Genomic DNA, 72,089 nt, shown 5'->3' on the forward strand with positions numbered 1-72,089 from the left:
CATAAATAAGATGTTACCTTTATTTTGCAGGTCAGTACAATTCAGATGATACTATATATCAGTGATGGCGAACCTTTTGGAGGCAGAGTGCCCAAAGTACAAATAAAATCCACTTATATGTCACAAAGTGCCAACAATTTAAGCAGTACGTTATTGACCTCTGCTGTATTACAGGTTTCAATCGTGTTGGCGTCATGAGTTCACCAATACAATAGAAAGATGATGGAGAAATTTGGATTGTAGCTTCCCTCCAGGGTCCCCTGAAGAGGAAGGATCAGGGTTCCCAGAGCAGGAGCTCCAACAATCTGTCTCTATCCACACCTTCTTGTTCCTCCTGTATGTCGCTTTAAAATGGCGCTGAGCATGGCAAGTCCTGGGCTATATTGGACCGCGGGAGGAAGCCTTGAGTCCTGCCTGGCAAACTCTGTATTGTGGGTGCCCACAGAAAGGGCTCTGAGTGCCACCTCTGGCACCCGTGCCATCGGTTCGCCACCACTGCTATATATGATACTCTCTCTCTCTCTCTCTCTCTCTCTCTCTCTATATATATATATATATATATATATAAACATATTTATGTTTAGTTTTGCTAGTTTTATACAATAAAAACATAATTTAAAAATAGAATCTTACTCAAAAACATTTTTTGTGCTGAAAAACTTGGCTTATACACGAGTATATACGGTATACCTGCTTACTTGCTGCTCTCTGGTAGCAGGGTGAGATAGTGTAACAGTCTGTAAAGCCAGATCACTCAGGCTTATTAGCATAAAGTTGATTTTATAAGGGAGGAAGCCACCGGAAGCAAATATAAGAAGATCACCACAGTTATGGTGCCTGGATCTATGAGTAACTGTCCCTGGTTTATCATGATGGATTTTGATGATAACTTTCCTTTAAGGGTTAAATATTTCCAATGTGGTCAGAGAAATAATACAGATATCCCCAGCAGTTGTTTTCTTTTCTAACAAATCTGGGCCTATTCAGAAATAACATAGAGGACAGATTAGAGGAATAATCAAATTACCGTTGTGTTAATGTACCAGGATATTATCCTGTTGTTTGTACAAATCTCCATAGAAACTATGTACACAGAAAATATAGGGACAGTCAGATGATCTTGTACAGCTTACATTCATAGTGTATTATAGAGCAGTAGTACATTCTGTAGGCCAAGCATTATTCATTAATATTATTGCTACGCATATACAGTAAAAAGAGTGCGTACCATAAAAAAACATGAATAAATTAAGAAATCAACAACAGCAAATCATGATATTGTAAATTGCAATTTCAATTAGTTTTTTTTTTTATAGGAAAGGGGTTTCCAGGCTCCAAATATTAATAATCTATCCTTAGAATTTTGTCTTTAATATTAAATTAATGGGATCCAATACCCAGTCCTTGCCCCCCCCCCATCTAAGAGATCAGCTCTTTCCAGGTTACTACAGATCAGCTCCCATACAATTAAAAGTGGGAAAAGCAGCAGTAAATGACTGTTCAAATCCCATCAGTACAGTATTTAGGTCAATCATACAGGTCTGGCATTTTAATGGTAAATGTGATAAAATTTTAACATTTATGAGTTCAATTACTGGTAAAAATAATTTAGAAGATGAATAGAAAAATAGGAAAATCATACACACCTCAGCCAATCACTGATCAACCAATCAATGGCTAAGGGGATTACTGCTGCAAAAATTCATTACAACACATGATAAACATATCTATATAAATAGCTAAATCCACATAGTTTTGCTTCTCCATTTTAGAATGTAACAGTAAATTCGAAACTATTCTACTAAAGAAAATAAAAAAATGTTTTTATACATTTATTAATATTGCAAATATTTCACTAAATCGTTTTTAATAAAAACTAAAAATCCACACCAACTGTAAGCCACAGGTTGGTTTAATAAAAGACTATGTAATGGACGCAATAAATGTACATCATTTCAGCATATCATTGAAACTTTAGAATTTTTAAGTAAAAAGTTTCTAGAACATTTTCAAATTTGCTAAACAGAACTTTTGGGCACCAGGATGTTACTGATATCTTTAGTTGTTGTTCTTTCCCATTTAACCTGAATTCAGCCCCATGCACAGACATTTTGTTACAGTGACCTATGAGGCTTTATCTGATAATGCCAAAATAATTAAAGTTTTTCTTGTATTTGCCTTAGGCTGTGAAGTTAAATCCCTCCCACCTGCAGGTGTAAGAGCAGCATCGACGGCTATCAAAAGCCAATTAGTTCGCTGAAAGTGGCTGACACAAAGGAGGAAACTCCAGGGTTTCTCAGGGCTTCCAGAAGCTATGTGCCAACAGTGGCCTCTTGGTCAAACATTCCACTCTGGGTTTTTAATATCAAGCATGTCACAGCCAATAAGGCAGAAATACCTCACACTTTATTTGGGTTTATAGGCCATTCTACCTTTAAACAACACGTCTGAAGGAAAATCTCTCTTCTTTGTCGCTTTGTAGTCTTCATTTTTAACTGATACACAATATGTCTGTGTATTTTATTCTTTTTTTGACTAAATTACTTTTGTACTGAATTGGAAAAACAGAGATAGATCTGAAATAACTTTTGAAAAACTTTTTAAAACTGTTTTTAAATCAGTTTAAGAAACCCTTTTAACCAATATTAGGACTTCATCTCAAGAATCAGTATTCTTTACATGGGTAGATTCCCAAATGAACTGTGTTCTCTCTATAAGGCAACCTCTTTGAGAAGACCATCATCTTTCCAAACCAGATTTCATGTCATAGATTTTCAAGATATGATGCATAGTGACCATCTTTGTGTAGAAGACAATTTTGTAAAGCAATTTTCAGAGGTCATCTCAAAGACGTTTTGCTATATTTTTTAAGACAAAATTAAGTTTTGTTATTAAATTAACCGTAGAATTTTTAATTAAATTGCATTTTATTTTGCCTACATTTATCAAATAGAACAATAATACAGTATCTCCTTCAAATTCTATAGAATAGGTATAATATATCTTTATCAATATAATTACAATAAAATATAAACATTTTACTCACTGCCAAAAATACAGAAATTCTTAGTAAACAGATTTGAATCTCAGTCTTCATTTTTTTGTCTATGCCTTAAGCTAATCCATGTGGTTGCGATTTTCTACTTAGGCCGAACTTGGTACAATATAGACAGCATCTACTGTGTAGAAATCTTTAGTGTTCAACCAATGTTCACCACTCATCAAGAAGTCAGTTTCTAATTTTTCTTTCCGGGACTGTTGAGCAGATCAGTCATAAAGGAGATATACACAATGGCAAGACGTAGGGTTTCAATTCTGGAAAGTCTCTTCTCATAAGCAAATGTAGGTACCTTCTTTCTGAGCAAATCAAATGCTTCATTGAGGTTGAACATTCTTTTCCTCTCTCTGATGTTGGCTGCTTGGCGTTGGGCATAGGTAATCACACGTTTCCGCTTGGGTCGACCAAGTGGAGAGCATAGTTTCATTTCCTCATCATAGTCCATATCATCCTCAAAGCTCGTAGGAGATTGTGAACCTGTGCTTTCTGCTAATGATGGAAAATCATAGAGGTTCAGGTTTGGAGGTGAAGTCACCACTGTGTTGTAAGGATGGTGGTTTTCCCTGTAAGAAAATTCCATGACATTTATGTCAGCAGGGAACACAGTAGAATCGATCAGACCTCCCTGGTATTCCATTTACTAATTTTCCTTTAGAAAGACTCTTCTAGTTGTTGGTTTCGTGTCGGAACTCCTAAGGGAATGTCTTTTTTGTGCCAGGTCAGCATCACAAAATGACTCAAAAGGGAAGCATTAATATTTATATCCGAGGAGGTAACAGGATTAGGATTAAAAAGGAAAGCGAAAAAATGGCTTCATCTCAGTGTTGATATGAGAAGACACAGAATCACTGGACACGTGGATCGCCAAGCTAAGAAGACAATTTTTTTCTTAAATCCTGTTAAAGCAAGGAAGTAAAAAATTCTTTTACGTAAAACTTAAGCTCTCACCCCCTGCGTTCAGAATGATCGTAGAATTGTCTTCAAAGTGGACGGCTGCATAGTCTCTATTTCAATCAGGTCCTTGCAGTAGCGTCTCTGCTGTGAACTTTTGAAGAGATTTCTCCAATTGATATAAGACAAGTGTATTCTTGCTCTTTATGATCTTCAAGAGGAGACTTGTCTGCTAAGGGGTCGAATAGAAATGTTTATCTTGTATCCCAGTGCAAAGCCAGTTGAATGACAGGACCTCCATTAGCCTAAGCAAGCAGTGTAGCGCACCCAATATTGCATTCTCAATTGTAACTGTTGGAATCAGCTTTATCCTGCAAATAAGTCCAAATATGCTTCCTACTGAGCAGTAAAACATCACCCCAATAATTTATGCGGATGTGTGAGTTCCCAAATACTCAATTTGCTTAATTTTAGTTAATTAGTCTGAAAATCATAAAGAAAGGTTGATAAAATGTGTTTTATAATATCCACTTTTTAAAGTATATTTCTTAATACATTGATTGATGCTTTAGATAAAGACATTTGATAGAGGACACAGAAAGTAGAGGACCACTTAACAGTACATGGACCCTTTGTAATTCTATATCATTTTGTCTCATTGTTCCGTCTCTCTCACATTCTGTTATTAATTGTTTGCCATGAAACTTACTAAATACAATCTAATAGAAAGTAGGGAGATGCTTTAGGGGAACACCTACCTGCCGTACCTTCTAGGCCCATGCTGCACCAATGGAGTATCCAATTGCTATATAATAGTTAGATATATAAATAGGTAGATAGATAGATAGATAAAATAGATATATAGATCGCCTGGGGTCTACCAGTGAGATCTACATTTTATGGGGATTCACTTTACAGCTTCAACTAAACAGGGACACCATGAGGGCAGTTCTGCTATGAAGGGCCCAGTCACAGCACTAAGAAAATGCCATGAATAAAAGCCCTGAAACAGTAAACATCTACCAACCAATGATGCTCCTTCAACCATGATATTCACTATAGGGATATTTAGTATTGATACACAGCTTTCTTCATCTACCTTCTAGCAGCTCTTGGAGAAGTGACCAAACGCTTAAAGGGTTATTCTCATCTAGGCATTGACATTTAAATTCAAAATTTAATTCATCTGCCATATACATACATTTCTTCAAATATATGTTATCAAAATAATGTTTCTGTGTGAAGATAATTTACCATAAATGTAGCCATGTTGTCCCTTAGAAATGATATTGTTGTCCTTGGATACAACCATCTCTGCTGGAGTGATTGCACAAAGAAATAAATAGTTTTGCAAATAAAATGGCCCACAGCCGTCTTGTGGTAATGAACTCTGAACTCAGGTGATCAAGCAGGGCACAGTAGCGCATATCTGGTCACTGCTGCAAGGATGTGATGGGGGTCATATCCAAGGATAGATATTTTGTTTCTGAAGGACAACATGGCTACATTTATGGGAGATTACCTTCACACTGGTAATATGTTTTAATAAGATGCAATTGAAGAAATGTATGTATTTGGCAGATGAATGAAGTTCTGAATGCCCAGGTGAGAATACCCTTTTAAAAAAAAATACTTAAAAAAAAATGTCTTGGTGATGATAGAAGTGGTGATAACAGTAAACCTTGCTACATACAATATGAAGGAGAATTGCTTATTTGCCCATTTTGTTTTCCCTCCCCTCTCTCCGCGCAGTGAGCAGTTTATTGGAGGTCAGTTCTGAAGTCTGTACATAGTAGATGAGGAGCAAAAGCTAAAATTCATCTCCTTACTCACCTGGACTATGTTTTTACTTTGTTTTTTAATTCAACTCTGTAAAGACTATAGGGGCATTTATTATCACCTTTCAAACAGAAAACTGGCAGAACTCAGTCGACTTGTTCAAAATAGTGGCGCCACTTTGTGGCTCAGTTTTTGCCACAAAATTAGAACATCTAACAGCTTGGCTTGGGAGTTCTATTTCACCTTCATGAATGGGGAAATATTTATAATCCTTTTTGTTTCTGCGCCAAATTGTTAATCCCTTTTACCACAAATTTACATCACACTGAAAAATATATCACACTTCCTGCGCCACCCTGAGCCCCACGTGATAAATACCTCCTATGACTGTAGAGAATTAAGTAACCAGGAGCCTAGAAACTTTTACTTATCTGTAAAATAAATTATTGCACAAAGTGATAAATACAGAAGGAAAGGGAGTAAAAAAACAGGATAAAGAAGCATTCTCCTTTTAAGAAAATCTACTGTCTGATTCATACTGTCTCGATTTAGCAGCGTTACTGACTGAATCCATTTTGCACCCTGATCTAGTATCTGGGCTTAAGAGGTTTTTATAATACAGGGGGTCCCCTACTTAAGAACACTCGACTTACATACAACCCCTAGTTACAAACGGACCTCTGGATATTGGTAATTTATTGTCCTTTTGTCCCAGGCTACAATAATCAGCTATAACAGTTATCACAGGTGTCTGAAATGAAGCTTTAGTGTTACTCCTGGTTCTTATGACAACCCAACATTTTTAAAATCCAATTGTCACAGAGACCAAAAAAGTTCTGGCTGGGATTACAATGTTAAAATATACAGTTCCAACTTACATACAAATTCAACTTAAGAACAAACCTACAGACCCTATCTTGTATGTAACCCGGGGACTGCCTGTATATGGATCTATATGAATATTGATGTATGAGTAAGTGTCCCTGGTTTATCATGCTTGATTTTGAGGGTAGGTTTTTTGCGGAAAATACCACCTAAGGTTGGCTGTGGAACCAAAATAGTTGCAGCATTCTCTGGCAGAGAACATAAATGTACAGAAGCCCTCATGTACCAAATTTATTCAAAACTGCAGGTTAAGCTACATGCCATTCCTATATGCACAATGGAAATGAGCTAAAGGTGATGTGAAGGTGTTCCATATAGCACATCACATGAACAGCACATTCCTTTTATTTTCTGCTCCATCTGTTGTATTGTCACGTCAGATTATTTCTCCCTGGAAAATGAGCTTTTATTAAAGTCTTGTTAAAAATGATGCAGTGTCAGATAGAATAAAACACAGCACCTACATGACATAAAACAATAGAGGAGGAGAAATGACTGACACACGGACTGCAGAATTCCACTGTACATATATATCGTAGTTGTCTGGGTTTTGGTTGAATGCAACACATTTTGATATTTTCTGTGTTATTCCACAGATATCTAAAAGCAGACTCTAACCCAATTTGGGCTTGAGCATCATCCTCTAAGCTAGCTGTGATGACAGATGCCTCCTCCAATCACTTACTGGATCTGGACTGTGATATCCCATCAGAGGTTTATCTGCCCATTTACCAGTGCGTGGCATAAGTCTTCCTAGGAGCATACTACAGTTTTCTGGACTTTTGCATCTTGCATTCTTTGATCCACTGCCTATCTTTAGAGCATCTGTTTGTATCCTGATTCTATACTGTAGTGTCCTGTATGTACTCGATTATTCTTTTGTGTTTATTGGGTCCTGGTTTTGTCTCTATGTTTGCACTTTGGCAAGTCAACTAGTTGTTTTCTACTGCTTAGTGTAGTATGGGCAAATAGGTTGGGACAGCTGGAGATTTAGTTTTGGGGGTACACTGTCTGTTCTACCTTTCAATATTTGTCCATTTAATATAACACAATTAGGCAAATTATTCCTTATGGGCATTCATATGACTGCATTAAATTTTTAACAAGAGTGGAATAAATGGTATGTTCCATACTTAATTTCTTCCATTATTCAAGAGAAATGTCATACTCCAAATGGGATATTTTGACACAAAGTTCAGAAGTAAAGTCAAAATGTGTGCCCATATAATTTGGGCATACTGGTAAAAAGCCATTCCATAGTGTACACTCTCACGGCTGTGTGCTCAAAGGGATCGGCATTCTTCACCCCTCCTGCCTCCATAGGCAGACCAGTGGCCATTGTGTGCTTACCGGAGCCACAGAAGTCTATGCAACCAGATCACAGCCCCATAAAAGCTGTGTCAATGAGCCCTTACTGAAATGAAAATCCAGACACAATGAGGCTTATTTACTAAGGGTCCGTGGATTGGATTTCTGTCGGAATTCCTGACATTTTCGGGATTTGCGCCGCTGTGACAGGGATTTAGAAGGGGATTGTGTCGTACGCGATGGGATTTTGATGCAGCTGCGCCATCTTTCATTCAACAGAAATCGGGGTGCGGGGGGGGGGGGGGGGGTTTGGGGATTGGAGCTTGCCACCAGACGATCTGACTGATTTGGACTCAGCGCGGGATTTAATATTCAAATTGCATCCAATGCACTTACATGCACCGGGAAGAAGAAAGTGAACTCTGACGGACCTGATCAGGGAAGCGACACATGCAGGATATTGGGCGCACGATGTTAGTGAATCGCGGCACAGTGCATTTTCGTCAGACAATGCACTTTTGGGAACTCTGAGGGACCGGCTAAGTAAATGTGATACTAAGAAACAGGTGCAAATTGACCATTAAATCTATGTGGAGAAATGCTTGTTTGCCAGTCATGTTATGGGCTTGTGGGGGTTGACAGAAAGAGATGCTTTTACAATATTTTCACCGTTGGATGGTATATTGAGCCTTATTTTTAATTTTGATATTAACTTTGACTAACAGGAATTGTTGATTCTTAACTGGGGGGTCCCATGTATATTTGCACTACGACTAGTATAATGTACTAAGTGTAATGATTGAAAATGAAGATGAAAAGTAAAGAATCACAAAAAATGTGGAAACAAAGTTATTTAAAAAGAAATCAATAAAACCTAATTTTTTTAAAGAATAGATACATTTTAGTGATATAATAAACATCATAAACCGTATAATTTCATAATAATGGTTGGTAAATATCCTACGAGAATTACAATCCCATTTATTGGATTAAAGTTCCTAAGACTTTACTTTTAGTTTTTTTTTATGTTTCCGTTGACTCTTGATGACATTGATGACAGTTCCGACATGGATTTATCAAAACATTTTAAGCAGGAAAATGTTCTTTACTTTGAGGGCATGTGAGTAGATTTGTACAATCCATTACTTTTTAAATATGAAACATGTTTCATATGTTGAGAAATGTGATTTTAGTTAGAAATGAATAATTTGAAAAAAAAAGGGCAATATCTAGTCAAGCTCGAGACTGATGAATTCCAGTGGAGCCTTTTAAGAACCTGACTCGCGACGTCCTTTGATGTCCACCTTTGTGTTCCTGTAATGGTGTCCACACCTGGCAGATCCGAGGGAACAGAAATGCATCTGCCACAGAGAATTGAAATAACACATTAAGACAGGCTAGGCTGTAATAAATAGCCAATATAGAATATAGAATTTACAGATCCATGTAGAATGGAAACTCACTAATGTGGAAGTATGGGCATTTTATGTTTTCCTTCCCTTTCACTTACTTCAAACGAAATCTCAATTTCAACTAGGACTTTCTTTTCATCTTCTACACACGAGAAACCAAAAACATGTGCAGACTTCAACTTCAATTGTAAATTGGTCTTCCAGGTAAATGGCTGCATGTGGTGATAACAGTCCCGTCTCGCTTTGTTCTTATCGTTTTCAAAGTACAACATAAAAAATATTGTACATAGAGAAAAATTGGGTGAGAAAGCGGATGGAGAATTGTCATGGATATTGGCAGAAATATGGTTGTGTTCAGTGTTATATGGATATTCCTTTATTAGCTATGAGACCCTAGAACAATGAGGAAGGTATGGATCTCAGAACTTCCAAGACAAATGTCCTTTTACTGAATATTTCCTAAGCATGTTCTATGGTAGAAGACACACCGTAATTTTCAGATCCAAGGATAGGACGGCACTTGCTGATACGATCCACAAACTTTATTTAGCCTACAGGCATGCAGACGTGTGAGGACGCCGAGGTCCAAAAGGTAAACATTTTGGACCTCAGCGTCCTCACACGTCTGCTTGCCTGTACGCTAAATAAAGTTTGTGGATCGTATCAGCGAGTGCCGTCCTATCCTTGGATCTGAACTATTACGTCTATTTACCTTTGGGACTTGAGCACCACAAGTAATCCAATTGCATGTGAAGACCCCAGCAGGTACCGCACCGTCTTTCTTTTTCGGGGGTTAACCAGCGAGAAGCGGCGGGGGTTGTGCCTGTTCTACTGCGATACTTTTCTCCCCTGATGAAACACCGTAATTTTCAGACTATAAGACACACTTTTTAGCAAGAAAAAAAATCTTGCTTAAAAGTGCCTGCGTCTGCCAGCATTACCCAAGCCTCCTGACCACTGTAATGGAGATCGAGGGATAGGCTGACAACGCTTCACACAATCTCCTAGAGAGCAGAGTGTCCACTGTATGTAGCAGTTCCCAGTGTGTTGCTATGTGTGTGTGTGTGTGTGTGTGTATACAAGTGATGAGTGTGTTCCTATTTCTGTTTATATGTGTGTGGCAGAGCTGTGTGTGTGAATGAATGGATATTTTTAAATGTATGGATGTAGCAGAGCTGTGCGTGCTGGTGTACGACAAACACGGATATTTGAATTGGTGTAAAATATATTTATATAGTTCAGAAAATACAAAATACGAAGGTCAACACAGTCTGGAGCAAGATAAGTGACACCGTTATTCTAACCTCATTAGATATATTATAGAACTACCACAGTTCTCCACCGTACAAAACACTTTATCAGGCCAGTATACTGTGGTTTTTTATTTTAGTGATGCTGTGGTGCTTAATCTTCTAATAGTATCAACATATAGAAACAACCAGAAGACCACATGGCGGCACTTACCATTCTTCAAGATTGTATTCAACATAAAATACTCAAATACACAAACTTAAATTAAATAAAAGCTTGAAGAACTTGAACTTTCTCTTGGATGTTTCTTTATTTAAAGATAAAGCCTGGATTTATGTTTTACTTTGTCCAGGTTTCTCACCCACCATCTTAGCTTCAAATAGTCTTATATCCTCATTGTTGTATTACACTCATAACACTAAGAAAGGACTCTGTCAGGAGCTTTGCACTACAGGCGTCCTACTTAAGGACACCCGACTTACAGACAACCCATAGTTACAGACAGACCCCTCTGTCCTCGGGTGAAGCTTTCTGGATGCTTTGCTATAGTCCCAGATTGCAATGATCAGCTGTAAGGTGTCTGTAATGAAACTTTATTGATAATCCTTGGTCCCATTACAGCAAAAAAATGTCACAGGGGCCAAAATGTAAAAAATGGGCAAGGTCTATAGGAACATAAACTGATTAACTATCATTTATACCATAAATTGGCAAAGTAATGCAAATTCATACAGTGTCTATATCTCCTTTGTTTTCTAAAAGCAAAATGGAGCTTATTGATTAATCTCAAGTATTTTTTTTCTGTTTGTCATTTTCAATTTTAATTAATTTTAGCTTATACTAGAGATGAGCGAGCACTAAAATGCTCGAGTGCTCGTTACTCGGGTCGAACTTTTCCCGATGCTCGAGTGCTCATATCGAATAACGAACACCATTGAAGTCAATGGGAGACTCGAGCATTTTTCACTGAAAGAACACATTGAAAGAACACAGTGAAGAACACATTGCAGATGTTCCCTACATCTGCAATGTGTTCTTCACTGTGTTCTTTCAATGTGTTCTTCACTTAAATGATCCTGTGTTCACTGTGTTCACTGTTTTCATTGTATTCTTCACTGTTCTTCACTGTGTTTCGTTAAGTAAATGCTCGATTTTGAGTCGGCGAGATACTCGTCCGAGCAATAAACTGCTTCGAGTACTCTAATACTCGAACGAGCATCAAGCTCGGACGAGAGTACTTGCTCATCTCTACTTAGTACATACTGTATATACTCGCTGGAAAACCCTGAGTGTATAAAAATAATAAACTGACATACGCACCTTCCTTCTCTTAATGTGTAACAGAGAGGATGCATCGATGTGCTCTGCCCTCTGGTGCACAACTTGAAGTGGCCGTGTTGCCGCTGCTGATATCATACTGTGTGATGGTGGGCATAGTGCATGGACTCTGTTACAAGTGAAGAGAAGGAGGAAGAGGAGCTGTGCTGGGTATCGGGGGGAACATTGGAATGTGAGTATGTATGTTTATTATTATTAGACACACTGCAGGAAATTTCATTATTGGGGGGGGCTGCAGGGCATTTCATTACTAGGGGGCTGCTGCAGGGCATTTTATTACTAGGGGGGCTGCTGCATTTCATTACAAGGGAAGGGGTGCATGTAGCATTTCTTTACTGGCGGAGGGCTGCATAGGGCATTTTACTGGGGGAGGGCTGCAAGGGGCAACACATTATTTAGGGGAGCTGTGACAAATGCATTTCCCACTATAGGCTTATACTCAAGTCAATAAGTTTGCCCAGTTATTTGGGGGGACTCAGCTTACACTGGGGTCGGCTTATACTCAAGTTTATACGGTATATAGAACTGTAATCTGTCAAAAAAATATGCTGTAAGCAATTAGCTTCAGTGTTTTAGTAAATTAGAACCAATGTGCTAATATAAAAGGTCTGTTGGGATAGAGTTTTTTTTCAGGCCATGCATATGTGTCACCTATTCCAAGGACAGATCATTAATATGTGAACAGTAGGGTTGAGAAAACAAGCCCCCTCCCCACTCTGCAATCAGCAGCCCCACTACACATAAGATGGACATAAATGAATCCATCCCTAATTGTACGCAATGGGTGGAGCTTTCTTCTTCCAGCTCCCTCCTCTGTGTAGTGTTGCTGCAGCCACTGCCCCCCCAGCGGTAAAATCTTAATAGGCCATTAAAAGGAATAGCCCTATAAACCTCTCCAAAATATTATTTCTATCTTGCATGTTACGCTGTTTTACACACAACGCACATGGACCCTTGTATTTCAATGGTCTTACACATAGCCCTGACCAAAAGGATCAGGTCCTTTTCCTGCACAGCTCGGACCGTCCTTTCTACTGACATTGGACTATGAGTGGACGTTACACAATGATGACCATTGGACTGCAAATATCAGACCACAGTTTGGAAATACGCATGTTTATGTAGGCTTAGCTGCAGTAGTCAGATTAAATTTATGGAGTCTACAGATTCAGAGGCAGGTGTATCCGCTGTATCGCGGTTTAAAACACTTTTTAAACTTTATAGCCGAAGCTGCTTCGGCGCACGGAGGTATGCGTTCGCCGCACCATGCGCGCGACGGTGCGTGCTGCTCTCCTTCACTTCTTATGTAGCTGCGCGCACGGTCGCGCGCATGGTGCGCCGAAGCAGTTTCTACTATAACGTTTAAAAAGTGTTTTAAACTGCGATACAGTGGTTTAAAACACTAACAAAAATAAGCTCCGGCACCAGCTCACCCTGAGCTGGTGCTCGGTATTTCCTTCTTACACCTACCACTTCAAGTGGTAGGTTTCCTTTAATATAAATGTATATATTTATGACATGTCTTTATGAGTTATGTGAGGAAAGTTTTTGGCTACAGATGTGGGAAGGTGTACTGAACAGCAATATTCAGAATATCTAATTCCCTGTGTAGACTACAAGAACATCTCGGATCTGGCCAGTAGAGGAACAGCAATTACGCTCATGTGATAAATGTCCCGAGATGCTATTGTCTTTTTTTTAGCCTCCTTTACACTGTGACATTCATCATAATTTTGCTGTTATTGTAATCCCAAAATGATTTCCAAGGTCTTATTTTTTATTAATTCTGAAACAATGTAGAGACATCAAAGAGTTATAAATGTTAGCATCAAAGACTTGTCCAAAATCGGAGATTTCAAGCTAAGACAGTTTGGTTCATTTAATATCCTCTGGTTTCCAAAGGATTAAATTACAGCATATAAAATTCTTGGAATCTGGAGCACTGTATATATAGTATTTATGGCCTGTTATTCTAAGGCACAAATGGATGTGGTAGAGTAGTTTGGATTTTCTCATTTTATCAGTTCTGGGTTCACTTTAGATACTGTATCCAAACTAGGAATTTAATGAAATTTTAGTGACAGCCACTGACATAGAGGAATCCAATATTTCATTGTGAGCCTCGCATGTTGCTAAATGAAATAACACTTCTAGAATAAATGTCTAAAGAGACTATCACCACCTGAAGGAGATTTATCAGTAGGTTAAAGCCATATCTTGGAGTTGGACATGTGCATTAGATAGAAGTTAGTAGAACCTGCTGATTTTAGGATTGGTCAACAACGTGATTGTTTACAGGAGCTACTCAACTAGTCCTTGATTGATATGGTGAAAAAATACGGCAAGATATGGCGTTGGCTTACGTTGCCTATATATAAAATGAGTCTAGCTCTAACTGTGTTTCAAGATGGCAGATCTTAAAGGAAATCTACCATTAAATCCATCATGATAAACAAGGGTCAATAACTCATCGACCAGGCGCCGTGACTGTGGTAATATTCTTATAGTTGTTATCCATGGCCTCCTTTCTTCTAAAATAAACTTGAAAAATTATGCTAACGAGTCTGGAGGTTCAGGGGGTGTCTCCAGAACCCCTCAGTGCTGTAGCTTTACAGGCTTTTACAATGAGCAGAGCAGGTCTCCCCTTCCCCTGTTCTTCCTGCTCCCACTAGATTACACTGGCAGAGCGAGGAGCAAGGGTACAGAGGGTTGGGTGAGACATGTTTTGCTCATTGTAACAACCAGTGAAAAGACATCTCATGCTTATTAGCATAATATTAAAAGTTTTTTTTAGAAGGAAGGCAGCCAGCCTTAAATTTCTGATATGCAAGTGAGTACAGATGAGTCATATTCTGAATAGTCACGTTATCTCCAGGCAGCCAGTTAACTCTGCCTCCTTCTTTTGATTAACAGCTCTGTGTCTCTTCAAATCTCAGCCTGAGCGGACAGGAAGTCCTCTTCCTGTCCCCATCCTGTCCTTACTAGAATGATGTGCCTCTCACCGCATGGTGTATTTAGCAGTGATCACTGTGTGGGAAACGGCAGATAAGTTGACATCTTGTACGAGAGGTTATGTACAACATAGGTTCTGCTGGGTTTTTATCTTAAGGTGAGTTTCTATGTGGATCTGGTATATTTTGTAAGTGCAGTTCTTTTTTGACCCTGTGGCAATTTAATGTTCAAAATTTTGGGTTGTCTTGACAACAACGATTAACAAACTTTATTGCAGCCATCTTTGATAACTCTACAATAGTAGATCATTGCAGCCTAGGGCTCAAATTCAGTACATTATCAGCCTCCAACGACGATCACCAAAGGTCACAGTGGTCAGAGAGGTCTGTAACTAGGAGTCACAATTTTCATCAGCTTGCGTTTTTAATGGAAAAATGAAAGTTTACAGCATGAAAAATGCAGGGACTGTCCCTCCATTTTTCATGCTGTAAACTTTCTTTTTTCCATTAAAAACACAAGCTGATGAAAATCGTGAGTGCCAGGATTTCTATTGGTTACTTATCTAAGGCATTGGCACTGCGCATTTACTGTATTGTTACTGTAACTAGGAGTCATCTGTAAGTCCTTATGTCATGGTTTGCCTGTATACTGATAAGATGAGGCAACGTGTTTCAAATTACTTGGCTTTAACTTGACTTGACCAATTTTGTAACAAGATGCATTTCCGGATCTTACTAATAAACTAACAACTGTTTTGTGTCTGGAGAAAGTTCCTCTCACCCAACACACGAATGTTCATCCCAGAAAATAGTTTGTTTTACTGCTGATGCCTATCTCTTTCCCAGACCTTCAAACTAGAGATTCTGGCATGGTACAAAGGAGCAGCTGTCAATTTAACCCTATTCTTTAACATTGGGTTGTACGTATCTACGAGGCAGCACATGTATCGAGAGTTTGTCTGGGTGCAAACCGAGGACCCAAACAAGTAAAATGGTACAGAAGTCACAATTTCTGGCCCTTTGACTTTGCCTATGACTTTGAAATAATTTACTCTCATTGTCCAGGTAAGGCTGGGTTCACATCACGATTTTTGCATATTGCTAACGGAGACGTTTTTCGTGTGCTATATATGTGCTATGACGAATCCATTCATGTCTATGGACAAAAATGGATGCCCACACAGTGTACATTTGTTGTGCATCTGTATCCTGTTTTTTCATCTTTTTCTTTTTTGGTTGCGAAAAAAGTGACCTGTTATGTTTATCATGTTCTTTTGGAAAATGTATACTTTTTTTTAACATTGGTTTCTATGAACGACATGTGCATAAAATGTTACAGAGTATGCATCAATCTGTCTCCGCCGTTTTATGCCCAAATATGGATATTAAAATTCTGTATCTTGGTAAGGATACAAGGAAATGGCTTCAAAAGGTGCAGGAAGTGGAAGTGAAAAAAAAACCTAAAAGTTTTTAAAGTGTTTAAACAGATGCCAAATTATGCGACAGATACAACATATACGGTATGTAAAAAAAAATAGATGAATTTAAAATGGTGCAAAAACACCAACTTTTTAATTTCTCACCTTTCAAGTGTTTATCCTGATGTTATTTTGCTTTATTACATGTCTTACATCCAGATTATCACTGCAGCAAATCACTAGCCTCAGCAGGGATGATGTCATGCATTGCACAGGATCAGTGAGGTCATGGATTCGGTTTCAGATATGACAGCAACTTCTGGCACAATCATACTGCAGCAAATCAACCAATGTCATCACTGAACTGGATGGACATCAGGCGGGGCATTAATCATCATGGGGCATATTTACTTACCCGGACCCTGCGCGATCCCCGATCCCGAATGTCCGACGAGGATGAAGTCTGCCTCCATTCATTATGAGCGTGCACCCGATATCCTGCATGTGTGGATTCCCTGATCAGGTCCGCCGGACTTCACCTTCTTCTTCCCGATGCATGTAAGTGCTTGGTTTGCAACACAATTTTAAATGTTAAATGTGCGCTGTTCGAATCCGTCAGATCGTCCGACGGCCTGCCTCCCGATTTGTGTCGCGTGAAAGCCGGCGTGATTCCCAAAAAGTTGGGAAACCCGACGAAAATGCCCCAATGTTTTTCAGGTTCATTTATTTGTTCTGGTTTGTTCTTTTTTTTTTGGCTTGTGATTTATAATTGATGTCGTTTTGCCTTAGTAAATGAGTTTTTGAATTGTGGAATGTCCGATTTATTTGTGCCTAATTTTGTGCCAAATTTGTCTCAAATTATTACCCTACAAAGTAGATCTCATTTGTGACCAAGAATGAAACAAGATTGAAAAAAGGTGACAGAACGTTCAGGGCTTCATTTTTGCACATAAAGTATCAGTTTGTACAATGTCCGGACTACACATTGTGATGTAAGTGCAGGACTAACAGTTACAGATATGTAAAAGAAATAAATAAATTCTTGCTCAAATTAGTCTTTGCCTTTTTTGCCATTATAATGTACAGGAAATGGAGTCTGATAACATTTGCAGATCTGCAGATTAAGATTGACAATAATCCCACTCAAAGAAAAGATCCTATAGAAAATTATGAAGCCGTTACTTGAGAAATGTAGAATTTTAAAACTGCGCTGAAGTATTTTTTCATGCTGCATTCAGTTAATTTTTGAGTTGGAAAGCAAAGACTTTTGTTTCCAGTAATGAAAAAGGAGGCTTTTTGCAAGTGCAGCTGCTCAGAGCAGGTGTATTTTTCCGACTATTTAGCCGTAAATTAGAGGCAAATTTAGCTATAAAAAGAAAAATAATCTTTATATTTGCAGTGACCACCAAACTGAGATTGATGTGCTGTATATAGGTTTGCTTCTGGGTAAGTCCTAGGCCAGTTTACCATAGCAGTATCCTCCTCAGTAATTTCTATCAGCCAAAATTTATAAGCCTGATAAACTAAAAGGGGACCTGTTACCAGAATTTACCCCATTAAATTACCAGTTCTCTGGTAGGGGATTTAAGGGGTTATCTGGTTGTTAAAAATTACTGAGGGTCGGGCTGGGGAGGGCTATTTAAAATTAATAAACATCTACTTACCTCGTCCGGCGCGGCGGTTGTCCCGCGCCATGGTCCATCTGATCCGTGCCCCCGTTTGTTTACAGGGGCACAGAAGCCGCGCACAGGGAACTTCTGGTCCGCAATGTGGCCGGCTCCTCCCCCCCGTCCCTATCTCTCAGCGTTGTAAGAGTTGCGGAGCTTTATTTCTATAACACCTAGAAACATGCGTTTAGTGTCACATGAATAGTAAGAATCTCATGTTGTATCAGGCTTGGATTTATATCTGCAGCTCACATTTTCAACTAGGACTTGATGAAATAAGAAGATTTGATGAAGATGAAGACAAGATTCTTATCTTTCATATGACACCCAAAGGCATTTAAGGTGAGCACATTTACTCTGTTGGATACCCCTGATGAAGCCTACGAGTTAGGCGAAACGCGTGGGGAAGTTTTCTCTGTGCTGGACGATCACTGGTAACATCTTTTATGTACTAAGCTTTATTAAAAAGTTTTATTGCCTATGTGTTGTTTCCATCCATAAGTGTGTTACTGAAATTGTGTGGGGTCACCTCTAATGCACTGTTTGACATTCATCCCTATATAATACAGCCCGCCTGTATGCCCAATTAGCCGGTCCCCAGTTATGAAATGCCCCATGCAGCCAGTGCCTCTACTCATAATGAAATGCCCTATGCAGCCAGCCCCCTACTGATGATGAAATTCCCCATGCAGCCAGCCTCCCACTACTAATGAAATGTCCCCCGGCGTATTAAAAAAATTTACTTACATACTCACCTTCCGGTGCTCCCAAAGCTCTGCATGGCTCCCTCGAAGAAGAGGAGTCGTGGGAAGCATCGGGAAGAGGCATGGAGCATTGGGAGCGCCGGAAGGTGAGTATGTAAGTTTATCTTTTTTACACTTGTATAATACACGTTTTTTGTGCTGAAAAACTCGGCATATACACAAGTATATACTGTAATCATTCAATCCCAAAAGCAATCTATTAAACCCCCCCAATTTATTCAAAATGATTTGTTTTAAAATTCACTGTTATTAGTCCTATTATTTACACATCTTTTTCTCTTATATAAGAATTTTCTACATTTTAAACCAGATATTCAAATTTTTAAATCAAACGTAAAACTTTTCTTCCCTTTTTTTTTATCTTGAGGCTACTTCATTGAAAAAAAAAATCAGTTTGAGCGAGCTCAGCTTTTGACTAAACCCATATGTCTACACACTGACTAATCTTACTTTTGTCTGCAAGACGACACTGCAGCTGCATGGAGATTTCCCATGACTTTCCTTTTGGAGATTTACATTCTTCTCACCTTTGGCATTTAAGTAACAGATCTTGATTCTTTGCATCAGAAACCCTGGAACTGAGAACTATTGGCAGGATATCATAAGCATAAACACACAGTTTATAAATAACTCGGAAAGTTTATATGTCAGATATACACAGAAATCGACTCATTTCTCGGTTATTGTAAATATCACAAGAAGACTTCTCATATAGCATTGAATTTAAGAACTTCATGTTTTGATGGGAAATTAGACTATTTGTTTAAAAAAAAATAGACTATTGGATTATATGACTCACAATAGAGCCACAAATTCCATTTTTTGGTTGCGTTTAATGACATTGTTTGTTTGGTATACTACCGATTCCCCTCGGATTTTCTACGCGGGATTAGATCATGCTGAATTACATATGCTTAGCCTTGTTTGATGGTCTGCGGTATATAATAGCATTCTGTTCTTGACAAGACATCTCCAATTCCCAATTGTGGGAGGACTGTAAGAAAACATGAATAACATTGCTATTAATCATTTGGAAATGACAATTGTGGTGCATGTACGATTGTTTTATACATTTTAATATATTTATCTGGGACGCTCTGGAGACAGATCGCTATTTCATGTTATTCATAGCACATTATATTAGAATTAATTTCTCGCCATATACAGTCATCCATTACTGTATAAACTAGTACAAAGGTTAAGGAGCAGCACCGGTCCAGAAGAGCAGTAGATTCATCACAGCGTAAAATCGAGCAACAAGGGACTTCCTGGCAACCTACAAGCACTTCGAAAGCTACAGGAGTTCTCCCCAAAAGCAAACATGAGAAACACAGGAGGTCTCCGAGATATTCTACAAACATTCTACAAGGAGATATTTGGGTCTTTGAGGAATTGCACTTTTTGGTTCAATGAAAGGTGTTGCAAGCCCTAATAAATCTAAATGACAACATAACAGGACAAAACAGTAGACATTATAGCATTAAAACAATATGAAAGAAAACGACTGTGCTGGTCAATGGAGAAGGAAATAATTAAAAACAGTTAGCATGTTGAAGTAATTCACATAATAAAAAAACACCCTTAAATTAAGTAAGGGTGCTGGGCAATGATAAGCCCTTAAAAGACCTTTAGTTAAAACAGATTTACAGCAGATTATTCCATCTACTATAATTCTGTTCTGCTACTGGATTTCACTGATAAAGTCTTTATAATGCAGATAAAGTGATTACTTATGGAATTTGCTAAAACAGTAAATCCTGGAAAAAAGTTACAAAAAGTTATAGGGGGCATTTATGACGTGTAAGCCATGAAAAAGTTGCAATTTCTGGTGCCCGGCCAGAAATTGCGACTCAAGACTCCCCCTCTTATGCCCCCTCCATGGCAAGTGGACCCAGCGCATTAACTGTAGCCTGTGCCAGGTTCCTGGTGCAGGTTATATCACAGGTCTATGCCAGGAAGGACCTGGTGTACAAATAATCTGGGCCAGAGCCTCCTGGTATATCCGGTGTGAGGTTCACAGCGGTGGAAATATCAAGAGTTGCCAAATTAAAAGTGATGGGGATGCGTACAGAGGTTGAATACACTTCCTTTTATTCTCCAATTTTTATGTACACATTGGGCCACATTTATCAAAACTGGTGCAGTCTGTACTAAGAATAGTTTGCCTGTGGAGTGTGCGGCAGATTCATGTAAAGTCACTGCTTGTGACGAAACGCGTGGGATGCAAAGCCTTGTGCACAGGAATTCTCATGTAAGTCGAAACTGTATATTTTATAATTGTAGATAGCAACAAATGAAGTGACAAATGAAGTGACAAATGAAGTTTCAAAATTTTATGCTGTAATGGAACCAAGGAAGCTTCATTACAGACACCTTACAGCTGATCATTGCAGTCTGGGACTATAGTAAAGCCTCCAGAGAGCTGTACAAGAGGTCACAGTGGGCAGAAAGGTCCGGCTTTAACTACGGGGTTGTTTGTAAGTTGGGTGTCCTTATGTAGGGGACCGCCTGTATTATAGAATTTGAGGTGGTAACAGTCAAAGGGGGGAGTGATTGCCATTTTACAATTTGTGCATGTACAGGCACTATGTGGACACAATAATTCGGGTTGTGTTCCACATGATTACAAGTGTTCTTATGCACTATTTTAATTGCTTTTATTGGTGTATTTAGCTTATCTGTGAATTTAATAAAATTTATTTGGGATTTTTGCCTAGACACACAACTCATGTTGTGCTATAATTGTAGATTAAACAAAACTTGTGCCCAGTCTTCATGCATTTGGCGCCCCATGCACTGCTCGGGAAGTGTGCACCATTTCTTTTGGTGCACTTTGTTCATGCTGCAATATTGTGGCGTGCGCATGTAATAAATGTGCTGTAATCTCCGCAGCACTAACACGCCCCATTAGGTGCACATTTTTTCTGTCTTGTCGGACAGAGTGCAGCCACAACATAAAACTGGAGCAGAAACCTTATAAATACATGTGCAAGCAGAAGGGGCATAACTAGAAGAGGAAGGGCCCCATAACAGACTTTTGCATGGGGCCTCCCAATACATACAAATTTGTATATTCACACATGTTTATACAATCACACACACTTATACACTGTTGCACACATGCATACATTTATATTTTATGTACTCATATTTACATCCTAGTGTAGACACCTGTTAAATATCTGTCAAAGCCGCGCAAACCCCGAAAACTGTGCAACAAAAGTGCAGAGCGTGACCCTTAGTAAGTAAGTCCCAATGTGCAGAAAAATATGTGTATAATGGTGCACATCCACCATTCTTCAATGTAGCAGTTTAAGTGGTGGAGCCGCCTGACACTGTGGGCCCCGTAGCAGCTGCCATGGCCGATACCACTGTAGTAACGCCCCTGTTCTGCACAGCCATTTTTCTGATATGTAAATGAGAAGAGAAGAGTTAACTTTTAAAGAGTAAAGCCACGCTTTCTCCAGGTTGCCACTGAACCATACATCCTTTTTTGATTGACAACTCAGTGTTTCTTCAGATCTTCAGATTTTAACAGACAGTAAATCCTCTCTTTATTCACTTCCTGCACTTACCAGAGTGCTATCTCTCACACTGCATGGTGTATTTAGCAGTGAACACTGTGTGGGAAACTGAAGATCTTGTCACCCTTCCATCCACCCCATGATGGGTGGAGCGGAATGGTGGTGGGCAGGGCCACTATAGACAAAGGCAGAAAAAATTTAAAAACTGGTAGGAGGGGGCAAGTTTAAGATGGCACTTTTTTTTAACAAAGGCACAGTAGGGGGAGAGTAATTTTTATTATGCCTGTTATTGATGACAGGTTCCCTTTAAAGCTCTTCTACAATTCTTGATCTATTTTTATTATTATGAAGTAATAGACCAATTCTGCAGTAAAATACCTTTGATCAGAGTCAAATAAATAGCAATGGATTAATTAAAGCTTTTGCAATTTTTTTGTCCATGAATTATCCAAAAGAAAAAAAGAAAAGAACTCCACCCCGGGGGCCGGAGGCATGAATGGGCATCAGAGTTAGGTAAAGAGGTGGGATTTATTTCTTATGCAATGGGATCTGTTCTGTCTTAAGTTTTTGGCAAGATTTTGAGTTTCCACGAATTACTGTCTTAGCCCTTCATTTTTAACTTTCATAGAACATGATCCAACCAGAGACATGTATGTGCCTACACACTATGAGATGTAATACCAAAACAAAATAAAATAATTCAATAAAGAATAACTAAAGTGACCAGGCAAATAAATATGTCTTATGTCTGACCAACACATCCCCAGTCTGGGCACACATTTATTCTAGATGAAATTCTTTGTGCATCCCAAAATTCCCAAGACAAAGCAGTAAATGGTTTGTAAAAAAGACAATGATGAAATATGCCTTTTGTGGTTACAGTGCGGATGGTAATTGAATCCAGAGAGTTGTGCAGCTGCACTTGAAAGTGTAACAGAAAAGCATCCAATATTGTTGTGAATTTTTTTCTTGTCAGATTATTAAAAATGATCTATAATTAGACTTTTAAGGTTTTTTTTTAAGCTGAAAAACATGGGAACACATATGTTTATGTGAGATATTTTATGAAAATGCAAAAGTTAAACATAAATAACAACTACAAGGGGGAGATTTATCAAACTGTGGTGTATAGTGTGCCAGCGCTTGATGTTACCCCTGCCCCTAACACGGCTCAGGCCTCTTGATATATCTGGGAGCCACCTGGGCGGAATTCTGCCGTAGAGTTCTGTGACTTGGCGTAGAATTCTGGAACCTGCTTCCAGAATTGTGCTACAAACTGCACCAGGAATGGGCACAGCCTATATCTAGTGGGGAGGGGAATGCCCCATGCCGGCTCACATTGCCGGCTCCAGGTTTTAGTGGGCCCCTGGGCGACAGAGCCCCAGTGGGTCCCTTTATGGGCCACCCTCCAGTAGTCACACTGCCTCCCCCCATCCCCGTGTACACATCCCCCCCATCCTGTATACACCCCCCCTCCTGTATACACATCCCCCCCCCCCCGCTGTATACACATTCCCCCACCTCCTGTATACACATTCCTCCCCCCCTCCTGTATACACATTCCCTCCCTGCCTGTATACACATCCCCCCCCTCCTGTATACACACCGACACTTGCCCAGGTTAGCCGGGTGCTGGCTTCGGGCCTGCCGGCTCACTCCACAGTGCCACATATCTCACTCAATGCACTCCATGCCCACTTGGCATTGAGATGTTGTAATGGTGGAAATAGCAACAATTCCTGGCATGCTCGATGAATTGAGGCTTGTATGCCAGTACAAACCTTGATAAATACCCATCTAAGTTATGTAAAATAGGCCAGATGCCACAGTCGCCGTTTGGGTTAAACAGGGCCACCAGCTGTACCTACCACCAACATAGACTTAGTATCTTAAAGCAAGGTGGGTAAAATATAACTTTTATCCAAAATCATTAAAATTTACTTAATATACCACAATACAAACAAAATGCTATCATCATATGAGCAACCGCATGTGAGGTAACAACCAGTGCTATGTGATGCTCAGCAAATGTCAAATCAAATTAATCAGAAGGACAGCAAAACGTAGCATATTTGTATATAGCTATCCAGTGATAATTGAAAGACTATCTACATATCATAGGGCCACCAGATCAGATAAACCCACTATATAGTATTCCCAACAATTAGATATTGATATTAGGAGTGGGCACAAGGTGGGCACAATGTCAATGTGGGCATACACACTTAAATAACAGAAGGCATGTTCTTATCGTCCGCCAATCCGTGTGGAAAAAATGGGAAAAGCATAGGGCTATCTTACCATTCCTGGAGATATCAGGTCATCGGCTCCTGCAGTTCATGCGGAGACCCTATATAGCCCTAAGCTTAAGATTACCCTTTAGGTGCCCAGACTCCCGTCCTAACAAGGACGGTCCACAGCTATCCCTGCTGGATGCTTTGCCCTAGCTAGATAGTCTCCAAAGAACAACAATCCCAACGCGTTTCCTCTGCTGTAGTGCAGATTCATCAGGGGATAAAGATAGAATTAGACTGATCCTTTTCTGAAAATAATAAAAGATGTATAGCTAATCTTATTAAAACAGAGCAGTGGCTCCATTCCAAGTGCAGCCCGGCATAGTGAGTACCGGAAGCTCAGCTGGCGTGTGCAGCGTTAATCTGCGCATGTCCGGCTGTTTATACAGCGTTCGGCGCGCTCAAACCGCTCGTTTCCGCATTTGTCACGTGATTCAGTGGGGCGGAGCCCTGGGATTATGACGCGATGTCCGGAATAGTAAGTAGAAGCCCCGCTCCAGCTCGGCCGTCAATAAAACCAGGGAAAAACCAAAACAATAGAGTCGCGTATATGAGTATTTACTATTCTTTAAGCAACACATAGTTTTGATATAAGAATGAAGGTTCATAAAGTGATATTTCTAGCAGTGATGCATCCTCAGTTTTAGTAAGTAATTACAGGAGGCGATGCATTAATTTAGCCCTTAGATCCTTTCCAGATTACCAGTACTTCCTCAATATAATGTAACCAAATTTCAATGTGCTGAAAAAAAGAATTTTCTTGCGTAAAAATGACGGCATCCTCCCACCAGCCCAGGAGCAAGTTGCCATAGGTTTGCGCACAGGGCCAACCCATGGCCGTGCCCCTGAGCTGGTGATAGAATTTGCCGTCAAACAAAAAATAGTTATGAGTGAGACAGAACATGAGGGATCTAAGCACAAAGTCATCATGCTGTCTGAATTGCGTACCTCTTGATTTTAAGAAATGGGCGACTGCATAAAGACCTTTTTCATGGGGAATTGAGGAATAAAGGGCTTCTACGTTAATTGACGCCAGAAGCCAATCCTTCTCTACCAATACCCCGTCGAGTCTTCTCAGAAGATCTAATGAGTCTCGAGTGTAAGTTTGAAGAGATTCCACATAAGGTCTCAGTACTCTGTCCAGATAAATCCCCACATTCTGGGTAATGTTGTTAATCCCAGAGACAATTGGTGAACATCTTGCTGACATCAGACACTCCAGGGACACCTCAGTTGCCAAACATGTTCTTGACCACCATCAGGGTGACGTAAATGTTTTGAGATTTCACAGTATCGCCCATTTACCACGAAGTGTAAGAGGAGGAAACTGGGACAAAAAGATCCTCCAGATGGAAACAAGGTGGATTTATAGACTTGGAACGGTAGCCCCAGCAGGGCCTAACGAAACCTTGAGCTTCGCTGCATTTATAGACACATAAAACATTCCCCTCTAACATGAAATGGTCTACATGACTATGACTAATATATAGAATAATATGCATTGTTTACTTCTGCAAAAAATTCTTTTATTCCTGACATATTTGGTTTAGAAGTTTAATCTCTGCTGTACCTATGGTATAATCTTGATTGAGCTCTTCTGTTAGCCTCTCTTCTAGGCACTGTATTCCCTTTCCTCTCTTTTTTTAAATTAATGCATCGCCTCCTGTAATGACTTACTGAAACTGAGGATGCATCACTGCTAGAAATATCACTTTATGTACCCGAAATCTTTTATTATTTTCAGAAAAGGATCAGTCTAATTCTATCTATATCCCTACAGCAGAGGAAACGCGTTGGGATTGTTGTTCTTTGGAGACTATCTAGCTAGGGCAAAGCATCCAGCAGGGATAGCTGTGGACCGTCCTTGTTAGGACGGGAGTCTGGGCACCTAAAGGGTAATCTTAAGCTTAGGGCTATATAGGGTCTCCGCATGAACTGCAGGAGCCGATGACCTGATATCTCCAGGAATGGTAAGATAGCCCTATGCTTTTCCCATTTTTTCCACACGGATTGGCGGACGGTAAGAACATGCCTTCTGTTATTTAAGTGTGTATGCCCACATTGACATTGTGCCCACCTTGTGCCCACTCCTAATATCAATATCTAATTGTTGGGAATACTATATAGTGGGTTTATCTGATCTGGTGGCCCTATGATATGTAGATAGTCTTTCAATTATCACTGGATAGCTATATACAAATATGCTAAGTTTTGCTGTCCTTCTGATTAATTTGATTTGACATTTGCTGAGCATCACATAGCACTGGTTGTTACCTCACATGCGGTTGCTCATATGATGATAGCATTTTGTTTGTATTGTGGTATATTAAGTAAATTTTAATGATTTTGAATAAAAGTTATATTTTACCCACCTTGCTTTAAGATAAATACCCATCTAAGGCTGCATTCACACAACCGTTGGGGGACGTATGTATACAGCCACAAGCTTGGAGCCGTATATATACGTTCCTTATGGGCTGTCAATGGGTGCATGGAGCGGGATGGTGCTGCACACTAGCGGCACCGTACTGCTCCATTTACTGAGAAAAGATAAGACATGTCCTATCTTTCCCTGTGTTACAACGCCGTGCATTGTGTATCTCTATGGAGAGGGAAGGGGTCAACACTCCTGGTTGCAGTAACAGTATGAATATGCACATCTTTATTGCCTTCTGTGACCAGTCGTGGATAAGATGAAATACATTTGAAATACATTTTTCTTAAGAGATATTTCTGTAGGACAGTGAGGGAACTGGGAGACTTGGTGCAGATAAATGGTCCGCTCTGTAGTACGATATATTTTGATATCTGATAAGGCAAACAAGCACAGGAATAGTGATCTAAACACGTTTTGGGATTTTGCTAGGAAGGTGAGGAAAAAGCAAGCATCATTCTCCAAGTTGTTCCCTATCATTGTCTACAAAAGGCAAAAGGTGCTTAGTCCAAGTAATCAATACTTGCTGGCTCATCCATATCTGAAGATAGAGCGAAGCATGATAATATTAAAATATAGTTTAGTAGAATTTACTGCATGTTAGAACTGGTTCAAAAAATTGCTCTGCAGATCAAGGTCCCTTAGCTGGGTGTAATGCTTTGCTGGGGCTGGGTGATTGACAGTCAGCAAATTTTCAGCAAAGTTCTATGAGAGAGCTGCACCAATCAGCTTCTGGGACAGTGTTTAATAGCTCTATATATTGCAGCTTAACCCATATGCAGATACCTTGTCTTCCTGGCTCCTGGTGATTTTTTAATCTTCTGCTATGTTTTGCTGTGAGCCTGATCTATTGCCTGTACCTTGACTATTCTTCTGCCTTACAAATTTGCACCTTGCTGCTATCTTGGTTTTGATTCGGTTTGTCTCACTTTGCCTTGTTGTTTTGAGTTTGTTTGTCAATTTATCCAGATTAAGGATTACCACCCAGTTCTTGTCTGTGGTTTAGCACAGGGCTGGCAAGTAGGCAAGAACAGAGGATGTGAGAAATGCAGGGTTTGTACTTCTTCCCTGTCTTGATGCTGGGTTTCTATCTAATTGTTTTTTTTTTTAAGTCTCCCTCATTATATTAAAATAAAATTTAGCTATATGTTGGAGACTTTCTTTTCAGAAAACCCAATGGTTAATGTAACATTTGTGTTTAGATAGAGAGCATAGCTTATAACCCCCTTTTAATTACAGTTAGTGGGTGGGCTACAAATGAATCATATATGGAAGAAAACTAACTTTAATCAGTAACCAGGGGAGCTGCTTGTAAAGCTAATGTTGCGGTACAGATTGAGGAAGGTCTAGAAAAACGGGTGTTCACAGTGATTCTGCCTTGGGGTAAGAAGATCACAACACAAATAGGGGTCTCAGTTTGTTGAAACAGCTATATCACTGTGCTATGAGTTGGGTAATTGATAGCATAGAGAGGCCCACACAAATATGTGAGCAAAGAATAAGACTCATATTTTTAAAATTGATTTGTATGACATAAAAAATGGTGAAACTATTTTTTTATGTTAATTGTGCTTATTTGTGGATTCAATGGAAACATTTTATACTATGATTTAGAGCTCTGAGTAGTTTGAAACGTGTCACTACAGTTTTTACATCATCTAAAAAAGTGTGTGTTTAATCAGGCAGCTTTTTTGCTGCAGTTTTTCATAGAAAGGGGAGAAACATATCTGAACAGACTTAGGCTAAGTTCACAATACTGTCAGCATATCCATTCTTTATCTCCGTTAAAAAAAACGGATAATGAATAAAGGTAGATAAACTGACAGTAACTGATGACATAGTGTCCGTTAATTTAACTAATACCCTAACATTTCCTGGTTAAAATAACGGACACATATATTTCAGTTAGTGTCACCTAGTATCCATTTTTTGTGAAGAATCAGTTTTTTTCTACAGTTAATTACCCTTTTACTTTTACTTAAATACATTGATCTATAGCTATTTTTATCTGTCTATCTATCCGTCCCTCATAATAGTTGCTATCTATATCTATCTATGTATACCCTATCTATCTATCTATCTATCTATCTATCTATCTATCTATCTATCTATCTATCTATCTATCTATCTATCAAGGCTTGAAAAAGGCTCTCATTGAGCCGAAACGTTGCTGTACTTTTACATTGATTTCAATGGGATTTTTACTTTTCTAGGCAGATACTAGAAACAGAAATCACGACAGAAGTGTCAACTGAGCCGTAAACATGTCCTAGATCCATTTATCCGTTTTTTAAACTGGAAACATCTTTAAGTTAAAACAGGCTTAAAAATGTCTCTTGAAAATGCACACTATGGCCTATCCCTAAAATGAAGATTATGCTCATATAACATGCATGCAGGACCGCAGGGAATTCCATATGTCTGGGAGTTGTGCGGTAAATGCCAAACCCAGTCTGTGATATATAGTCTACTGATGTTACAGCCATAAAGAACATTGTAATACAACTTGGTGACTTGCATTGCAAAATAAGTTAATCATGAATATTGTGGAGGATGTATTTATGAATAGTAAACTACTGTCATGTAAATTGCTCATGTTAATCAAGCTTGTTCTCTTTAAAGGGGTTGTCCTATTGCAATTAAAATTTACAGGTAACCTGGGGATTGGCGTTAAAAAAAAGTTGTACTTACCTTCTCCTGCCCTCCCATTCTGCCGCCGGTCAGTTTAGTTTCAATGTTTATCAGGTGCTGGGAAAGGGGATGGGTAGGTGTGATCAGTGGGCAGAATTTGTCAGGACGGAGCACCTCCGATGAATTTTGGCTGAAAACTTCTGCAACAAATGTTTGAACGTGATAAAAATCAATGTTCATGTCTGATCCTTCTTTTTCAGATGTCAAATATCAATTCATTCTCGTACGATTTGGAACAAATATGCCAATTTTCAGGCACCAAACTGAATAGGAATCTTTCTTACCTCACTTAAGCCAATCTTTTAGCATAGCAGGCGTGATTAAAAAGAGAAGGGTGCTGGCTGAGGAAAAATTTAAAAAAATAGTTAAAAATGAATAAAATTATAAACGAGAACCTGTCACCAGAGACCGCATTTTCACTAGAGACAGATTGCAGAAGCCCATTACAGCTTGATTGCAAAGATATCTTTCTTCCTTTTTTGTGCATTTGTATTACAACTGTGTGTTTTAATTTACCTTGCACCCTGACCAAATCCTGTTCTAAGTCTCAGGTTTGTTTTGGCTGCATTAAAAAAAATGTAACTTGTCTGTGATGCTCACTCAGGCCTCAGCTCTTAGCCCCCACCTTTGTGCTCCTGTACAACTCCCCCCTTTCCCACAGATGTCAGCTCACTGCCCTGTGAGCACTGCCCCTGTGTGAGTGAAGGAGCAGGAGGGAAGAGTTGTACAGGAGCACAAAGGAGGGGGCTGAGAGCTGAGGGGTGGGTGAGCAGCACAGACAAGTCACATGTTTTTTTTAAATGCAGCCAAACCCAAACAAAGCTGGGACTTAGAACATGATTCTGTCAGGAAGCCAGGTAACTTAAAACATACAATTATATTGTAATGCAAATACTCAGAAAAGGCAGAAAGACATCTTTGCAATCCAGCTGTAATGGGCTTCTGTCTTTAGTAAAAGTGAGGTCCATGGTGACAGGTTCCCTTTAAAAATAACTAATGACTTCAAGGACTAGAGGGGATTAAATACCAATTTCTATGACAAATGGAGCAACATTGGTGAAGACCAATTCAATTCAGACGTGCACCAAATCTTTCGAAAAATTTGGCAAATCGTCTGCAAATCAAATCTTGGATTCACTCATCTCTTATCAAGATATATTCAGAAGGATAAGGTAAGGTAAAATACTCTGTAGTGGTTGGATTAGACAGGCTGATGATGTCCACATGACTTCCTTATTAGCATATTGGTGAAAACAACTGAAATGATTTCTCAGGAATTGTGGGGGTGAGCAAAAAAAATTCCAACAGCACCTGAAGCAGTCAAACAACAACTATTAAATAAAACAAAGTGTTGGAGGTAGTGAATAGTGCTCTTTAAGGGGAACCTGTCACCAGGAAACCCATTTTTAGCATTCCCCAGTCCCTACAGAGCATAGTACATATACAGCCACTGTTTTTGTAAAAAAAAAATAGGTTTTACAGAAAAAAGATGTTATATAGTACCTTTCAATGCCATGTGCTCTGTGACAAGGCACTTGTCCCCTGGGAGTGGCTATAGAGGAGCAGTTTCCCTCCACCTTGGGAAACGGCTTCTCCATGTGTCCTTTTCAAATATATGAAAAACCCCTGCTCCTCTATAGCCACTCCCGAGTCATGGGAGTTATTCATGTATTTGAAAAGGACACATAAAGAAGCGGTTTCCCACGGCTGGGTGGGTGGGTTTAACTGCTCCTCTACAGCCACTCCAAGGGGACAAGTGCCTAGTCACATAGCACATGACATTATCTTGTGCATATCTTTTTTTTCTGTAAAACCTATTTTTTATACAAAAACTATTTGGCAGTGTATGTACTATGCTCCGTTGGGACTGTGGGATGCTAAAAATGGGTCTCCTGGTGACAGGTTCCCTTTAAAGAGGACCTGTCAAGTCGATTTGGGACCTTAAACCAACTACAATTCCTTATGGACCTGTGGCTTAGGGTTCCAAATTGACATTTTTGAAGTCTGTACATGGAGAAAAGTTTATCCTTACATATATGTGAGCAGAGCCGGATCATCATTGGCGCTATTGGAGTGCTAGCGCCGGGCCCCCGGATCCGGATTTATTGGTTGGGGGCCCCCGGCCTGGCGCTCCAATAGCGCCAATGTTCATGCTCCTGCTGGGGCCCCGGCGGGCCCCGTCATTTGCCTTGGTAGACAGGCAGGGGCCTCCGTCCATCCAGACAGGAAGCTCCTGCCCGTCACTGTATAAGGCTCGATGCGTCCGGAAACGGCTGCTCGAGCACTATTACTGGAGCGATGGGCGCCGGGGTTGTCTTCCGGCCACATCGCTCCATGAACTAGGATGCGCGGCTGCGTGGTGACGTCATCACGCGGCCACGCACCCTTTTGCTGCCTGGCTGCGGGCTGAAGAAAGAAGATGCAGGAGCCTGAGGTGAGTACGAGTTTTTTTGTTTTTAATCAAATAGCAGTAAAAACATGGTGGGGGCCTATTAAAACATGGTGGGGGCAGAACATTATATAATTCATTGTGGGGGAGGAGGCAGCATATCATTTAATCCATTGTGGGGGCCAGCATATCATTTAATCCATTGTGGGGGGGGGCAGCATATCATTTAATTCCTTGTGGGGGGGGCAGCGTATCATTTAATCCATTGTGGGGGGGCAGCATATAATTTAATTCATTGTGGGGGGGCAGCATATCATATAATCCATTGTGGGGGGGGCAGCATATCATTTAATTCCTTGTGGGGGGGGGGCAGCATATCATTTAATTCCTTGGTAGGGGGGGGCAGCATATCATTTAATTCCTTGGTGGTGGTGGGGGGCAGCATATCATTTAATTCATTGTGGGGGAGCAGCGTATCATTTAATTCCTTGTGGGGGGCAGCATATCAAATAATTCATTGTGGGGGGCAGCATATCATTTAATTCCTTGTGGGGGGTGGGGGAGCATATCAAATAATTCATTGTGGGGGGGCAGCATATCAAATAATTCATTGTGGGGGGAGGGCAGCATATCAAATAATTCATTGTGGGGGGGCAGCATATCAAATAATTCATTGTGGGGGGGGACATATCAAATAATTTATTATTAGTATTCCAATATTCATTCTAGTATATTAAATTCTGAACGCTCCACGCTGTACTATTACGGCATGGAGTTGTTAAGCATTTATCAAGAGGGATCACAGAGCGAGGTCTTGTCATGCAGACAAGGGTTTTGCTGCATGTTGCTGCAAACACCCACTGCTAACACCCACAAACGGTACAAATATGAGGCAATGCCGCCAGCGGTAGTCAAAAGATGAGTGTACGCCCCCTTCTTAGTTTCGATCAATGCTCCCCATGACGTCATTGGGGAGCAACAATCCATTGCGGTGACAGCCTGGGGTCTTTACAAGGCCCGAAGCTGTTACATTCCTGCTAATTTATTACAATGTACAATTTGCATATTGTAATAGATTATATGGAAAATCCCCATATACTGCCATACCGTAGTATGGCAATATATGATAGGATCAATCAGACAACCTAGGGTTAAAGTACTCTAGTGGGTCTGAAAAGTTGAAAAAAATATATGAAAAAGGGGAAAAAAATTAAAATAAAACCTAAAAGTTCAAATCACCCTCTTTTCCTAGAACTGATATAAAAGTAAACAAGTAAAATCATAAACGTATTAGCTATCACCTCATTCCAAAATGTTTGATCTATCAAAATATAATAACGGTTATTCAAGGTGTTGAACCCCATAACGGATAACAGCGCTCAAATGTCTGAAACGCCACTTTTTTACTATTTTGCAACATATAAAAAATTTAACAAAAAATGACCAAAAGGTTGTGCAGTCCTTAACAGTGTCCTGCACAGTAACAATGGTAGCAAAGAAAACGTCCACTCATCCTGCAAAAATCCCGCAGTATATTAGATAATTCATTGATGGGGGCAGCATCTAAAATGCATGGGGCACCCCAGTATATTAGAGAGGGCTATAAATAGGTACATTAATTCAGTAAAGGGGGCCATATAAATTAAGTCATCAATTGGGGGGCAACATATATAATTAGGGGTACAGTATTATTTATTCAAGGGCTGTAGTATAGTAATATATTGGGGGTCGCAATGTGTTCTTTGATATATGCAGAGTGGTTTTATTATGGGGTATATTTGGGGGGGGGGCATTATTCTGTTATCCAGGTGACATTATACTGTGAGTAACTGTGGTATTTTTAGGTGCACAGTGTGGGGCATGTGCTGCCGGGAGCTGAAGACATCTGCTGCAAAATTCTTCAGCCAAAAGTTACGTCGATTCTGGCCCTGAAGGAGAAGACATGTCACCTGTGAGGTACTAGAAGCCACTTCTGCAGTATTGTACTCACTGATTAAACTTCTAGTGTTAGACAGTTCTCAGCTTGTACTGTACATGTACTGTTCTATACATAGTGTCCATAGAGAGCCAGCAATGGGGTGGGAATAATTGTTATGCATTCTCTTATTGATAACGTTGGTGCTGTGAACTCACTTTGTGTATTTGCCCCCTGTTCTGTGACATCACTGTGTGTGTTAACCCTCTGTGCTGTGACATAACTGTGTTAGTGTATCAACCCCCTGTGCTGTGACATCACTGTGTGTGTGTATTAACCCCATGTGTTGTGACATCACTGTGTGTGTGTATTAACCCCATGTGCTGTGACATCACTGTGTGTGTGTATTAACCCTGTGCCTAATAAATTCCTAAGGGGGGCTTACCTAATTATTTATTAAAGGAGAGCCCTGCCTAATAAATTTCTAATTTCTAATTTCTACCTAATGAAGCTCTATGGGGAACCCTTTGTCTAGCATTATGGGTGCACAGTGTGGTCAGTTGTGGTGTGAGCAGTATATATGTAAGGGGTACAGTGTGGACAGTTGTGGTGTGGGGGGTATATAGGTGAGGGCACAGTGTGGTCAGTTGTGGTGTGGGCAGTATATATGTGGGGAGTATAGTGTGGACAGTTGTGGTGTGAGGGGTATATATGATATGTGGATGGCACAGTGTGGTCAGTTGTGGTGTGTGGGGTATATATGATATATGTGGGTGCACGTAGTGGTCAGTTGTGGTGTGTGGGCTATGTATGATATATGTGGGTGTATAGTGTGGTCAGTTGTGGTGTGAGGGGTATATATAATATATGTGGGGGCACAGTGTGGTCAGTTGTGGTGTGTGGGGTATATATGATATATGTGGGGGTACAGTATGGTCGGTTGTGGTGTGAGGGGTATATATGATATATGTGGGGGTACAGTGTGGTCAGTTGTGGTATGAGGGGAATATATGATAAATGTGAGGGCACAATGTGGTCAGTTGTGGTGTGAGGGTCAGATGTGAGGAGTATATAGGATGATGTCAACCATGTCTGTTTTATAAACCTGCACAGATGAGTGATGGATGGAAGAAGTCTCCAGGAAGATCAGAAAGAAGGGAAGAGACAACATCAGGGACCTCACCTGTAAGTCATTGGATGACACTGCGGCCTCTGTGCAGGACTGGTATCTACTACTATATGGTCACTATATGCTGGTAAATACTGGTCTGTGTGTAGGTTATTATGTAGTATTGCAGTATTATCCAGTCATTATGTAGTGGTGATAATCATGATGTAATGTTATTATTTGGGCCTGGTAAGAGGTGCTATTAGTGATATTGTTCTCTGCTCGGTGGTGTTTGTATAATAACAATATGGCCGTAAAGATCATCAGTAAGGGGAGTTTATATGTGGTAAATTGTTGGTAATACTGCTCTGTGTATAGAGTCTTGTGTTCATTATCAGGAAGTTGGTATTTTCTTTATGTTGTGGTGATGCTGCATTTTGGAGGGATCATTTATAAATAGTTGCGCTATTGTTTGGAATACTGGTCTTATGGTAGTTTTAATTGGTAACAGTATTGTGGTATCATTTTAAAATAGTATGGCGGGAGTATTTTTTGGTTTCTACTATCTCTAGAGCTTTTAAACAGTATAACTATGAGGAACCTTTTTACTTATAACGTTGTGGGAGGGGGCCCCGTATTGGCTGCAGAGCTGGGGGGGCCGCATCCTAAAGGAGGTGCTCCATACCACTGGGACCCTTAATCTGGCCCTGTATGTGAGTCAGATGAGGCAAATTGGATTCACATCAGAAAATCCTACACTGGGATAAATGCCCAAGTTTCATTGTTCATGTGCCATACTTGCCTCATGGCACAGGCCCTGAATGACGAAGGACAAGGCAAGTATAATGTTTTTCCCCCTAAATGCTTAAAAATCATACACTTGATTTGGGACACTAAACCACCGATTCATAAGGGGTAGTTTAGCGTCCCAAATCTCCATGGTAGGTTCCCATTAAGATAATCTTGTAGGATGACTAACCAGGAACGTCCACATTAACCCTTTTGATGGTTCTCTTTTGTCTCGTTATCAGTCCCATAAACATGAAAACTAAGGATCTGTTCATTTTGGCATATCCTCAGTCTTATAAATACCTGTTCTGGAAGTTGGAGTTTGCATTTCTATACACTATCATTCAAATTGTTTGGATTTTTTTTTTGTTTGATTCATGCCGTTTCTTTATTTTCTACATCCTTCTGGCCACTCTCCGCAGCTGTAACAACACTTGTGGCATTACCAGTAATTTGCAACTTATCAAACATGATTGAGCCTTGTTCTTTTGTATAAACGAAGGAACTCTGGTTAGCATTCACGGGATTTTGGAAATACAGTAAAGGAAACTTAGAGTCTATTTGCATGCCAGACAATGAAACATAACACACAGTGTATACATGTCTTTGACATTGTAATTACTCGCTGTTGTTTAGATTCCATTTATGGTCACTGGCTTTGGCTGTGTTAAAATCAGCTGTATCAACATTTAATCAAAGCCTTATAGATTTTCACTGTATATTTTTATAATGTCAAAATGGAAATGTCTCTACTAAGAAATACTTTATTGTGATGAAAGCTTTTTGCCTGATATGTTGCAAAAATAATTAGCTTTTGTGTGGCATTGCTGGTAAAGGCGGTGAATATTTTTAAACAAGGAAATGTATAGAAATCATATCTTTTAAATGTTAAATGCAATTAAATTGACAAATTATTAATATTTATAATAGCGTCTAAAAATAAATGACCCTATGTCCAAAAAATTCCATATTTTCAAAATTAATTCACTTCAACTGATAAAGGAACTCTAGCATCAAAATTAAGCAGGATAAACCAGGGACACTTGGGCTCCTGTCACACGAACGGTGCAGCACCCGGGCCGGGCATACGTCCAGCATACATACAGCTAAAGATGTTCTACCTTTTTTCCGGTGATGGCATGTACTGTGCCTTGCACAATGCACACCTATGTTGCTGTTCGTTCAACTAGCATACAGCTGCCATATACAGTCACATGCAAGAAGCCTAACTCATAGATCCAAGCACCATTACTTTAGTAATCATCTTATATTTGTTATCCATTGTCTCCTTCCTTTTACCCCCTGCTCCCTCAGTACTGAGATTACAACAGGAAGTGGTCACTGCATAAGTACTAATGGAGCAGGGAGGAGGGTGAGGTAGTCCCTCAGGCTAGGATTCCTTTGCATATCTGTAACATTCTATTATCAAAAGAAACTATGGTGGTGTCAGGCTTCTGTGGTAGTGAACCCCCTGGACCACCGTGGACGGTGACACAAGCCGACACCTGAGACCAGAATCTAAGTGGCGCCCGCCGCAAAGTGGGTTGGACTTGCTGCAGCGTGGTGCCAACGGGTCATTCCAAAGGTGCGACTTGTCCGCGGTGGCAGCCAATCTCGTGTTTGGGGACAGACAGGAGGTCAAGGTAGGCAGCAGAGGTTCAAGGTCAGAGCCGAAGCAGTAGGTCAGGGCTGGCAGCAAAGGAGCAAAGTCGGGAACAGGTCCAGGGTCAGAATGGCTGGTTAATACACAGGTCACAGATTTCTCAAGGGCATATAGCACAAATATCGACAGGGATGCTGGGAGAAGCTGGCTTTTAAAGAATACCGGGAAGTGGTCAGAGCCAATCAGTCGTGCCCTGGCCCTTTTTACGAGTGACAGTGCGCACGCCCTATGAAGTGGGTATGCGCAAGCTTGTAAGCCGGGATGGGGGCAGGAGTGTGGCGAGTGAGGATGGCGAGAGCGGCGTCTGCCACAGAGAGTGGCACAGGTGCAACTGCAACCCGAGATGTGGGTGTAAGCACCCGTGACAGGTGTAAGTATATGATTAAGTAAAAAGGGAGTGGGGAATCCTTTCCCACGCAATAAATTTTACCAAATTAGAGCTTAAAACTATGCCAGCTCCTGGAGGACATAGAGTTTAGATTCTGGTGCACGTTCATCCAGACAGGCACATGTCCCTTAAATCGATCATCAAAATGTGCATTGATAAACCAGCTTCACTAACATGCCCACCTGTGAACCTTGATTCAGGATGTACCTTTATATTATTTAAGCCCTTCCTCATCCAAAAATATGGGAGCCTGAACTGCTTTGTGGACCCTTAAGTTCTACATTCACAATAATAATACCCAAACCACAATCATTTCTAACGCATCCTCTGCTTCATCCAAATCTTGCGTTTGCATAGTACATCGCAATGCATGGCTGAAGCCAAAGGAGAGAGAAGGGAACAGAGAAGTGATGGCAGAAAGAAGTGGAAGGAAGTGTGAATGGAGTGAAGGGCATTGAGAAGAAGTGCTCTAGGGGGGTTTATTAGCCTGTGAAGCCGGAGGTGCTCTGGTGACTCCCATATAAGCACTTCTGTCTCATTTACCTACTTTAAGGGTTGATTTTTGGACAAAGGAGGCAATATCCAAAGAATATAAAGACACATTGGGGCTCATTTACTAAGGGTCCGCGGAGTGCATTTTCGTCGGGTTTCCCGACGATTTCTGTTTTGTGCCAAATAGCCCCAGGTTTTTGGTGCATTGGCGCTGACTTGCACGCGACCGAAATTGGGGGGGTGTGGCCGTCGGACAACCCCACGGATTTGGACAACGCGCAAGATTTAACATTTAGAATTGTGTCGCAAGACATCACTTACAAGCACCGGGAAGAAGAAGGTGAACTCCGGCGGACCTCAGCGTGGAAGCGACGGATGCAGGAACTTGGGCGCACAATCTTCATGAATCGCGCTGGACTTCATCCTCGTCGGACCGTTCAAATCGGGGAATGCGACTGGACCAGGTAAGTAAATTTGCCCCTGTTATGGTTGGGTAACACAGAAGACAGGAGAAAGTGTGCCCTGAGCTTGCCCCAACCTCTGTCCCTTCCTATAGCCCCCCCACGCTAAACCATGGGGCGACTACTTGAAGACTCGAAATACACGGGATAAGTGTGGGAAGGGAAACACAAACAGACTGACAAACAAAAACACAAAAGAATGGTAAACTAGCTGGAGTCACAACAAGAGGGAACGTCAAGAGCAAAAATCAGTAAGCAAAGAGTCAATGTCAAAAAACTACCCAAGGTCACAATAATTCAGACACAGAGAAAGTCAAACATAAAGCAGAGAGCAAGTGAAGAAAGGGATTTCAAACACTGGCAAAGGTGACTAGTGAAGCTGCAATGTATGGAGCCACAACCCCTCCTCCAGAACCTGATAGGAGCTGGGCAACTTCTGGGAATTAACCCCTCATGGTGCAGAATAACCAAGCACAATAGCAGGCACCATGCAGGGGTACCACAAGTCCCATCAGTTCAGAACACAACTCCTAGACAGCACAAGGTCTTAGCAGCCACTGCCCGGAGCATGCGCCAGAGACCACTGGTAGCGGACGAGAGGTGGAGTTTGCGCGCATACGCTGCTAGCACCACCAGAAGAACCAGAAGTCCCAGCATTCTCCCCAGCGAACCTGAAAGACCCATTTTGTGAGTAATGCTAGTTTTTCAAGACATAATTGGTGATCGATTTCCTTTAAAAAATTTGTGCCTGTTAAGGATGAAACCGGGACACAAAATACAAAGCTTAATAAAGGTTTTTACACTGTGGGATACCATTTGCATAAAGTGGTGATGCACATGCAAGACCAGCTCTCTGTTCACCACAATGGAATTTCCAGGCCAAAGTCCTGCATATTGTGCCTAAGTCCTCTACAGACATTCAGTGCTCCTAACAAGGGATTCGCAGGAACCTATAATCTATAATCACTGGTGGTCCGGGCAGTCAAACACCAATAGACAGAAAATTAGCCCCTTTCCTGTAAATAGAGACTAAGTATACAAAGTGGCACATTGGGGCTCATTTACTAAGGGTCCGAACGCCGCACTTTCGTCGGGTTTCCCGAATATTTCCAATTTGTCCCAGGATTTTGGCGCACGCGATTGGATTGTGTCGCATCGGCGCCAACAGAAATAGGGGGCCGTGGCCGTTGGACAACCCGGTGAATTCGGAAAAACCGCGGAATTGAAAAAAGAACTTGTGTTGCAAGATCACGCACTTACATGCACCAGGAAGAAGGTGAATTTCGGCGGACCTTGGCGCAGCAGCGACACCTGGTGGATATCGGGCACGCGACCTTAGTGAATCCCGGCAGACCCAAATCAGTGTTGGACAACGCGCCACGGGATCGCGACTGGACCAGGTAAGTAAATGTGCTCCTTGACTTTAAATTGATTCTACCATTCACGCAGAACCTCAAATCTGTATATGATCCTTTTGGAGGCACACACCACTTATAGGAATCCAAGAATCTGTTATAAAAATGGGTTCTTTATTTTATAAATTTCCTGAACCATGAAACACATTGGGGCTTATTTACTAAGGGTTCCGTGGCCGCATATTCGTCGGTTTTTCACAACTTTTCGGGGATTGCGCCGGGGATTGTGTTGCACCCGATCGTTTTGTGTAGCAATCACATCGGCTTTCGCGTGACACAAACCAGGCGGTGGGCCATCCAACGATCCAACGGAATCGGACTATGCGCAGGATTTAACATTTAAATTTGTGTTGCAAGCTATGCACTAACATACACCAGGAAGAAGAAGGTGAACTCCGGCTGACCTGATCGGGGAAACAACACACGGCAGAGTTCATCCTCGTCGGACAGTCTGTATCGGGGATCGCGCAGGGACCGGATAAGTAAATGTGCCCCATTGTGTTTTGAAGTGACTTTTTGACAAATAAATAACACATTTGTGTAAATGACCCTGTGATTCCTACAATTGGTGTACATCTACCAACCACCCACAATGGTACTTACTTACACATCACTTTGAGTACTTAGGTTTGAGACTTCCCTGACAGCAACAACCTCGACAACTCATATATCCTAGATATGTACCTGTAGCACTGCACATCCTCCAAGTTATCCTCTATACTTATACTTATACTTAAATAACTTGTATTGTCCTGTGAGACCCTTTCTTGCCATTTTTAAGTATAACTAATATGGAACGTTTTGGGACAGTGACAGTAAACTCAATCATGGTTTATAAGTTCATAAGCTCATGCAGAAGTTTTATCACTAAAGATAGGTGGCCCCAACCTTTAGGTTCCAGTGATGAGCAGCTGACGATCTACCATTCGGCAGCTGCTTATAACCCGGACGTGTTGTTTGATGGGCTGCTGAGCAGTTGGTCAGGCAGCTTTACTTGCCTAGCAACTAGGCACAGCTATGGTTGGCCAGGTGGACACAATTGGCCAATAACAGCCACACCTAGTTGCTAGGGGTGTAAAGCTGCCTGGGACAGTGACAGAATACTCACTCATGGTTTATAAGGTAATTCAATGTTCATGGAACTTCAAGCTCATGGAGAAGATTTATCACGTTATCCTCCGTTTGGCAGCTCTGTGTAATCCTGATGTTTGACGGGTTGCACTGCAGCCAGTCAGGCAGCTTTAGGTGATTGGCCTAGTGGACACCTGGTGGACACACCTGACCACTCAGAGCCACGCCTAGTTGCTAGGGTCGTAAAGCTGTCTGATTGGCTGCTCTGCAGTCCATCAAGCAACATGTCTGGGTTACACCATATGGAGGACGCCAAACTTAAAGGTGTTTTCCCACAAACAAAAGTTAGGCCCTATCCTAACTTGCTGAATAGTGGGGGTCTCAGTGATGAGATTAATGGAGCAGAACGGTCATGCCTAGCTATCTGCTCCATTAGTCTGATGGAGCAACGAGAGGTCCGACGGAGGTACATGGGACCCCATGGGACCCCTTGTTTTCGTGATCTCTTGGTGTCTCAGCACTGATAGGGCCTAACTTTTGTTATTAGGAAAACATCTTTAAAGTTTGGGTCCGCTCATGTCTATTCATCACTCATACTAGTAAATCTTAACACAATGAATTATTAGTTGCCTTTTCTCTCTTTTCATTCTTATACTACATCATACTTATGATTAGTAGGGTTAGGACTAAAGTTCCAGCTGTCTATCTACATATCTTTCTATCTTTAACTTACTCTATTTTTTAAAATTAAAATTGCTATAATAATATAGTATCTGGCAGCCAAAAAGTAGTTGCATATCACATTCTTGTATAAACTATAGGCCTCGTTCTTGAAATGACTCAATCAATGTGAGATGTAGGAGAATTTTAAAAAATTTTATGCCAACTTTTAACCTAATTTAAGCCAAATTTTTATATATTCAACACTAATTTAAGACTGTATTAAATTGTATTGGTTAGTTTGGCATTCAGCCTTGAAACATATTATAGAAGATTTAATTTAATGTATGTATCACACTATTAAGTAATATACGTGCTGACAGCTCTCTCATGTGTGTTGCATTGGTGATAAAATAGGAAACATAAGAAACATTACATGAAATACTCCTGACACTAATAGACAAAAGTATAGTTATTTTTACACAAATGCACTTAGTACTGTGGGGTGGATTGCTGATAAAGGAGAGGGTTCCTGTGTTTTGGATAATCACCCCTAAACTGGCCCTAATAACAAGCCTACGTTGGTGCTGACAGCTTAAGATGCCTCCTGTATAATGAAACCAATTGCATTGCTTAGGTATGATTTTGGCTGATTCTTCCACACAAGCCGTCTTCAAGTCCGGAAGGTTCTTTCGGCTCCTTCTTTGAATTCTGAGCTCCTTTAGTTCTTTCCAACGATTTTCTATTGGATTCAGATCAACTAGAAGCTGATGGGCCCCAGTGCAAAGTCTGTGCCAGGCCCCCAACTATAATGTATGGTTTATAGTAATAGTCTTCTCATATGGGAAAGTGACACCATTAGGGCCCCCTAAACCTCTTGGGCCCAGGTGCGATCGCAACCTCTGAACCCCTTAAAGATACGCTCCTACTCTCCCAGCAACTTTGAGCTAACTTTAACTACATTTGAACATGCTTTTATTCATCAATCGCGCCTTGTGTGATAAGCCTGCATACTGGCCATGGATCTCACAGATTTTATTCATCACATATTTCTTTTGTGACACCTTGGTAAAGAGACACCAGGACTAGCTAAAATGATTTCCCACTAAGTGGAAGGATTGCTTTCTAATTATTGATAGATTTCAGCTGGTGTCACAACTTTCCAGGGCTTTTTTGCACCTCCCTTTCTACGTGTTTTCAATGCTGTTATTGTCACGTGGGTGCCCTGTGACCCATATCGCTGGTCACAGGCTCACACCTGCCCCTCTGTACACACCAGCAGGGTGCTCGCGATGCCTACCTCTCCCCACTCTTGATCCTGGTCCTCGTCCCCGTCTCCTAGGGCGTGCGCACCAGCTTCAGAAAATTTAAAGGGCCAGGCACTGTTAATTTCCCATTTTCAAGAATTCTATATAAACCTGCCTCTCCCTGCACACCCTGCCCGATCTTCATGCCTTGTGCCCTAGAGAAAGCTTGGTTCCTATTCCCTGCGCTGTTATTGTGATTTCCTGTTGTGACTCCGGTTTTGTTCCTGACTATGCTCCTCTACTGCGTGTCTTGACCTACTGCTACGTCCCCGACTCTGATCCCGTGCTACCCATCCTGGCCTCCTGCCTGAACCCGACTAAGATTCTGCTTAACATCTCTGTACCATGCCTTGGCTGCCACCGCGGACAAAGTCGCACCTGTGGAATGACCTGGTAGTACCACGCCGCACCAAGTGCAACCTGCTTTGCTGCGGGCTTTGGTGAAAACCAGACCAGTTAGACTCTGGTCCCAGGTGTTGGCTTACGTCATCATCCGCGGTGGTCCAATGGTTCCACTACCCCTAGAGCCTGATAGTTATCCAGTGTTATTTCAAATTTATACACATAACTTAATTATAGATTTATTTAAAGTTAGATTTTTTTGACGGTGTGGATTGAATGGGCTGTTATCAACATCTGGAGAGAATTTCATTTCAGTAGCAGCTTTTGAAATATGTATTAATTGGTGTAATAGAATTCATTAGAGGCTGAAATCTATTTTTCTCCTAATTACATAATGAAAAAAATAAATAAAACATATTTGTCCTATCCTGCATACTTAATTAATGCATGTATGATACTAATATTTAGTATGCTGGTTTTGTTATATAAGCTAGATATAGTTCTTTCCTCTTCTTGTATATATACTGTATAGGTTATTATGTATTTATTTTATTTTACAGGGAAGTTAAACAGACAGTGCGTTTCCTTACTTTGACCCACAAGTAATCCTTTCAATATCAAACATCAAAAACAGCATAAATGCAAACAAACATATGAACTTTTGAACATGTAATTGTTATTTCTACGTTTAATCTTATTACAGTTTTAATCCTTAAACTAAATATAACTTTCTAATTAACCATATATTGTGGCGACTCGGGACCAATAAGGCAGAAGAAAGTTTATGAAGATAGTGGACAAAAATCTCTCAACTGAAGTTGAACTTTCACAATGCTGCAATAAAATAAACAATGACACAAGTATGTAAAGCCAAACTATTAAGGGTTATTGCTTGGATAAGTATTATTCTCCGAGGAATGCTGAACCTCTTGTCCCTGATAATATTTCAGTTTCCTTTTCACTACTGCAATATTTAAAAGTTTTGGTCACTATTTATTGCACGTTACATGTAAGCATAATGAATGACTCACCTTAAGATCTCATAAGGGCATAAGTGATGACTGAGTTGGATAAATGTAGATTAGTCATTAGTCACACTTGCATATTAAGGATATGTATTATATTTAATAGGCTCTGAATATGTAGCTTGCTGGGATCCTACATATTGAACTCTTGTTCTACAGAGCTATTCATTTATTTATATTGTGTCGTATAGCTATATACATTTCATTAATTCCACACTCACTTGATACATGGCATGCCACTATAGAGGTCAAGGTGAAAAAATATCTGGAATAAAATTGTAAATTAGTATGTACATTGACCTATTAATGACAATGCGGACAGAAATGCAAAGAGAAAAGGAAACTGTAAAAAAGTTAAGGTATAACCCAATAGTGATAGTAATAATAATCTTTATTTATATAGACACAAGAGGCATAAGAGAGTGTATAATGGTCCAGCCATTCTCTATAAAGGAATGAAATAAATAAATTAATTTAATAAATAAAAATACTGAACCAGTCATCAGCCGCCATCTTATATACGGAGTGCAAGGTTAATGGGACTGCAGAGAATCCTGTAGCTTGGTATCTGGTGTTTTTTTTTTTGGATAACAGATGGGAGGAGGACACATGATGGGTTAGTAAAAAGAGAGTTAGAGTTGCATGCAGTAGGGGAATGTGATAGGCCTCCCTAAAGATGTTTCAAGCTTTGGAGGTTGGGGTGTTAGTCTGATAGACCAGGGTAAGGCATTCTGGAGAATTGGTGCAGCTAGAAAGAAGTCTTGGAGACGTGAATGAGAGGTTCGAATAAGTGAAGAAAATAATACAATAATTGGCAGATCGAAGAACGCAGGTTGGGTGATGGAGAGGTAGGGAGATGCAGCATTGTGCAGTGCTTTGTGGATGAGGGTGATTAATTTAAACTGTATCCAGAAGGGGATGGAAAACCAGTGCAGTGACCGGCACAGACTGGGGGCATCCGTATGGTGTTTGGACTGAAAAAAAAAAGTCTGGCTGCTGCATAAAGAATAGATTGTAGAGGAGAGAGTTTAGTAAGTGAAAAAGACCAATAAGTATGGAGTTACAGTAGTCTAGATGAGAGTGAATCAGAGCGACAATTAGCATTTTAGAGGTTTCCATTTGTAAGAAATGGTCAAATTCTAAAAATGTTTTTAAGGTGCATGCAGCGAGAACGTGCATGTCCTTGAATATATAGTGCAAAGGAAAAGTCAGAGTTAGGACATAATACTGATCATCACTGATCAATACTGATAATACCGGTGTCAGTATTGTGGTACTTAACACAGTATCCACAATGAAACACATTACACATAGGACTTTGGCTTCTCTAAATGATGGCCTGCTATTGTGCATGCTACAGTTTATATCATCAGAATGTGTTAGCATTTCCTACATAAACCATTGGCAACATCAGCCTTTATGTATGACAAATGTTGTCTCTTAAGGTTGCAGTAGCTGAGATAGGGCAATAACTACTAATTCACTGGTGTTTTACCAGCAGCAGCATATGTAATGTGAGTTATCACAAGGCATTTTATTCCTCAGATGATGTGGTCTCATCAGAGAGATTACTTTCTTTGTCTGGAATGTAACTGTAACGGAACAGCTCTCTCACTGAGAGAATGTGGTAACTGTTCTGTTGTCATTACTATTGAGCGCTGCTTGTGACAATAGTAATCTGGATAAATCTGGAGTCCTCAGTTGGTGATAATTTTCTCTCGAACCAAAAAGGTTGATGACAATTCCAGGCTCTCAACACTACCCAGGTGTCTTAACCAGGCTACCATAAGGCTACCAGAGACCAGAGTAGTCTCAAAATCTTACAATTGTTATCAACCATTGTCGTTAGCTCACTTGGCCAGAATTGTATATAACGCTTTATGTGAGTCAGTTCTGTGCAGTGGAAAAGACATTTTCAGCCATTTTTCATGACAAAGTTTAATTAGTGTGCAGTTTGTAACTGATCCTCATAAACTATACTCTATAAGTGATCAGTGCAAAATGGACCAGAATGGGACATCTCTATTTTGAAAAAATTGACAATTGATTAGAAATGTAAATTCATCTATTTTCAAATTATGTGTTATTCCCTAAAAACACACACACAGCCATTTTTCACTGCCCTCTGAAGAAGCCCAAGGGTAAATAAACTAAATCATATACAAACTATATATATGTATGTGTTACTGCTTTCACTGCTTTACTATTAGAATAAAAAGAAACAAAAAATGTTATGGATACTTTTTTGAAGGTGGTGAGTGAGGAACTTGAATGAAACATTAAAACTTTCTGCCCTAAAGGGGTTATGCATAGAAATTTAAGGACTTGAACTTTAGGTTTGGGGTCCTCCGTTTGGCAGCTCCACCTAACCCAGCCATGTTGCTTGATGGGCTGCAGAGAAGCCTATCATGCAGCTTTACACCCCTAGTAACTGGGGATGTCCGTGATTGGCCAGGTGGACTCCTAGTAGACCTAGTGAACCTAATGTTTAGGTCTGCTCATCTTTAGTTATGCACCTTGCACAGTGGTTGTGGTTGTTTCCGGTCATTAGCAAACACAATATGACATACTAATAAACATAACTTTAAATGTTACTAGTTTATTCTATAGAACTTTTAAGGGAATCTGTCCTCAGTTTTGATCATAATAAACTGCATAGAGTGTGAACTTTTAAGTAGTTGTAGAACCAGGTTTGTAGATCATGTTGTGCTCTGGCTGGGTTGTTAAGTCTGAAGAACTTGCTGCTCTTTGCAATAAACTATTCCACATCTCCTCCCGCCTGCTCTGAGAAACAGTTGAAAGTATCCAATCAAAATCCTGATACAGTTCCTACTCTATGCAGAGGGGAGGGGTTTAAAAGCAGCACAGTGCAGAGAGCAGAAAGCTCTTCAGGCTAATAGAAGCTAATAGAAGCACAGAGTCCTTGCTACAGACGTTTCATAGTCTTGTCGATAGTAACAAGGGTATGATTAAATATCTCTCCAGGGGTTCTACCTAAAACTGTTTGCAGCTTTGTATGGTAAAAATTGATGACAAAATTCCTTTAAATAAGTCCCATCAGGTTTTAAGCTCACAAACCACTAAAAACCTGTTGTCCAGGATGTTGACAAGATCATAATGATGTCCTTCTATATTCTGGGAGACTCCAGCACTACTGAGAATAAGAACTTTGAATGCTGCATGCAAAGGACTTTAAGGAAGGGTGAAAAATGGCTAAAACGATGTCCCAAGTACATCATCACAGGTCTGTGGGACAGCTGTTCTTCCAAAGTTCTTTTACTGCATAATACTGAATCACCCACAATATAGAAGGACGTTATTGTGATCCTGACAACATCCTGGATAACAGGTTTATGAAATGATGTTAGCTTTATTTTCCAGCTACAATGTCGGGGCTAAAATTCCACTTTAGAAATATGCAAATATTGCAACTCTTGGCCACTAACCAGCAATTTTTAAAATTATGATATTGGATTCCCCTCTAAGGGGAGAGGTAGGTCAGGCTGTGGAGGCAGAACCCCCATACACTTCAACTTCATTTGCAGATTTATAAAGTGAAGTTTTAGTGGAGTAGCTGAAAAAATTGTATTGGTGGCATGTGTGGCCATTTCTGTACATGGCATTAAAGGGGTTGTCTGAGTTTTGAAAAAAAAACTATATGTAGCTGGGAGCGGGCTGCCTAAAACAATAAAGCTGTACTTACCTTCCGGTGCCCTCCGGGCGCCATGTAAACAAACATGGCCGCCGGAGCAGCGCTGCATTCAGCTGAATGCTGCGCTGCTCCGGCGGCCATGTTTGTTTACATGGCGCCCGGACCGGAGCGACAGCAGCGCTGGATACCGGAGGGCACCGGAAGGTAAGTACAGCTTTATTGTTTTAGGCAGCCTGCTGACGGCCACATATATATATATTTTTTTAAAACCTGGACAACCCCTTTAAAGTTAGTTCAGGTTGGAAAATCCTGGTAACTGATTCCCTTTTAGGTTTTGGTCTTAAAAACAATACAACTTTATATAAAGTGTATATAAGTGGCACACCCATTTGGAGATGGCAGAGATTTCTGGTTCTGACTATAACCATAGGAGGAGATCAGCAACATGTGCTCAACAGCATCCCCACAGGAGAAAAGGTGCATTACATGCTGTCCATTGACATGTAATACTTTGAAGGTGTTGGGTCTTTAATAAAGAGAACTGTTCTTTTACTGATATTGCTCCTTAACTCTTGTTGTCTCAACAAATCAAAATTTTTCATTTCATATCAATACATATTACATATATCACATAACAAAAATCTAACCCCAGTAATTGAGAATTCTCTATCAAACCAACGCTTCTACAATGTTTACATGCTTGATGAGAAGAGTGATTCTTACCCCGTCTGCATTCGTAATTTATGTGAACAAGACTGCCACCCCACATCTCACCTCCAGAAATCCTACACACAATGATGTAATAAGTGAGACCACCGCATTTTGTGGGTTTAAACTGAGGGCAGAGCATTATTGTTTCATTTTCTCGGCATTATAGCAAAATCTTTCCTGAATTTTAGATGCCTGGATATGTGATTTACATTGACCAAGAGATTAACACACAGCTGTGACTGTGCACGTGGTATCCGTCAGAATTGTACCTTGCTCACTAGGCATATTGTATCATAGGAGATTTGATGTACTGTGAGCAGTTCCTCCTAAGTCTAGAGGTTTATATGGCATTTTGTTATATTATTATTACAGACCAGGTGACATCTGTATGTCTCACGCCTGAATGATGTGTTTAAGGCATTGCGGGCAGAATTAAATGTTACCTTTACAATATATTTCCTTAATGTTACAGAGAGGAATTAGAACTTAAGATATTTGATTGAGATTATTTGTTTATTAGAAATTTAATATTCTTGAGTTTATAAAAGGACATTATAGGAACTACCAATGCAAGAAAGAGCTATGCTTTCCAATGATTTGGGATGTTCACTACAGGCACTGGTTTGTTGTACAGCAAGAAGGTAGATAGAAAGCAAAGGCCAGAAAAGGATCAGTGTTGAAGTTCGGTGGTAATTAACCGGTTTCCTGTTTTTTCATTTCCATTTTTTACTCCCCACCTTCAAAAATCTATAACTTTTTTATTTTTACAAGTAAAGAGCTGTGTGATGGCTTGTTTTCTGCGTAACAAATTGCACTTCATAGTGACGTTATTTAATATTCCATGTCATGTACTCGGAAGCGGGAAAAAATTCCAAATGCAGTGAAAATGTAATTAAAACCTTCTGTACAAAATTTTTTTTTTGGAGTTTGCCATCTTCTGGCGCTAATAACTTTTTTATACTTTGTTGTACGGAGCTGTGGGTGGTGTCATTTTTTGTAATATTTGATAATATTTTAAATGATATCATTTTTAGGACTGTACAACCTTTTGATCACTTTTTATAGATTTATTTTATGTTTTTCAAAATGGCAAAAAAGTGCCATTTTTGACTTTGGACGCTATTTTCCGTTACGGGGTTAAACGCAGTGAAAAACCGTTAATATATTTTGATAGATCGGGCATTTTCAGACCCCATTTTTACTGTTTATTTATATTTATGTCAGTTCTAGGGAAAGGGGGGTGATTTGAATTTTTAGCTTTTTTTATTACAATTTTTTGAAAACTTTTTTTTATTTTACTTTTTACTATTTTTCAGACTCCCTAGGGTACTTTAACCCTTGGTTGTCTGACCGATCCTATCATACACTGCCATACTGTAGTATGGCAGCATATGGGGATTTTCCTCCTCATTCATTACAATGTGCTATCAGCACATTGTAATGAAGGGGTTAAAACGAAATAGCCTCGGTCCTTCGGAAGACCCGAGGCTACCATGGAGAAGAATCGCCGCTCCCCGATGGCGTCACGGGAAGCGACAATCCTAGGCAAGATGGCGGCGATCGTGGGTGTTACCGGTAAGTCTTTGCTGCAATATGCCCGTGAGCCCTCTCCATGCAGCGGGACCTGACCGCCGCTGTGAATACACGGAGGGCGGTCGCGAACCAGTTAAGGTTAATTGATAACATAGGAAAACATCTTTGAAGGGGTTGTCCGAGTTTTCTAAAAAAGTAGGAGCCAGGCTGGGGAGGGATTTTTTAAAAAATAAACCTTTACTCACCTACTCCGTAGGTCCATTGGAGCAGAGCCTGTTTTATTACAGGGACAAGGAAGCTCTGCTCCAACAACTTCCGGGGCACCTGGCACACCCACCCATCGCCTGTCCTGGAGCTTCACCAGCTTGGCTCCTAAATTTTTATAAGACTCCCTCATAAGAAAACCCCTTTAAGAAAGCATGATCACATAAACAGCCTACCATCAAGACATATACCATGTTCATAGACAAGAAACTTAGCCGACATGTACGATTGGAGTATTTGCACTATTTTTTGCACCTATGACAGGGTGTTAAAAGGTTTGTTGATGTGTGCATTTGTTCCAGTGATCCTAATGCATCGTCACAACACAGATGTTTTCACAGAGACTTTTTTGCCCTTTAAAGGGGTTCTCCAGCCATTAAAATATGTTTATGGCTGGAGTACCCCTTTACTCCACCTCCATGCCAAGTGGGCATGGAGGGATGTAGAGTGGGCACACAATAGCTATAGCCTGGGTAGGGCCTGGAGTACAATTGCCCAACCGCATGGTTGGTGCTGGATATCTGAAGAGGCCGGATAAATTCTCTCCGATGGTGCCCTTAACACTACTCTACAGAACATGTATTGTTTATCATGTATTTTCTACAATGAGTGTGTAATAATTATAATGATATAACTACTGCATAGTCATTTGCTGAAAAAAACCCAAACTCAGTTTATACTCAAGTGTATAAAAAAATAAGCTTGTATACTTACTCACCAGAACTCACCCCCTGGCGTCCTCTTCTCCTCGCTTCTCGTCTTCTCCCTGTAGACTTGGCTTCCCATCAGTACAGGCAGAGGCACGTCTATGCTCTCTGTCCATGCATACACAATGGCCCACATTTATCAAAACTAGTGCAGTCTGTACTATGTGCAGTTATCCTGTGGAGTGTGCAGAGTGCACCAGATTCATCAAAACTGGGTCATGGTCTTCATTAATCTGGCGCCTCCTGCAGTTTGGCACAGACAGAATTGTGGCGCATGTTAGTAGTAAATGTGGTGCAAATCTTGACTAAGCAGTAACAGTCCCATTTGGTGAACATTTTTCTGTCGTGGCACAAAACTGGCGCAGACACTTTAAAAATGCATGTGCCATCTTTTTGCATGTTCTTTCTGCACAGTCAGAAAACTGATGCAAGCGCTTTAATAAATGTGGGCCTATGACTTGGCGTGTTGCTTCCTGATTTTGTCATAGTGTATGCGCCCAGGCAGAGCACTTAAACATGCCAATGCCCGTACTGCCGAAGCTGCATGAAACTTAGCCCTAAAGAGAAGATTACGCCGAGGGTGAGCTCTGGAGTTAAGTACCAATTTTATTATTTTTAAGGGCCATAGTTTTGCGCAAAAAACATGAAAACGGTGAACATTGGAATGGTGTAGGGCCACAAGCGCCTCCCATCGACCCACTCTGCTGCTGGAGGTGCCCCCTAAAATAATCATAATTACTAACATTTTGTAGGTAATTGCGATAATTTCATGGCTTCTAAGTCAACTTTCTGACATAGGAAACCTGAGAAATGTCCCCCCAGTTTGGCTTAGAAAATGTCCGATAAACTATTCTGGGTGCATGGAGACATTGATGTTAATATGACATTTGGTCATGAAGCAGATATGTCATGTAGAATTTCTCTTTATACTTTTCAGGAATGGAAAAGTAGAAGACAAGTTAAACAGTTTGGAACATTCATCACTTATACACCACATCGCTGGCAGAGGACTTGTCCTTGTGTTATTTGTAGACAGATGTTTTTAATATATTCTAACCGAAAAAAGTGTGTAAAACATGTTTCCAAAAGATCACCATCTGTACGTTTGGCCTATGGTAGCAATACTGATTGAGGCACCCTGCTGGATAAACACATTCTTTACTTATCATGGTGCTTACAATACTACTAGGTAGACAAGTGATTCATATTGAATTCCAGATTATACAAACTCTAATTCAAAGCAGTTCAGAGCTCCGACATGTATAAAATATGGATAGTAATTAAAAGTCTCTGTAGTTTGGCTAATCCTCATTTTCTGACTTGAGGACTGACTTCAAACTTAAAGGAAACCTACCATTTGCTTTTATGCATTTTATACAAAACATACCTTGAGCATACTGTAGCTACACTGATGCAGAAATATATCTTGTTTAATCCCTGAGCCCAGTGGTTTTGCTGAAAAAAACGATTATAAAATTATGATAATGACACTCTGTACCTCCTGTGGCTGGCTCGGCGCTTCTCCTCTTACCCTAATTATGCACTGCTGCAACCTTGTCCTGCCCAGCATAACCCGAGAATACGTCATCACTGTGTTGACCCTGACAGGCGGAAGTAATCAATCGCTGCACTATCCGCCAGCTGCTGTGTACAAGTCATCCAGCTCAGGCTGATTAGTCTGCACAGTTCAGGAAGCTTTGTGTAATTTAACAGCAGACTGCATGCAAAACAGCTTTCCCAAGGTCCTGAATTTTACAATTGTTTTTTGAGCAAAACCACTCAGCTCAGGTATTAAACAAGATATGTTCCTGGATCAGTGAAGCTCCAGCATCCTCAAGGTATGTTTGGTTCATAATGCATAAAAACAAATGGTATATTTCCTTCAAAGGGAACCTATCACCATATTTACCCCTTTGAACTATCACCTCCAAAGTCATGTGAAAATAAGCAAAGATGAGAGGCTGTAGAGTTCTAAGTTTGGTTCAGGTATCCGAATGTGAACACTCATTGGTAACACTAATTATTAGTGCCACCATTAAAATGCTGTTGGCCCCTTTGCAGTGAACTCACATGGCGGCATTAAAAATTCAGAAACAAATACACTCCCCTGTTCTGTAAAATATTCCCTAGTTTATCATACCAAATATGGATATTTTATATAAAGCCCCCCTCATCCCCCCCCCCCCATGGATTCCTTATGTACACTCTTATGTGGGCCTCCCAGCAGCTCTGGGCCCCTACACTTGCCAGTGCTGACACCAGCCTGCAACAACATCATGGAACAACAATCCTAAGTAAAAGGACACTTTGTTGGCGGCATTTAAAGGGTTAACACCCGTGACTGGTGTAATTGGTGGGGGTGAGCCCAAACTCTCATGCTCAAACACACTGACCCTAGTCATAACAAATAAGGAGGGTCACAGCCGTAGCCATTGATTGGCTGAGTAGTATTTTAAAAATATCAAAAAAATTCCTATTCCCAAAGGAAGTAGAAATTATGACTGATTTTATTATTCAACATTATTCCAGAAAAAAACATATATTATGCTTGATAGCAAAGGCATCATGGTATTTGTGTAAGCACTAGGGGGCACTAGACCCTTTTTGCACATACAGCCACAATATCCTCTGGTAATAATGATGGCTGCAGGATTTCAAATAACATTCACAGCCACAGCATTCTCAATACTAATGACAGCTACAGGATCCCCAAATGCAATATACACCCATATGGGGGACAGGGTCATGCCCCAGGACACCGAATACCATTGACAGCCACAGGACCACTAAGATTGACAACCTAATGACTTCCATTACAGTGAAAGCAACAGAACAGTGACCGTAGCTTGTGGTTGATGGGTCACTATTTTGGGTATTATTTGGAATGGAATGGCAATGTTGTATGACAAATATGTTGCAGTGTTATGTGGGACCCGTATAGCAATATTAACTGAACTGTGTAAGTGCATAAATGTATGCCCATAAGTGTATAAAAGTGTTTGTATACAAATATATATATTTTCAGAGGGGGTAGGAGGCCCCATTCAGAAGTCTGCTATAGGACCCTGTCTCTCCTAGTTACGCCCCTGAGCAGGTCTCCAGTCACAGATAAGCACAGAGATTCTACAGCTGAAAAGTAAGTTGCCTTCTCACCCCAAGTGCTTTTTTCTCATGACTACTGGTCAGTAAATATTTGTGTGTAAGAGGGTTAGGCCTCTTACACACTAGCAAGACTGATGCATCCAACTCACATCATACTCAATGTGTGTACTAGCTGGAACATCCAGACTGAACTCAGCATGTCAGTTCATTTCCGGTTCTCAGCATTCAGATGTGAGTTGGACACATCACACTTGCTAGTGTGTTAGGGGTATTAGAAAAGCAGATACAAAGCAGAAATCACAGCAGAAGCCAGTTCCTCACCCAACAACTCCGAGACAACTGCAAAGTACAAATAGATCTTTTAGAGAGAAAACTGTTTAATAATGTAGAATGTAAATTCATAAAATGGCAAAATGTTATTCCTTTTTTTACGTTGTGCTATTTATTTATGCAAAATCTTTTGAAAGTCTGGGTAAATGATACATCGCGGTGTACATTTGCATATGTGAACCTTTGAAGAGTCCTTAGAGGTCATTACCAAAATTCTTGCACATCTATATTGTTATACACTTTAGATTACACCACGGCTCAGTGTGATAGTTCTGGTATTGCATTCACAATTCAGAATGAACATAGGTAAAAGTCCTATCGAGATAGAAGATGGAAATCTGGTTAAATGATATATCATGGTATATATTTGCATATGTAAACCTTTGACATCTTTGGACATCTTTATCGTTATGCACTTTACATTACACCAAGGCTCAAGGTGATAGTTCTGGTATTGCATTCACAATTCAGAGTGAACATAGGTAAAAGTCCTATCGAGATAGAAGATGGAAATCTGGGTAAATGATATATCATGGTATACATTTGCATATGTAAACCTTTGACATCTTTGGACATCTTTATTGTTATGCACTTTACATTACACCAAGGATCAAGGTGATCGATTTGGTATTGCATTCACAATTCAGAGTGAACATAGGTAAAAGTCCCATCGAGATAGCAGATTGGTTATACAACTTTATATAAAAGATGAAAAAATGATTAGTATGGAGGATACAGGAGTAGTTATAATCTATGGACTCCCCGTAGAGGAATATTTCTTCCCTTTTAATTAAAACCTTATGAATTACATGTGTAGGATTAGCTTAAAACCCATTATGGGACATTGGATTTTCTTTCCTTTTTAGCTGTAATTATATTATTTTACATCTTCCTTCCTACCATAATTTATAGTTTACTAATTCACTTTTATAGTAATTCAGAAAACGAGTGAACTTGTTAGCTGAGGCATTTCCTCTGTTTGGGAAAAAATTGCGGCTTTCCTAATCTTCTTCTTATGGCATAGAAAAACATTAAGTTCTAAAAGGAGAGTTCATTAATATTCTAGAGTTTATAGAACTATTAGAGTAGCCTTGGCAGATCTCTCACTACTGAGGCCAGGTGCAGTGGCCAAAAGCCAGGGCCACCCCTCAAGCAAACACAATCTATTCTAATGCATATTTTCCTGCTTCATCATACTGTTTGTCAGTCCCGTACTGCTTTATCATCCGAAAACTTTATTTATAAAATCAAGTGTATTTGTATATTCATATTATAAAAGAAACTGCAGTGTTATATGATACTTCTAGTGTTTAGTAGACAATTCATTTTCTTGACCGCAGCCAATATTTTGATAAGGAAATGAAAAGACATTCTGTAATCTAGAAAGGTAGGACTGGAGCAGAAACAGGGGTCAAATTTTCTAATTACTGGCCTCCATGCTTTAGAAGTAGAGGCCAGGCCTTCACTATCTTGGACGCTTGCTGGTTGACCCCTCTAAGCCTCGATTTTTTATGGCCATATTGGGGGCCATGATTGTGGCCAGATCACGGTTCTCATAGAGATCTATGGCAGCTAGTCAAGGTGCGGTGAGCAGACAGTGGGCCACATCTATTGTTATTGCAATCTGCCTCACTAGAGTGCAGTTTTCACCCAATTTATGAAGACCGGAGCGCCCAAAGTGCTTGAACTGAGTGCACCAGTTTAACGTGTGTGTGCCACAATTATGTCAGTACACATTGTGAGAATGCATCAGAACACCCATTAATATGCATAGTATTATGTTGTGGCATGCACAGTGCAGTCATGATACAATACTGATGGAAACATTTTTTAAAGTGGATACTTAAAGTATTCAGACCCCTTTAAATTTAGCATTTTTTCTTTCATTGCAGCCAATTGGTAAGATCAAAAAAGTTCTTTTTTTAGCTCTTTAATGTACACTCTGCACCCCATCTTAACAGATGTGTACATATTTTTGCTAATTTATTAAATAAGAAAAACTGAAATATCTCACATGCTGTCCATTTCCTTCTGATCCTACTTGAGATAGTTCTACTCCTTTATTGGATTTCAGCTGTGTTTAATTAAACTGTGACATCACAACTCGCAGAGTATGTCAAAGCACATGAGAATCATGAGGTCTAAGGAACTGCCCCTTTACCAGTCGGGGTTTTACGGCAAAGTATCCCGATGGAAGCCTCTCTTCAGTGCGAGACATATAAAGCCACATACAGTTTGTTAAAAAAAAACACATGAAGGATTTCCAGGCTATGAGAAATAAGATTCTCTGGTCTGATAAGATGAAGATTGAACTTTTTGGTGTTAATTCTAAGTGGTATGTTTGGAGAAAAACAGCCACAGCTCATCACCTGCCTAATACAATGACACAGTGACAGCAGCATCAGGCTATGGGGGTGTTTATAAGCTGCAGGAACAGGACGACTGATTGCAATTGTATTAAAGATGAATGCGGCCATGTACAGAGATATCCTGGATAAAAGCCTCTTACATAGTGATCTGGACCTCAGACTGGGCCGAATGTTCACCTTCCAACAAGACAAAGACCCTAAGCATACAGCTACAGTAACAAAGCAGCGGCTTCACAACAACTCTCTCTAAACCCAAATGAGCATCTCTGAATAGTATATAAATTAGCAAAAATATCTACCCCCATATAAATATATGTGCAAGCAGTTTGCAGAATACTGGCACAGACTGCTTAGTAAATGTGGCCCAGTGTGTAACTGCACTGATTTGTGGTGCGGCTTCCCATTGAGAGGAGAAGGGTGAAGAGTGCTTAACCCCTCCATTTTACACCAAGCCATATGCTACGCCCTGGATTTCAACCTTGGTGAGCACTCGGTCATGTGAATGAAGTCTTCGGCTACATCCACATATGTTTTGCACACATTTAGTATATACTCCAGGAAAGCTCCCAATGCTAAACATGTCCATAGACCTATACTGGAATACAGAGGCAGTAGGTTGCATTTTTTCCATGCAATTTCCTGTTGAAGAACACAGAATATTTTCAGGGGAGACCATTAGAGGCTTGGGAGAAGGGTGAAACTATATGACATACATGCCTGGCCTCCATTGAACATATATTGTGGATGTTTCCCTGATGGACAATTATGGGAGACACCTGGAACATTGGCAGAAGCCATTCACTGCCAAGGAAGGGCTAAACCAGAGAACATATCCCAATGTATGAGTATGCACTGGTATTGTACATGTTATAGCCCTCTGTTGTAAGGGAACATCGGGAATAGGACACCCTGAGGGCACAATTCAGCTACTCCTCAGTCTGCGGCTCCTTCGTCAAATCTTACCATGTGCTGATGTCCTTGATAGGCTACTTACAAATGGTGCACATTCTTGGAGAACCAACCATAGATCTTCTGTGGATGGAGTCTTGCTCAGATCCTCCTCTTACTTTATGTAATCACAGACAGACTAAAGTATGGAGATCCGGGCTCGACACAGGCCATCTCATCACTTCCGGGACTTCTTGTTCTTCCCTATGCTGAAAATAGTTCATAGGCTGTAAGGTTTGGGTTCTTTTTCTTCCACCCATTGTGGTTACATTAGGATTTGAGGGCACCTACAAATTTTTGACAATTAGCTTTAAAATCCAATCTTGCATTTCTGTATCTTCTAAACGTCTTCTTAAAAAATGAAGGCATTTGCTGATCAGTATGGGTCCCATCAGCCGGATCCCCTGAAGGATGATATTTTTATTGCATATTTGACATGTCATAAAAGTTAATGGTGAGAAATTCCGTTTCATGTGCACTTTCCGAAAATAAATGATTTCTAACATCAAGGTTTTTGAAGTAATATCTCATCATATAAACAAAATTATACTTGTTTACTCAGCAGTTCAGCAAAGGATTCATGTGCGCTTGGCATTGAAGTAAAACATTTTCTATGTATATAAAATCATTTCAGCACAGCTCATGGATTTTGAAACATAGTCTTTCACTGTTAATTTGAAGACTACGACAGGGTAAAGAATTGTGTTACTCAAAGCCCCCCAGGGTCTCCAGTCCTTAGGAATGCATTATTCATCAGGTGTCAAAGTGACAGACTATACAAACAAGGCTTTGATTGGAGCTCACCCATATTACTCAACAAAGTATTGTAGGATACATATGATCACTCCACAGGGATGAAATAAGTCATGAAAAACATGTCTCTCCATGGTCTTTATTTCATCAAATCAAGACAGATTGATTTTACAAATAAAAGAAAAGCGGTAAAAAGCTGAAGGATTTTTTTATATGTACCAGCATCAGGAAGCCGGACAATATCCTTCAGAGACAAGACGGATCTGACTGAATGTAACAATCTATTTGTGTTCCCATAATTTGTGGATTTATGAAGTTCCTTTCCTAGGACCCTCATAGTTAATTGAAGTAGATCTTGCCCTGACCCCTTCAACGCTGGTCTGACATAGCACCGGTATGAAAGACACTCATTTCCTGGTGCATTACTCCAGTATTTCATGAGTTTTCTAAATGATAGAAAAGCCTTATTTATTAATATGTGGGTTACATTTGATATATACAAGTGGTTCTTAAGTAAAGGATACCCGAATTACAGACAACCCCAAGTTACAGATGGACCTCTCTGCCCACTCTGATGTCTGGTGAAGCTCCAAGGCTGCAAGGATGAGCAGTAAGGTGTCTGTAATAAAGCTTTATTGATAATCCTTTGATCAGTGACAGCACAAAATTTTGAAAATCCAGTTATCACAGGGACATAAAAATACTTTGCCTGGAGTTACACTTATAAAATATAGCTGTCCTGAATTACATACAAATTTAACTTAAGTACAAACCAAAAGACCCTATCTTGTATGTAACCTGGGGACTGCCTGTAGTTGGCAAATATTTAATCTCCAGCTTTTGTATATTTTAAATGATGAGGACTACACAGCATTGGGGTAGCTGCAGATCAACAATACACTTTCCTATATGTGCAGGTATATATCATAGAGGGCCACAAAAAAAGAAAAAAAACATTTCCCATTCACCCTATACCCATAGTCAAAGGAGCTTCAATGTCATGGGAAATCAACCAAAGGAGCCCAAATTAGATCCTTCTTATCCAAGATTGCAATGTCCATTCTACAAAGGCTGTATACAGTCAAACCCCAAAAGGTTAAAAAACAGTATTAACATAAAGTTCTATATATCAAAGGATAATTTAAAGACAGCACACAGTGTATGTCAATAGTATAATCATGAGGAAAAGAAATTCATCTTGGCGAATTATCAAATAAAAAGGTAAAATGGGCATTTAACCCCCTGACGCTCTGCGCCGTAGCTTAGCCCTCTTCATACACAGGTGGGGTTTGTTGCTTTTTGCAGCAACCCCCCCACCGCTAATAACCGCGATTGGTGCTTGTACCAATCGCGGCTATCAACCCTTCCAATGCCGCCGCCGGCACTTAAAAGATGGCGGGGCGTGGGCACCGCCTTCTTGGATCTGATTGTCACTCCCCCGAATATCATCGGGGGCAGCAATTGTCATGCTGTCTGGTTTCTGAAGATTCATTACAATGAGCCAGTTGCTCACTGTAATGAATACTGTGGTGCAAAAATGCCATTCACTGCAATAGGAACCATCAGACCATCTAGTACCCTAGAGGGTCTAAAAAATAGTAAAAAATAAAGCTTCAAAAAAGTTTCAAAAATAATAAATAACGTAAAAAACCTAAAAGTTCAAAACACCCCCCTTTCCCTAGAACTGATATAAAACGTAATAAACAGTAAAAATCACAGACACAAAATATAAAACTGGTTATTGCTGGTAGTGAACCACATTACGAAAAACAGCGCCCAAATGTCCGAAATGCGACTTTTACACCATTTTACATCACAGAAAAAGTGGAATAAAAAGTGACCAAAATGTCGCACAGACCTTAAAATTGTAGCAATTAAAACTTCGGATCATTTAGCAAAAAATGATACCTAATACAGCTTTAGACACCAAAGTATGAAAAAGTTATTAGCGTCAGAAGATAGCAAAATTTTTTCTTCTTTTTCATACACATTCGTTTAATTTTTGAAAACACAATAAAACCTGTACAAATTTGCTATCACCGTGATCACACCAAACCAAAGAATAGAGTACAGTTATTTGGAGCTCACAGTGAAAGTCGTAAAAACTGAGCCCACAAGAACGTGACGCAAACATGTTTTTTTCCCAATTTTTCCACATTTGGAATTTTTTTCCAGCTTCCCAGTACACAACATGGAATAATAAATAATGTGACGGAGAAGTAAAATTTGTTACGCACACAATAAGCCCTCACGCAGCTCTGTACACGGAAAATAAAAAAGTTATGGATTTTTGAAGGTGGGAAGCAAGAAATTAGCAAAAAAAAACGCCGTCCTTAGGGGGTACAGATACTTCCAGAAGATATGATGCTATTCACATGGAGAAAAAAGTGACCCCTCAAGTGTTGAGCAGACCCGAACCGCACAGTTCATCAGTCACAAGTTCGGGTTTGTCTCAAACCCCCCTTTAATAACCCCCACCAGCAGAGTCGCTGGAAGCATTTAAATAAATGTGGGCGGTTCAGGAGTGCCACCATTTTGGGGAGAATTGCCACTCCCTGCTGATGTCACAGGAAGCAACAATCTTTCCCAATATGTTGGTGCCCACACACAGGACCCATGCCGGTACATGACCCATAATTCTATGTATAAGATATGCTAATCAGTTCACCTGATGCTAAGAAAATTTCTCATCTGTACAGGGCTGTAAGGTGTGTTGATGCTCAATTAAAGAGAAGAAAAATGTAAAAATAGATAACAGCATAATAGATCAATATCAAATATCAGTGATGCTTTCCGATAGACTTGTTATGATTGACATGTTGAGACTCACAGTATACTGAAATGTTAATGGGTCTTCAGGAACTAATGTTTATTATTATTTCCAAACTCAGTGGAATCTATTTTACGAAATTACATTGAAATGCATTGAAAAATTATGTTTGAAGTCTTGAAGTCAAAGATGACATAATTTATGGTGGAATTGAAAATACGGCACATGTTATTGTTTCTTCTTTTTTTCCATTTTTTTTATTATGAGGGTTTTATTTTACTGTGTTAAATGTCAATTCACTTTTGTTTTTGTGCTTCTCATTCAGCACTATTTGCATCAAGATGCACAATTTTGAATCTTTTTCCTCCTGTCTAACACAAAGGTTTTGTGGGGATAGTTTGCACCTTTTTGGTGCAATTCAGCTGATTTGTGCCAAAAAAGGCATCTGTCCTACTTAGATAAATGAGGCAGCACACAACTTCTCTAATTTTAAACAACCTTTGGGATATGTGCTAAAAAGCAAGTGAGAGTACAGTTAAAAAAGAAAATTAAGAAAAAAACAATTATGACAACTAACTCCCAAGGTGCGATCTGGATTAGGCATCTTCCTCTCACAGAGTTGACATTTTTGGGAAAATTTCGGTTGCCTAGATAAAGAAAACCTTGGTTGTAGACATGGAGAGCATCCATGGAGGAGAAATCATGGACACAGCTCTATGCTCACATTCCTTATCGATGGATACAATGGAGGAGATTTATTACAAGAGTCTGAGGTAAAACTGATCTAAACCAATCAGAGCTCAGCTTAAATTTTATAATCGACCATGGGAAAATAAAAGCTGAGCCCTGATTGGTTGCCATGGGCATCTAGAACAGCTCTGCTCATGCGACACAAAACGGGGGCGTGGAAGTCAGACAACCTGACTGATTCGGACAAACCGTGGTACCGTGGGGAAGCGACACATGCAGGATAATGGGTGCACGGTCTTAGTGAATCGTGGCAGCTCCGAATCCTCGTCAGACATTGCGGATCGGCTGCGTCAACGGGACGGGTAAGTTAATGTGCCCCATTGAATGTAAACGAATAGACATCAATAAACTTTATTAACTATTCCTGGAGACCTCCCTATAAATCATTTAGGTCTCTTGAAAACATTGAAGCGATGGCGCTGGTAATGCTAAATAGGAAAGCATTCTGGGTGTTGTAGTTCCACAAGACGTTGAATAAAATTTTTCTTGATTGCTTTGTTAATTAAATGAGTTTTTTTGAGTTCCTGTCATTACGTTGGACGGATTTTGTTTATTTCCAAGCGGCTGCTCTAGCACTTTGTCTTGCTATGTGCTAATTGTAATGTTTTTGGCATACTTCCTTTTCAAGGGTTGGTCTGTTTTTGTGCTGCATCTGTGTTTACATTACCAATGTGATCAGTCAGAAGACTGATCTGGGCTCTTTCAGCTCCTTTCAAGACTAGTCCTTGAGGAGATCAACCTTACCATACGTATCTAAGATCAGTTACTCCCAGGAGTCCACCCTGGTCAGTTTCTGCATTTCACTGACATTCTGACACGGAGAGACGGGCTCTGTAGTCTGCAGATATGAAGTCTGAAAAAAGTGTGAATTCAAAAGCTTGTTGATAAATGGTTCTGTAAGGCCTTCACAATTAATTTCTGTCAGTAGATAGTAAAATGGCAAAGGCTGTTCCAAAAACAACAGTTCCTGCAAAAGGGTAGGCCGCAATCCACTGACAGACTGGATTTAATCTCACTCAGTTCAGTATTAAGTGTTATATAAAATAGTGCAGCTGGTGTTGAACAGGAGTATTGTTCCCACTCAATTTTATAGAACACTAATCTGAATCCCTACAATGTGTGCAGCGGACATGGAGAAAGCCGGATGATTTAAAAGCTAACATGGAACAATGATAGAAAGAATAGCTGACTGGGACACTCGAGAGAAGTCCATAAGAAGGTAAAGAACTTCAGTAATGAGGAATTGTGTACAATGATATCATGAGAAATCACCTTGAGGTGTGCACTTAGGAGAAATAACACAATAATAATTGTTCTGCGGCAACACAAGAGAATACAAAATAGGTTTCTTCATTGGTGAAGCGTAACATAGAAACCACAAAGAAATAACACCATGAAATTGAGCTCCGAGGGAGTCTTCTGTTTCAGAAGAGCATGGTGTAGCTCCTCGCAGCTCTACAAGGGTTGGAACTTTTTAATAAATAAAGCTGATATACTGTAACAGATCACTAAACCTATATGTTGAAGTTTATTTCCTGAGAAGTGATTTACAGCTAGAGGCCCCCCACCTACCATATGCCAATCTTCATAGTGGTATCGCCATCTTTTATAAAGAGATCTTTGGGCCCCCTTAGTAACAGGGTACCACTGCTAAATTTCAGTGTTGTGTAGTAGGAACACTAGGTACAATGCATGATAATGGAAAAACAAGGCCAACAGGGGCCATATGGCGGGGACACCACTTATTGTAGATAATATGCAGTGTCAGTTGGGTCAGTTGTATGGAGAGGGCTCACGGCCTCTGGTCCATGTTAACTATTTAAATGCCTCTGGCTAAGCCCCCACATTATGTCACAAGGGGCGACGATCAGTTACCATGATAGCCTGGAGTCTCAGCTAGACTTCAGTAAATACCAATTATTCAGAAACTGTATAGCAGTGGTGGCGAACCTATGGCACGGGTGCCAGAGGTGGCACTCAGAGCCCTCGATATGGGCACCCTTGCCATCACCCCAAGGCAGGGTTCGCCATACAGGACTCAAGGCCTCTTGCAGTCCCAGGACCCTAGAAGGAAGCTACAATGATAATCCAAACTTCTTCTCCTTCTTTCTACTGTATTGGTGTGCTCAGGTGCCTATACAATTTAAGCCTGTGAAAGTGCAGGGAGTAATAAGTTACTGCTTAAACTGTCGCATTGGCACTTTGCGAAAAATATGTGGGTTTTGGTTGTAGTTTGGGCACTCGGTGTCTAAAAGGTTTGCCATCACTGCTGTATAGGATACAGGGGCTGCCAAACAGCGTATAATATATACCAACATGCAGACCCCGTAAACAATCAAAACACGTTTCCCGAGATTTCAGTTACAATAAATTTTATTAATAGTTCACAATAATAATAACTGACATCTGATCACCATGACATAAAAACAATCTTAAAACCAAATATTGGTGGACAAAAAAGTACATCGCTACTCATGATATAATGAACTCATAGTGAGAAAAATAGCTACACTTTAGGACCAGTCATTATGCTTGATCTCCAAGTGTCTGCCAGAAGCAGGCGATTACAGATCAGTACTAAAATTGCCATATACTGCAATGCTGTAGTATAGCAGTATATGGCAGAAGCGATCAGATTTACCAAAACCTAATAAAATGTTTAGAAATGTGGTATCCCTGTGACTGTACTGAAACAAAAAATAAAGAAGAGGTGTCATTTGGAGTGCACATTGAAAGCCGTAGAAACAGAGCCCACAAGAAAATCGTGCAACAACATTTTTTTTTAGCAATTTCACCACATTTGGAATTGTTTCTTATTTCCCAGTATATGACATGGAATATAATATAAGGACACCAAAATGTACAGTTTGTTACGCAGGAAAGGAGCAAAAAGTAGAAACACAAGTCGGTAATGGGTAGTGGCACCTAAACGAGCAGCAGATCCACCGGAGAACAATTATGATTTTTTCACAGCAGGGTTTATGACATTTTTTTCATTATGGAATATTCTTCACAATGTAGTATTGGTCGAAAATACTCCGGGTACATAAGTGCGTGTCAATGTAGTAACTTATGATGTATTATGTGTTATTTGTGCTACAGTAGCTCTTCTGCAAAAGCAGACCCTATAAGTCTGGCCTTGGCTTTCCGCTCCACATTAATGAGCCTTTGTTGCTCATGACCCTGCTGCCAGTTGTCAATCTGTCTTGTCTTGGAGGACTTTTGGGGGACATAACCCATACCCCATGTATACTAAGAACCATCCACTTAAATTGACATCTCATTTGACCCTTGTCCAGTTTTCATGTTTCTAATATTTACTCCAAGAATAGACAATAAAAATTAGCTCACAATAGAAAGGTTATACTAACCTCACTAGTCATTGTGTGCTATCAATACCACTATTTGGTATTGATGAGCAGACCTATTCAAGTTCAGGTTCGGCCAAGCCTGAACCTGAAAGTTCGGTCTGGGTCTCTTTCCATAGTCAACAAGTAAAGATAACCATCAATCTCTCAGCATTCCAGCTTGCTCCCGCTCCATACAGCCACTCTACAGTGAAACAGTGAAGCATACCCCTTTTCACTCCAAATCACCCCCTTCATCCACTGTATGTATGGCGGGACCTCCATAGATCCATGATCATACAACATCATTTACCTGTTATGTTTGCAAAATGTAAAAATAACTTGGGGCGTAGAAGCAAAACATATCAACTTCTCATACCTGATAAACAGAAGGCCTCAGAATACTCTGGAGGAATGGAAACCTTCCTATGGATGCATTCATAAACACTGACCGGGCAGATTTTCTGTGTATTTACCTAGGTGTGAATACGTGCTGTATGTTCTTCATAAGATATGTGCACAGCTGTATTTTTTATGAAATAGAGGCTGGTAAAATGTAAGAGGATCTACAGAGATGTGATAGTGATAGGATTTATTTACTGTCAAAATATTCATTATTTTATTATAATTAGTAAATGTGAATTCTGGTTAACTATTTGCTCTAAACATGACTCAAACAATCCAAATTTTACAAGTGTGCAGCAGCTTAACCTACTGAGAGCTGGAATAAAAGAATCTGTCATTGGATAGGGGATCCATCGGTTTCAGAGTAAGGCTACCTGCACACCATGGATTGGTGGGCCGTTTCTGCAGTCCGTATGTCATCAGTGTATAATCTATTGCCAAGTCCTTTATTCGCAAAATAGTCTGTGTCATCCATATGCCATATGTGGATCTGGGAAAATATAGATGGCTGGCAAATGATGTCACTAGCTTGTCTACCTCTTGATTGCGTTACTGCAACTGATGTGTCCCATAGTTGCAAACACGGGCAAGAATAGGACCTGCTCTGAGTTTTCTACAGCCTCCATATGGATCCAAGAAATACACGTTCATGCGCATTGGTCCATTGAAATAAATGGGTCAGTGTGCCATCAGTTAAACAAAACAGCTAGAATACATATGAAATACATATACAAATTCATGCCGCATTACAGGTTTTACTTTTCATCAATGATATGTATTCCATATCCACAGGATCCATCACATGGGGTCTGACAGCCAGGTCTTGAGCTAATGGAATAAAATAGATGTTCTGCACCACATTTATTATCCGTGTATGATGCTTTGGCACATACTTAATAATAATTAATAATAATGTCTAAACTGTACAAGTCATAAAAGTACAAGTCAAAAACTTTCCAAAAGTTGTGACAAATGTAGCACAAGATTATAGTCTAAAGTGAACATACAACAGCCATTTCGATCACAGCAGAAAACAGCTATTTTTTTACCATGGTTTTAGGTAGAAATTTTGATGCGGCAGTAAGGCAGAGGATTGAAAATTCAATTCAATTGCAATTCAAATGCAATGGGAAGGGGCTTGGTCCAATTGCATATGTGATTCCACTAAAGCTCATGTGATCAGAAAGAGTATCAAAAGTCCACACGCAGGGGTCCCCTTTGGGACAGGGGGCCCTGAGAAAAGGCCTGTTTTGCCGTCCTCTAACGCTGTCCCAGACCAACAGCTAACCCGGCCAGCTGATCCCCAGTCTTAGACACCTTTTCAGTGTAAATTACAACAGATTTTTGTTGTAAAATGATTGAACATATCCAATAAAGGAGTATATCTCAGTGGGGAAGGAGTTATGCTCTGAGATGCACCAATATGTGCCAGAATCATGCTACAAAAAGTAAGGCAAGCAAAATATGTCAAAATTTAGGCAGAACTAGAGTTGTCTGGCTATTTCACTGAATTTCCATGTTTCCCAACCTGGAAACTGTCAGAAAGCAGCCAATTATGGATGTTTTATTCTTGTTCTCTGTCTCCAGCACTTCATTGATTATACATTAATCCAATATGTAATTGTAGTCTCAGATATTAGGGATCCATCTTGAGCTGCCATACGTTTATACATTTCTATGGTCTGTCGGAGACTATTGTGATACAAACCATGGGGTCATAGGTACTTACAGCACTACTCCCACAAACGGAAACATGGGAGTCAGGTTATATTTTACACTTTTTGGGGTGGAGAACATTTGGAAGAATTTTATTTTACAAGGAGCTGGAGAGAATAGAAGCCAAGTAAAGCAAAATACTTAGATGTGTCATTTACGGTGCCCATTCCCTACTGTCAGTGGCATGGCTTTGGCAGAGTGTTTGATCTTTTTATAGAGCATGAACATGGATATTCCAACATAAACAATTGTGACAATATAGCTACGCAACCGCAAACGTAGTATAGCCAAGTTTGTCTGCATGTCTCATTTTAGACAACTCACAATCTTGGATAACTCATAGAAATGTAGATAAATGCATATAGTTACTGTATTTTAAATGGATTTAAAGGGTTGTCTACTTTCAGCAAATCAGAAATCTGTTTATGATCTTGGGATGGAAACGCAGGTGCTCGAAGCTTTATTATTAGAGATGAGCGAACATGCTCGTCCGAGCTTGATGCTCGGTCGAGCATTAGGGTACTCGAAACTGCTCGTTGCTCGGACGAATACTTTGCCCGCTCGAGAAAATGGCAGCTCCCGCCGTTTTGCTTTTTGGCGGCCAGAAACAGAGCCAATCACAAGCCAGGAGACTCTGCACTCCACCCAGCATGACGTGGTACCCTTACACGTCGATAGCAGTGGTTGGCTGGCCAGATCAGGTGACCCTGGGATAGACTAGCCGCTGGCCGCGCTGCTCGGATCATTCTGTCTCTGGATGCCGCTAGGGAGAGAGCTGCTGCTGGTCAGGGAAAGCGTTAGGGTGTTCTATTAGCTTACTGTTAGGCAGGAGTGATTCTCAAAGAACCCAACAGCCCTTCTTAGGGCTACAATAACGTTCTACTTTTTTTATTTTAATTTGCATCTTTTACCATTTTGTGAGGAATTAGCAGGGGGACTTGCTACCGTTGTGTTTAGCTCTTAGTGGCACACATATCCATAGCAAAGACCGAAGTGGGAAAATTCAGTAGGGGTTGGATTTCTATTAGGCAATAACTCAGTGTCATCTCATCTGGCATAGTAGTGTGCTTCCTTTGATACTTGGCTAGAAAATAGCCATAGGAGAATACAAACAGCTTCTTGAAGCCTACAGTAGCGTTCTATATATTTGATTTCTGGTTGATCTGCTGGTGGCTTTAGTTTCTGCAGTGCATGTACTTGCCAATTCTGAGCAATTTGTAGTGAGACTTGCGACCGCTGTGTTCTGCGCTTAGTGGCGCACATATCCATAGCAAAGGCTGAAGTGGCAAAATTCAGTAGGGGTTGGATTTCTATTAGGCAATAACTCAGTGTCATCTCATCTGGCATAGTAGTGTGCTTCCTTTGATACTTGGCTAGAAAATAGCCATAGGAGAATACAAATAGCTTCTTGAAGCCTACAGTAGCGTTCTATATATTTGATTTCTGGTTGATCTGCTGGTGGCTGTAGTTTCTGCAGTGCATGTACTTGCCAATTCTGAGCAATTTGTAGTGAGACTTGCGACCGCTGTGTTCTGCGCTTAGTGGCGCACATATCCATAGCAAAGGCTGAAGTGGGAAAATTCAGTAGGGGTTGGATTTCTATTAGGCAATAACTCAGTGTCATCTCATCTGGCATAGTAGTGTGCTTCCTTTGATACTTGGCTAGAAAATAGCCATAGGAGAATACAAATAGCTTCTTGAAGCCTACAGTAGCGTTCTATATATTTGATTTCTGGTTGATCTGCTGGTGGCTGTAGTTTCTGCAGTGCATGTACTTGCCAATTCTGAGCAATTTGTAGTGAGACTTGCGACCGCTGTGTTCTGCGCTTAGTGGCGCACATATCCATAGCAAAGGCTGAAGTGGCAAAATTCAGTAGGGGTTGGATTTCTATTAGGCAATAACTCAGTGTCATCTCATCTGGCATAGTAGTGTGCTTCCTTTGATACTTGGCTAGAAAATAGCCATAGGAGAATACAAATAGCTTCTTGAAGCCTACAGTAGCGTTCTATATATTTGATTTCTGGTTGATCTGCTGGTGGCTGTAGTTTCTGCAGTGCATGTACTTGCCAATTCTGAGCAATTTGTAGTGAGACTTGCGACCGCTGTGTTCTGCGCTTAGTGGCGCACATATCCATAGCAAAGGCTGAAGTGGCAAAATTCAGTAGGGGTTGGATTTCTATTAGGCAATAACTCAGTGTCATCTCATCTGGCATAGTAGTGTGCTTCCTTTGATACTTGGCTAGAAAATAGCCATAGGAGAATACAAATAGCTTCTTGAAGCCTACAGTAGCGTTCTATATATTTGATTTCTGGTTGATCTGCTGGTGGCTGTAGTTTCTGCAGTGCATGTACTTGCCAATTCTGAGCAATTTGTAGTGAGACTTGCGACCGCTGTGTTCTGCGCTTAGTGGCGCACATATCCATAGCAAAGGCTGAAGTGGCAAAATTCAGTAGGGGTTGGATTTCTATTAGGCAATAACTCAGTGTCATCTCATCTGGCATAGTAGTGTGCTTCCTTTGATACTTGGCTAGAAAATAGCCATAGCAATAGGATAGGATTGTTTGGTTCTAAAAACTCAAAAAAAAACAAAAAACACAAAAAAAAACAAAAAACACAAAAAAACACACAAAAAAAAAAAAAAAAAGTAAAAAAAAAAAAAAAGTTATAACTCTCATTTTAAAAATGTTTAACCCCAGGGCTAGGGGTAGAGGACGAGGGCGGGGACGTGGGCGTCCAACTACTGCAGGGGTCAGAGGCCGTGGTCCTGGGCGGGGTGAGACACCACCTGCTGATGAGGGAGCAGGGGAACGCCGCAGAGCTACACTCCCTAGGTTCATGTCTGAAGTTACTGGGACTCGTGGTAGAGCACTGTTGAGGCCAGAACAGTGCGAACAGGTGATGTCGTGGATTGCTGACAATGCTTCGAGCAATTTGTCCACCACCAGTCAGTCTTCCACGCAGTCCACCCATGTCACCGAAATCCCCACTCCTCCAGCTCCTGCACCTCAGCCTCCTCCCCCCCAGTCTGCCCCCTCCCAGGAAAATTTGCCATTTGAACCGGCATACTCTGAGGAACTGTTTTCTGGACCCTTCCCACAGTCACAAACCACTTGTCCGGTTGCTGCTGAGCAATTTTCCGATGCCCAGGTTTTCCACCAGTCACAGTCTGTGGGTGATGATGACCTTCTTGACGTAGTGGAAGTGTGTAAAGAGGTGTCCGACGATGAGGAGACACGGTTGTCAGACAGTGGGGAAGTTGTTGTCAGGGCAGGAAGTCCGAGGGGGGAGCAGACTGAGGGATCGGAGGATGATGAGGTGACAGACCCAAGCTGGGTTGAGAGGCCGGGTGAACACAGTGCTTCTGAGACGGAGGAGAGTCCTCGACCTGAACAGGTTGGAAGAGGCAGTGGTGGGGCCAGACGGAGAGGCAGGGCCAGAGCTGGTGCATCAGCGCCACTGTCAACTAGTGAAGCTCCCGTGGTGAGGGCTCTTGCGGCGAGGGCTAGATCTTCAGAAGTGTGGAGGTTCTTTAAGGAAACACCGGATGACCGACGGACTGTGGTGTGCAACATTTGCCAAACCAGGCTCAGCAGGGGTTCCACCACTACTAGCTTAACTACCACCAGTATGCGCAGGCATATGAATGCTAAGCACCCCACTCAGTGGCAACAAGCCCGTTCACCTCCGGCCGTGCACACCACTGCTCCTTCCCCTGTGTCAGCTGCTAGTCAGCCCCCTGCCCAGGACCCTGGCCCAAAAACCCCATCGTCGCCTCCACGATCCTCCACAGCATCCACCAGCGTTCAGCTCTCCATACCCCAGACGCTGGAGCGGAAACGCAAATATAGTGCAACCCACCCGCACGCCCAAGCCCTTAATGTGCACATCTCCAGATTGCTTAGCCTGGAGATGCTGCCCTATAGGCTAGTAGAGACCGAGGCCTTTCGCAACCTCATGGCGGCGGCCGCCCCTCGGTATTCGGTCCCCAGCCGCCACTACTTTTCCCGATGTGCCGTCCCAGCCCTGCACCAGCACGTGTC

At 40.5% G+C, this 72,089-nt stretch overlaps 1 long non-coding RNA gene across 2 annotated transcripts; it reads right to left on the bottom strand.

Moving 5' to 3' along the window:
* Positions 1-19,396: 19,396 nt before the first annotated feature.
* Positions 19,397-41,242, bottom strand: LOC140134242 (uncharacterized). 2 transcript variants are annotated; one of them, XR_011856151.1, is made up of 4 exons: positions 41,174-41,242; positions 29,950-30,006; positions 29,666-29,805; positions 19,397-19,716 (listed from the first exon to the last, which is right to left on the bottom strand). It is a non-coding gene; the product is annotated as an uncharacterized lncRNA (long non-coding RNA). The 2 variants fall into 2 exon arrangements; XR_011856150.1 differs by lacking the exon at positions 41,174-41,242 and adding an exon at positions 34,188-34,332.
* Between the last annotated feature and the right edge of the window lie 30,847 nt (positions 41,243-72,089).

This window comes from Engystomops pustulosus, chromosome 5 (genome assembly GCF_040894005.1).
Source record: "Engystomops pustulosus chromosome 5, aEngPut4.maternal, whole genome shotgun sequence".
In the NCBI taxonomy this organism is placed as follows: domain Eukaryota; kingdom Metazoa; phylum Chordata; class Amphibia; order Anura; family Leptodactylidae; genus Engystomops; species Engystomops pustulosus.